This window comes from Zootoca vivipara, chromosome 5 (assembly GCF_963506605.1).
Source record: "Zootoca vivipara chromosome 5, rZooViv1.1, whole genome shotgun sequence".
In the NCBI taxonomy this organism is placed as follows: domain Eukaryota; kingdom Metazoa; phylum Chordata; class Lepidosauria; order Squamata; family Lacertidae; genus Zootoca; species Zootoca vivipara.
The window spans coordinates 65,920,852-65,981,799 of record NC_083280.1 but is presented as its reverse complement, the minus strand read 5'-3'; the positions used below and the strand labels follow the sequence as shown (position 1 = coordinate 65,981,799).

Sequence of the window (60,948 nt, the reverse complement as noted above, 5' to 3'; positions counted from 1 at the left end):
CATAAATGTGTACAGAATTATTTATACATTACTTTCTTCTTTGCATTTGTAGCCTGCCCTTCCTCCATAAGGAAAATACAATTTTTAAAAATGTTTAAAACATCAAAAACTGTTAAAAACATCTAAAAAGCAAAAAAAATTAAATCAAATTTTAAAACAGGTATAACCAACAAAAAATGTCTCATGTTTTGGAATACTTGCTTATTATTTCCCACCAGCGTAATGGTTTCATTGTGGGGCAGAATTGAGCCTGCTTAGCCTTATTTCCAAGATAGGCATGGCTTTTCCTTTTTTCAGTATTTCCCCACAAGCCATCCATCTCAGTGACTAATATTTTCAGAAGAGAGATACATTATTTCTTCCCTGCACAGCACCACTGGAACTGTAATAGTGCTCCCTGCCCTCAACATGTCTAGAACCATTCTAAAAAAGGTAAGAACAGGTAAGCTCCCATCTTTGCTAAGAAGTTTGAAACAACAGATATTGTTTTACACAGGTCAGCGATGTGGCTGTTTTTGGCAGTGGTGTGCTTAATCCAACAGACAATCAAGTCAGAAGAATTCCTCAGGAAACGGCACTTGAATCCCCAAGAATTCATGACTATTGTGAGTTGCTTGTTCAGATGCATTTGAAAACAACAGGCTATTGCTAGGACAAAATAATTTGTACATATTTCTTTTAAGTGATATTCCAAAGCATTTGCTTTTCACAGAAGAATTTCCAGGCCGCCCTGAGTTACCCCAAAGAGGGCTTGATGGATTTAGCTGATCCCATGGCCAAATGACATGTTCTGTTTAATGCTTAATACATGGTGTGTAAATAGCTCCTCCTGTTTGCTTTTGTTACAGCCAGAAGGGGATCCAGGACTTTTTTTTCTCCTCTCCTCAGCACCATTGTAACTAAAATCCTATGTAGCAACTCTAGATTTAGAATAAAGGTCTCAATTTGCTAAGCAATTCTTCGTTCCTGCAGAATGAAATAATCCAATATTGGGGATACCCCAGTGAAGAGCATGAAATCCTGACAGAGGATGGCTACTACTTGCAAGCAAACAGAATTCCTTATGGAATGCACAGTTCTGGGAAGACAGGTAATTTGGAATGTAACTGGGTTTTAAAGGGTTTGGGTTTTTTAAAAGGAAAAGTACTGGCAGGATTCCACATAGCCCAGAGAAAACAAATGTGTGCATATAAATGCTCAGTATTAACATAGTTTCTGGGTTCAGAATGGTTGAAGACCCTAAGTCACATCCCACTGTGTATGTTTTGATGTGATCTTAGTCTTCTTAACAATATTATAAATGTCAGCACAGCAGCTTGTAATATTCTGAAAGCTAAGAAAAATTGTGAAGGATAATTTGAATTGAACTAGTTCATTTTGCAATTGGACAAATGTGAGCTGGAACAAGATGCTTTCTGGTCATGTTGTACTTGAACTAGAATTAGTTTATTTTCTAAAAAGACTTTCCAAGCTCTATTGTCTATGTCTCTGTGTGATGCTGTGTAAGAATGAAGTGCTTGGGTTAAGCTTTCGTGTGTGTGGATAAATGGTGATTTAATTGCAGAAAAGAGGTACAATCTAAAAGGTAGATTGACTACAATAGTTTCTAATCCCCCTTTTTTGTTTTTCGTCAGGTCCTAGGCCAGTTGTTTTACTGGTACATGGTGTTTTCGCTGAAGGTAGGCACTGGATTGCAAATATTCCCAACAATAGCCTAGGATTTGCTCTAGCAGATGCTGGCTATGATGTTTGGATAATAAATAATAGAGGTACCAGCTGGTCTAGAAGACACAAGACTCTGTCAATTGACGAAGAAGAATTTTGGAATTTCAGGTATAAAGAGACAACTTGTAGCTTGGATAGTTGAGATAATTATAATGACTGCTGTCTCTGAAGTACAGCTGCTACCAACATATCTTTTTTCCTTGCATTGTGTTAGGGTCCTTCAGTCCTGGAAAAACTTCCCAAAAATGGCAAATGGTGGATTGTGGTTCCTTTTCTTAGCCAACATCAACATGACAAAATTCATGACTTTCTCTATATTCATGCAGACTGAATTTCTGGTGCTCTGAGATGTAGATAAAGTGGTTTCCTAGACTGCTCTTGATGTGGTTATACCATTATGAAGGAGTGGGTATATAGCTTGGGGTACTTTTGACCCCTTGCTTAAGAGTCAGATGGCCATGGTGCTACAGAGTGCCTTTCACCAGGTGTCCCAGCTGTGCCCCCATCTGGACAGGCATAGCCTAGCTTCTCTTGTCTATGCTCTGGGAACCTATAGGTTGGATTACTCAGCTCATAATACGTAGGGCTGTCTCTGAAAATGGTTTGAAAGCTTCAGCTGCTGCAGAATTTGGCAGCCAGGTTGCTCACTGGGACAAGATGGTTTGAACATAATTCTGGATCCACATGTCCTTCCACAGTGTGGACATAGGTTTCTGGGTGGGAGTTGATCATAGTGGCCTCCTCTTATAGTTCATTTCTCCTTTTTGCCATGAGTTCGTGCTTCTTCAAAGTCCATGACACCTTTGGCAAAGGCTTGTCTGCAATTGGAGCACTCACAGGCCAGTGTTTCCCGGCTATCAGTGATACCGGTACTACATTTTTTTAGATTTGCCTTGAGATAATTTTTAAACCTCTTTTGTTGGAAGAGAGTAGTTGCTTTGGAATATGATAATCAGGCATCTGAACAAGATGACAAATCCAATGAAGTTGATGTTGAAGAATCATTGCTTCCACACTGGTAATCTTTGCTTCTTCCAGTATACGGACATTAGTTCACCTGTCTTCCTAAGTGATGTGTACAATTTTTCAGAGACACCATTGATGGAACCTTTCAAAAAGTTGGAGATGGTGTTTATAAATAGTCCATATTTCACAAATGTACAGTAAAGTTGGTAATACAATACTGTAGTTTATAAACAAGCATTTTGGTTTCCCTGGGAATTTACCTAGGAGAAGAAAGAAAGGCTCCCAGGTAAGACCTGGGGGGTCCACTACTTTCTGCGTGATACAAGGGTCAAGAGCTACTTTTGAGAGAGGACTCTGATTTTTCTTCACTCTTTCTTTGTCTGGTTTTGTTTTTATCTAGATTTAGAAGACCTCTGAAAGAAGCTCTGTATTGGGAAGTTTTTAATGATTGATGTTTTATTATGTTTTTATATTTTGCTGGAAGCCACTCAGAACAGACCATCGGGGAAAATTTTGATCATGGCAGCACACTCCACAGAATATCACAGAGTACTGACCCCAAAACAGGCATTTCCTGCTCTTGTAAAGCATCATCAGTGTGATTCCGTGCATCGTTCCTGATGTAGATCTTCATTCTCCATTTGGTCATAATGAAGAGATTTATTGCCACCTTGACCCCGGTGTAGATCTTCACTCACTGTTTCCTCCCTGGGGGGTAGTGGTCAAATTTTGTGGTTCACCTCCAGTGTCGGAATATCTTAAGCCGGTCCTAATACTACTACAGTACCGTAATATATAAGGCCCTGAACAATTTGGTATTTAGATTACCTAATAGATGGCCCACCTTTGTACAGACTTGTCGGTTCCTCCAGACATATTGTGAAGACACACCCCAGACATACCAGGATGTCCACCTCAGTCTTAGATTGTGGAAAAGGACTTCTGAATTACCATTTAAATTTAACACAGTTGAGCAATTTCATATAATTTAATACAATTCTTTAAAATTATCCTTTAACATGTGGACAATGTACATATTTGAGAACCTATTGGGCTAGTTTAAGGGTGATATAAATATTTAAATAAATCATAAATGTACCTACTTTCTGTTTTTTTACTCTTTCCATGGGACAATAAACTTACAACATCATCCTCCAGATGTCAGGTTTACATACCTGATACCTGATGTATTGTATCTTTTGAATTTATACATTAATGTCCACAATTGTATGCAATTGCAGACAGGCAAAGTTTCACCTATATTCTGTGTTTGTCTTTCAGTTTTTATGAAATGGCAATTTATGATATTCCAGCAACCGTAAACTTTATTCTGCAGAAAACTAAGCAAAAAAGCTTGTATTATATTGGCCATTCCCAGGGAGGTACATTGGGTAAGTTAAGAAGAAAGAGAATGAAATGCCTTTTATTTTCTCGCCTTCTTGCATTATCAGGGACCTACTGGGAATGTGGTTCAGTCTCAGGACTATTGTGAAGACTAGTTCAGAAAAGAAAAGGAAAAAAGAAAAGAAAAGGTTAAAGCACAGCTTTTTTAAAAAAAAAAGAGGGGTGGGGAAGTGTAGAGTTCACATATGTTCCATGAGAAAGTCTTTTCAGGATCAGGACTTTAGTAGTCAAGCTGGGGCAGCATATACAGCTCTTATCAGTTCCACAGTCATGAAGAATGTCCATTTGTGGTGCAAAGACCAGCAGGCATGAAATAAGTGGGTTCTGCTTAGACCTTATATCTGACACATTCTCTTGAAAACTCCAGTGCCTAATTTAAGGCAGATGGACACCCAGCACCCCAAAAGAAATCTGCCCTGAATTTGTTGAATGACAGGCATTTCAAAAGAAGAGATTTGGGAAACTTTTGACCTTCTAGATATTTTGGACTCCAGCTCCCATCAGCCACAGCAAGCATGGCTGATGGGCACCAGGTCCAGCAACACCTGGAGAGCCACAGGTCCCCCCTTATTTGTTTGTTTGTTTGTTTGCAAGTGCTATGTTATTTCTTTTTTCCAGGTTTAATTGCCTTTTCAAGCATGCCACAGCTTGTTCAAAAGGTTAAACTCTTCATGGGCTTGGCTCCTGCCTATACATTGGCAGGCGTGAAGGGACCCTTTTCTTTACTTCTAAACCTTCCTCAAGAATTGACAAAAGTAAGTATTACTCAAGTTGTTGCCATTGTGCAGACCCAGAATATACCCTGTTTCTCCAAAAATAAGATGTAGCCATAAAATAAGCCATAGCAGGATTTTTAAGCATTCAAGGAATATAAGCCATACCCCGAAAATAAGCCATAGTGATAGGCAGTTTAACCTTGTAGGTGGGTGGGTTAAACTGTATTTTCGGAGAAACACAGTATATATATATATACACCGTGTTTCTCCGTGTTTCTGACTGCATCTTTCCACAGTGGGGAAATAGGTTTTCGGGTGGGAGCTGCTGATGGCTAGAGCTTGCCAGTGGTTAAGAGCGGTAGACTCGTAATCTGGTGAACCGGGTTCGTGTCTCCGCTCCTCCACATGCAGCTGCTGGGTGACCTTGGGCTAGTCACACTTCTCTGAAGTCTCTCACCCTTACTCACCTCACAGAGTGTTTGTTGTGGGGGAGGAAGGGAAAGGAGATTGTCATCCGCTTTGGGACTCCTTAGGGTAGTGATAAAGCGGGATATCAAATCCAAACTACTCCTCCTCCTCCTCCTCCTCCTCCTCCTCCTCCTCCTCCTCCTCCTCCTCCTCCTCTTCTTCTTCTTCTTCTCTGCTCCCAGACAGGATGAAGACTCTGTCACAGTCAGGGATGCTAGAAAGGAATGATTGACATTCCAACCTGCATGCGTCACAACCAGCACCATTTGCATTCTGCTGCTGTTCAGCTTCTGCCAAATACTCTGTTATTCATCTTACTGTCCACTATTGAGAATGCCCTTTTCCAGGACCTCACTCCCAAACTTTTTATGAATTATCAAGAAGGCCCCATCTGCCAATCTTAACACCTGAGAGGTTGTGTGGGAAGGAGGTGGTTGGAGTGCACCCCCTTAGAAATCTCTCCTCAGCTATCCAGAGCCAGGCCTACATCAGGACCTGGAGGCAATATTGCCTAGAAAGCCCATGCATATCAACTTGAGCGTGCTTGAAGAAAAGTGGTATATAACTGTAACAGGAACCTTAATGTTTAATTCCAAGAAAGGACGATTATTTAGTAATGCTTCAAAAATTTTATTGTATTTTATACAGCTTATATGGGGCAATAAAGAATACTGTCTTTTCAATAACAAACTAAAAGCCACCAATGCCAAGATCTGCAGCTATCCAGGGATTGACAGACTTTGTCTTGAAGGCATTTTCTTACTTAATGGACGTAATGAGAAAAACCTAAATGTGGTAGGTACTTTCATTCTCTATCATTTATGCATTTATTTCTTTTTGAAAGAACTTGCTGTGTACATATACAAAACAACAAAAAAGCAATCAAACAAAATATAGTATTTGCCATAATTTTGAGTTCCTTTACACAGCTCTTCCATGGAGAAATTTTTTAGGTCTATTCCAATAAATGTTAATCTATCAATCAATCAATCAAGCTTTATTACGGTCGTATACCAGCTATTAAAATAAAAATGCTTTACAGGGCTATGGGGGTTGTCATTCGGGGTGGATATAAGAGTCTATAAGTTTGGAGCGGCTATGTTTCCAGAAGGCGGGTCCAGCTGGCCTTTCCCCTGGTGCTGCTCAAAGTTCTCAGTTTCATGCCCGAGCGGAGGAACTACTTCCCACAGTCCAATCCCGCGTTTACTATTCCAATGGCTGTCTTTTTCTGGGGGGGGAGACTGGTCCTGCAGATCTGGGTGCAGAATCTGGCTACCATCCGAGTTAACTTTTGCTCCTTTCCTAATAGTAGGGCCTTTAGTTTGGCCTTATCTGGGAGGTCGGCCAGGCTCTCCAGAATGGGGGCGATGGTATCTCTACGTACCTTATCGAACAGAGGGCATCTAAAAAAAAGATGTTCAGGGCTGCCTACTTCCCCCAACGGGCAGGAGCAGAGTCTCTGCTCGTATGGGATCTTTCCGAATGAGCCTAGCAGCACTGGCGAGGGCAATGCCGAGCTTCGGGCGAGCGTGAAGGCTCTTCTTGAGTTTCTGGATTCAAGATAAAAGAGATACGCTGCCGGGGCAGCAACGTATTTCTTGTTTTCAACTATATTGAAATCCGGGGACCTCATGCTGTCCAGCTGTCTCTCCGTGTCCACAATTCTTTGTCTGACCTCAGATTTCGCTTGGTCTATGCCCAAGGCCAATAGGGCTTGGGGTGAGAAGCCCAGTTTCCGGAGAGTGGCCTGGACCTCAAACTGCCAGCTGGACTGAAATTGGTCTCGAAGGATCAGAGGGGCCAGACCTCGAGGGTGTGATTGTAGGGTCAGCCATTTATAAATTGAGGTCAGTCTGATATGAGCCTCAACCCTCATTTGCCCTGTTTCTAGTCTTACCCAGGCATTTGAGACACACCTGGGAACCTGCAGTAGGGCTCTGAGAAATTTTGATTGAACTCTCTCAAGTAAGATGAAGGAAGGGGAAGGTGGGCCCAAGAAGGTTCCATAGGTGAGTTGGGACAATGTTTTGGCCCTGTATAGTTTTAAGGCCGCAGGGACGTAAAAGCCTCCTTTTGATCTGTAGAAGTTGAGGATTGAATTTGCAGATCTTTCTCCGGCGCTCCCTGAAGATGTTATATGGATTTTGTTTGATCCTGAGGATTGGACCACCATCCCCAAATACTTGTAACTTGAGACTTGTTGTATCTTATGACCTTGGAGCTCCCAATTTCTGGTCCTTGGTTTCTTCCCGAAGGCTAAGATCTTTGTCTTCTGGTAGTTTATTATGAGGCGTTCTATATCGCAGTAGGCTGCTAGTTTCCTTAAGGCTCTTCTTAGCCCTATGGGGGTTCTAGAGAGAATTATGGCATCATCGGCATATAGAAGAACCGAAATGTGCCGGTTTGCAATCTTCGGGGGGTGAAAGTCAGGGCTGTTGAGTGTGTCCACCAGACTATTTAGATAGAAATTAAATAATAAGGGGGCCAAAAGGCACCCCTGCCTGACACCCCTGAAGGTTCTGATGGAATCTGTTAGATGCCCTAGACGACTGCATCTGACTCTTAGGGCCGTATTTGAGTGTGTTGCCATTATTAGGAATAGAAGCCTTCTGTCAATAGTAGTGGCACGAAGTCTGTCCCATAGTCTTGTTCTAGGGACAGTATCGAAGGCTGCTTTAAAATCCACAAAGGCGGCGTAGAGTGAGGCCTGCCCCCCTGAGTTGTACTTTTCTATTAGGTGTTGTAATGTTAAGCAATGATCAGTTGTGGATCTGCCGGATCTGAAGCCTGCCTGTTCTATAGCTAAGATGTTTTCATTTTCTATCCACTCTTGGAATTTTAGGAGTAAATGCTTCGCATACAGCTTGCTGACCACGCTAAGTAGGCTGATCAGCCTATAGTTTGATGGCTCCTCTCTATTACCCCTCTTGTAAGTTCCTTTACACAGCTCTTCCATGGAGAAATTTTTTAGGTCTATTCCAATAAATGTTAATCTATCTTTTAAATTTTATTTTCAAAATTAACTTCACGTCTAGTAGGTAGTTGGTCACTTGCAGTATGCATCGCCATAGAGGAGGAAATTCAGCACACTCCAAACATCAAAGCAGTCTCAAAGTGACTTATTTTAATTGCTTATGCTAAACTCAAGATACAAAGACAAAACGAATTCCTATAGTCAGGGCAGTCTCGAGCAGGTCAGCCGCCCTGGCGCTGAGGGGCGGAGATTGCTCCGGCGCCCCCGCCCTTGCAGGGCAATGCATGGTTTCCGCGTGGCTTCGCCCCGCGCCACCGGGGTCTACCTAGAGCCGGCCCTGCCTATAGTGGGGCGGACTGTGACAGGTGATCTCTCTGCCTGTTCCATGTGCTGTCCAGGTGCTCACTGCTGAGAGGCAACTTCAAGGCCCCTGTTCTTCCTTCTTATGGCTCTTTATCAGCTGGACTCACAGCTTGGGAGGGGGATTCCCATCTAGGTACCCAGACACCTCTTCAACAGAAAGCTGCTTCCTTGTGCAGCATGAAAGTTTTTGTATGCTGTACTTCCATGACCTTGCGAACGTAGGTGTTCCTTGAAACCTCTTCAAGAATGTGAATATAAAAAAGCATTTTCCTTCCTATCATTCTTCCAGAGTCGAGAGGATATGTTTGCGCATCAAGGCCACAATCCACCCCCACCCCCCTTGGGAAATAAAGACACAATGACACAGGGGCGTAGCCAGGATCAAAACTAGGGGGGGGGCAAGCCATGGTTGTTCAGGGGCGGGGCCAAGGCATGGAAGGGGAGGGGCCACGAAGTGGGCGGGGCTAAAGGGCCAGCAGGCCTGATGACATCGTGGCGGTGGCAGCAGCGGCCACCTTGTGCTTCTGGGGCTGGTAGCGTTGGCGGCTACCCTGCTTGGCTGGAGAGGACGGGAGGGTCGGGCAGGCGAGAGGGGGTGGCAGGGCGGGCGAGGGCGAGGCAAGACACGGCCGCAGCCACGACGGCTCCGAGGCGTTGCTGCATATCAGCATAATATTTCAACCATGGTTCAAGCCCCACCTTAGGAAAAAAATCCTGCATTGCAGGGGGTTGGACTAGATGACCCTTGTGGTCCCTTCCGACTACAATTCTATGATTCTATTGATATATTACCATAGCATATGCATCATTCTGCTTTCTTGAATTGTCCTACTCCTAGGCATAGCAGCCAACTCCTAGAGGCCTAGGTCCCCCCCCCCAATTACTGGTAAATACCGTATTTGAAAGAGTCATCCCCCCATGTTGATGGGCTTTCTATGTGGGGCTTATCTGCCTCCCCCCGTATTTTATTGAGGATGGAAGAGGGAGGGAAGGAAGGAAGAAATAGAGAGAGAGATAACTCATATTTGTGGGTGTCTCTGGATGACGCTGTGATGCTGGAACTCTGCAGCAAGAGGACGGGAGTGTCAGGCAGGCGAGAGGGGGTGGCAGGGCGGGCGAGGGCGAGGCAAGGCACGGCCGCAGCCACGACGGCTCCGAGGCGTTGCTGCATATCAGCATATTTCAACCATGGTTCACGCCCCACCTTAGGAAAAAAATCCTGCATTGCAGCGGGTTGGACTAGATGACCCTTGTGGTCCCTTCCGACTACAATTCTATGATTCTATTGATATATTACCATAGCATATGCATCATTCTGCTTTCTTGAATTGTCCTACTCCTAGGCATAGCAGCCAACTCCTAGAGGCCTAGGTGCCCCCCCCCCAATTACTGGTAAATACCGTATTTGAAAGAGTCATCCCCCCATGTTGATGGGCTTTCTATGTGGGGCTTATCTGCCTCCCCCCGTATTTTATTAAGGATGGAAGAGGGAGGGAAGGAAGGAAGAAATAGAGAGAGAGATAACTCATATTTGTGGGTGTCTCTGGATGACGCTGTGATGCTGGAACTCTGCAGCAAGAGGACGGGAGGGTCGGGCAGGCGAGAGGGGGTGGCAGGGCGGGCGAGGGCGAGGCAAGGCATGGCCGCAGCCACGACGGCTCCGAGGCATTGCTGCATATCAGCATAATATTTCAACCATGGTTCACGCCCCACCTTAGGAAAAAATCCTGCATTGCAGCGGGTTGGACTAGATGACCCTTGTGGTCCCTTCCGACTACAATTCTATGATTCTATTGATATATTACCATAGCATATGCATCATTCTGCTTTCTTGAATTGTCATACTCCTAGGCATAGCAGCCAACTCCTAGAGGCCTAGGTGCCTCCCCCCCCCCAATTACTGGTAAATACCGTATTTGAAAGAGTCATCCCCCCATGTTGATGGACTTTCTATGTGGGGCTTATCTGCCCCCCCCGTATTTTATTAAGGATGGAAGAGGGAAGGAAGGAAGAAATAGAGAGAGGGATAACTCATATTTGTGGGTGCCTCTGGGTGACGCTGTGATGCTGGAACTCTGCATGTACAGGAGCCTTGTAAGCAGCTTTCTCTCTGCTTGATTTACAGCAGGCACGTCCAACAGGTAGATTGTGATCTACCAGTAGATCACTGGATGACTGTGGTAGATCACTGGTAGGTCACTGGCACCCCTAAAAAAAGCTCACCCAAAATTTTCCTCCTCCCTCAAAAAAGTTGAACTATGACCTGAAGCCCTAAACAAAAATGGGCCTCCCTCCCTCCTAAAAGAAGCTCAACAAGTTTGACCTAAACCCCAAAAAACAGGGCTTCCGTTCCTTTAAAAAAAAACTCAACAGCTTTGACCTGAACCCCCCAAAAGGGGGTAGATCACCCCAGTTTTAAACTCTGAGTAGATCAGAGTCTCTTGGGAGGTGGCCACCCCTGATTTACAGTATACAGATGCAGGAGGAGGGGCAGACTGGAACACCAATGCTTTTTATAAACATCACTGTGTCTGTCAAAGCTACAGCCTCCCCCCTTTCTTATTCACTTCTTTTTAGCCTTGCAGAGCCACCTTAGTCAAATTGAATCCTCTGAGTCTGCACCCTCATTAAATCGCCAATAGAACTCTTAATGCTCCTGAATGCTCATTAACAACTCCTACTTAAGAACAATAGGGTGAAATGGTCAGCTATCGAATCTTGCCTGGGGATATATGCTCCATTGTCTTAACTGCTTAACTACTGGTAGCCACTTTGCTTTATTTATTTGATGTGTTTTTGTTACTGCTGTGTCCCCCCCCCCCCCAGCAAGCGGAGACTTAGCTGCTCTTGCTAAAGCAAAGCCCTTTCCACTTCAGTTTTTGGAGGGGAAAAGTGCTGGTTATGGTCTGTAAAATACATTAATTTTTTTGCTTCTAGGGGGGGCAGCTGCCCCCTTCTGCCCCCCCTGCCTACGCCCATGCAATGACACAAGTTTAAATGTTAATGGGCAAAATTTTGGCCACAACTTTATTGAATACAGAATGTGAGGAGTATTGGCTTAGGCATTGGCACCCAAAATATAACTGACTCTTGCCCGTCTTGCAGGGAGTCTGGTAAGGGTAGCCACCTGAAGAGGCTCTACCCTGGGGCTCCCGGTGGGTCGTGGCATGGCCCTCACCCCTCCAAAAAGCATTTTCTTTCCTATCATTCTTCCAGAGTCGGGCAGATGTGTATGTTGGAATTTACCCTGATTTTACTTCTGTAAAAACTATCATACACTGGAGTCAGGTACGTTCTAACAAATACCTCCTCAACATTTCAAAACATGGGAGTCAAAAGTCTGATGTTTTGACTTGCCTGTTTAGTTTCTCATGTTTGTGTTTTGGTACTAAGGTTTCCATTTCATTTTTATAAAAGTGTAGTTTTCAAGATTACCAGACCACTCAAAAGTTATATTTTAGATACTTCAGTATTCAAACATGAGCTGTAACAACTCTTTGGATCTCATGGGAAGAACACAGGAAACTGTCCTTTACTGAAACTGCCCATTGCTCCTTTTAGTTCAGTATTATCTGCTGGTGGGGGTGAAGACAGGAAAACAGTTAGTGGAACTGCAGACAATGAAAGGCAGAGCCTATTCTCCTTGCTGCTGAGTTCTACAAGGGCAACACTGAGACTAAGTAGGAAGCTGACAGGCAGGCAGGCAGGTAGGCAGGGGGTGGGTGAAGGAGGGAAGATGGAGGTTGGTGGGGTACTGCCCCATTCACCTGAGTGCATTAACATCCACTGGTGTCGGGAATCCTCACATTAGAAAGAAGGTGAAACATATTCCTGTGGTCTTGGCGGCTGAAGATTAGTGAAGGCTGGGCAAATTAGTGAAGGCTGGGCAAGATTAGTGAAGGCTGGGTCAATATTGTAGGCATAGGCACCAATTCTATGGGGTGAGGATAGCTCCTCCCTCCCTCAGTCTTGAGGGGCTGGGTTCAGTTCTCTAATATTTCCTCACAAATGAGGATGATAGATATGTTAATAACCTTCTACCTGACTTATTAGAGACACCACTGTTTTAAAACAGAGTTTTTGGTCCTATCATTGCCCAGGGTGGATGGGTGGGAATTCTGATAACCAAGATCCCTAGAGTTTGATTTTTTAAAAATTGTGTTTTCCATCTTCCAAGAGGATTTTGTATTTTGAACATGCACCAAATTTCAAATTGTGTACAAGTGTTTTCCATCTTTTTAGGTTGTTAAAACAAACCAATTTAAGTATTTTGATTATGGATCAAAGAACGAAGCTGTCTACAACATGGTAAGTGTTTTGGATTTTAATGAGTGGTTTTGGCGGCAGGTTAAACAATAAATGAGAACCCTGTTGGGATTTCTGAGTTCTTATATAATTCCTTTGGGAAAGATGCAGAACTGGTGTAGATTATGGGTTTCTCTATGAAAGTGCATACATTTAATGAGTAGGAACATAGAAAACTGCCTTATTCCAAGTCTGACTATTGATCCACCTATCTGTCTATACTGATTGGCAGCAGCTCTGATTCTAAGCCCTGCTAGAGAACCTGAGGGACCTATGACCTTCTACACACAAACCAGATGCTTCCTCAGTCCTGAAGAGCACGTCCTCCTCATGAGCCATGAGGACTCTCATTCCTTTTGCTATTCTTACTGGTCCAGAGTAAGGAGTTGGATACTGAATAGATAGTTAAAGAATGATTTTCAAGGGACAGATGTTAGATATTCAATGCATTTGAAGATCCAAAAGATGTCTTTAAAAAGAGAAAAAATGTAAAAGTGAACCTAATTTTCATATTTCTGTTCTTTTTATCAACAGAGTACACCCCCATTTTATAAGATAGAAGATATTACTGTGCCAACTGCTGTGTGGAGTGGTGGGCATGACATTCTTGTAACCAAAAAGGCTATTGAACAGCTGCTCCCTCGAATCCCTCATTTAGTTTTCTACAAGAATATTCCTGATTGGCAACATTTTGATTTTACCTGGGGTCTTGATGCACCGGACCAGTTGTTTAAGGATGTACTTTGTCTGATGCAAAAGTTCAAATAAAGTCTTAATATGAGGGGCAGAATATACCGGTATATATGCTATTAATGCAGACACTTTTTTAAAAAAAAGTCTTACATTGATTGTTTTCTATACTTACGTTTTTCCTTTCTGTCACAAATAATATTAAAGGTGGTTAGAAATAACAAAAGGATCTAAGGAAGAAAAACACATAACAAAATTAATGGTAAAAAAGTAACAACAAGCAGGGGTACAGCCTCTAGCACTACTACTACTACTTATTATTATTATAGTCTATTCTATTACCATGCATTATAGAATAAACTTGCTTCTGTGCTGCAATGAATCATGAAATTCCTTATCCGAGATTCCCCCACCCGCTTTAAAATGTAATAGAACAATTAACTGCAAAGTAAAATGTACTCTGCATTTATACTGTTCAGTGTTGTCATATTGAACAGAATCCTAATTACCTAAATTGATTGGGCAGCAGACCTCTATATCCTCCAGGCATGCTTAGAGTTGTTCAGCAATCACTCGCTCAATCACCTTGCCCAAGAATGGAAGATTTGAGACTGGGCGATAGTTGGCCATATTAGCTTGGTCTAAAGATTTTTTTAAAAAAAGAAGTGGTTTAATGACCACCTCTTTCGGTGGGCCTGGGAAGGCTCCCTCACAGAGGGAAGCATTCACCACCCCCCAGAGTCCATTGCCCAGCCCGGCTTGCTTTTATCAGCCAGGACAGACAAGGGTCAAGAAGACAGGTGGTTGGTTTTACTTGTCCACGCAGCCTGTCCACATCCTCGGAAGTAACAGATTGAAATTGATCCCATATAACACGACTAGACAGGACTCTGGCACTCTCCCGCCCCGGCCCTGCTCCCACGGTGGAGTCTACCTCCTTCCGAATCTGAGTGACTTTATCTGGGGAAAAAAAAAACCTTTGCAAATGCATTGCAGGAGATCTTGGGGTCCCTACCAGGCCCCGATGACAAAGGTGGTTCTGCTAAATTGTGAACCGCCTGAAAGAGTCTCCTGCTGCTGTTTTCTGCAGATGCAATAGAGGCAGCAAAGAAGATCCTCTTTGCCATCGCCGTCGCCACTTGGTAGGCTCGACATTGAGCTCTAACCCATGTCCGGTCCGATTCAGAGTGAGTTTTCCGCCACTAGCGCTCTAACTGTCTTAGCTATTGTTTCATCACCCTCAGCTCCAGGGAAAACCACGGGGCTGTCTGGGCTCCATGCAATCGGAGAGGATGCTTCGAAGCCAGACAGTCAATAGTCCTGGTTAACTCCATATTCCAATGGGTCACCAGGAAATCAGCTGAAAGGCCATCAACATGGGATAAAACTTCCCCTACCACTCTTTGGAAACCATTTGGATCCATTAAGTGATGGGGGCGGACTATCCGAATCGGTTCCACCTCCCTGCAGAGGGGAAGGGTCGTGGAGAAGTCCAGTTGTATCAGGAAGTGATCTGACCATGGCACTTCTTTTGTTTCACTTTAACTTAATGTCGGATCACCAACATCCATAGAGGTGAACACCAGGTCTAAGGCATATCCGCGGCTATGAGTTGGGCCAAACTTATTCAGGGACAGTCCCATGGAGGCCATGCTTTCCACGGAGTCCTGAGCGGCCCCTTGTAAGGTTGTGTCGGCATGGATGTTAAAATCCTCTAGGACAACCAAACTAGGTGTCTCCAGGAGCACATCCGTCACACCCTGAAGCAGCTCGGGCAGGGGATCCTTGGCGCAGTGGGGAGGTTGGTACACCAAAGGGAATCCTGTACTGCCCCTATTGCCCAACTTCCAGTACACTAGCAAAGCAACATCAAACCTTGGGTTACATGAAAATATACTCCACAACCACACGAGATGTAACCGGCTGCACTCTTGCAAAATAAAGTATACTATTCACTGTATCATATGATATATTTCAACAGAAATGAGTCATAAAATTCAATGGAACAAGCAGAAGACCCAATGGATCAGTTCATATTCTAATCAGTTCGTGGATCAAGTTTAGACATTAGTACGTGTCTGTTCCACCTGCATCAGTTCATAAAGTCCCAGCAATAACAAGTAGTTCCAGTTCCACAGAATCCTATTCCAAAAGACAAGGATTTCCGGAATATAAACCTTGTTTCGCCATCCTGGGCTTCATCAGTAGTACAGGTTCAAAAGTGATATAACAAGATAGTAGAAATACTATGACACAGATATAATTGGTAGGTTGCTAGCTGTCAGTAACAGGTAGTAGGAAGTAATGGTTCTGCAGTTTTAACCGTCTGCTTTACCTATGTGTGTATCTGCTTTCATTTTATGTTACTGTACTCTGACTGGAATGATTTTAAAATTCAGTTACTGCACGCAGCCCAGAGATCACTAAAAGAATTTGGAACAAATAAAAACAATTGTTGTTGTTTAGTCGTTCAGTCGTGTCTGACTCTTCATGACCCCATGGACCAGAGCACGCCAGGCACTCCAGTCTTCCACTGCCTCCCACAGTTTGGTCAAACTCATGGTTGTAGCTTCAAGAACACTGTCCAACCATCTCGTCCTCTGTCGTCCCCTTCTCCTTGTGCCCTCCATCTTTCCCAACATCAGGGTCTTTTCCAGGGAGTCTTCTCTTCTCATGAAGTATTGGAGCCTCAGCTTCAGGATCTGTCCTTCCAGTGAGCACCCGGGGCTGATTTCCTTCAGGATGGATAGGTTTGATCTTCTTGCAGTCCATGGGACTCTCAAGAGTCTTCTCCGGCACCAAAATTCAAAAGCATCAATTCTTCGGCGATCAGCCTTCTTTATGGTCCAGCTCTCACTTCTATACATCACTACTGGGAAAACCATAGCTTTAACTATACGGACCTTTGTTGTCAAGGTGATGTCTCTGCTTTTTAAGATGTTGTCTAGGTTTGTCATTGCTTTTCTCCCAAGAAGCAGGCGTCTTTTAATTTCGTGACTGCTTCCATGATCTGCAGTGATCATGGAACTCAAGAAAGTAAAATCTCTCACTGCCTCCATTTCTTCCCCTTCTATTTGCCAGATCATTTGCCAGTGGCCATGATCTTAGTTTTTTTGATGTGAAGCTTCAGACCATATTTTGCGCTCTCCTCTTTCACCCTCATTAAAAGGTTCTTTAATTCCTCCTCACTTTCTGCCGTCAAGGTTGTGTCATCAGCATATCTGAGGTGATGTTTCTTCCGGCAATCTTAATTCTGGCTTGAGATTCATCCAGTCCAGCCTTTCTCATGATGAATTCTGCATATAAGTTAAATAAGCAGGGAGACAATATACAGCCTTGTCGTACTCCATTCCCAATTTTGAACCAATCAGTTATTCCATATCCAGTTCTAACTGTCGCATCTTCTCCCACATAGAGATTTCTCAGGAGACAGATGAGATGATCAGGCACTCCCATTTCTTTAAGAACTTGCCATAGTTTGCTGTGGTCAACACGGTCAAATGCTTTTGCATAGTCATGGAAGCAGAAGTAGATGTTTTTCTGGAACTCTCTAGTTTTCTCCTTAATCCAGAGCATGTTTGCAATTTGGTCTCTGGTTCCTCTGCCCCTTCGAAATCCAACTTGCACTTCTGGGAGTTTTGGTCCACATACTGCTTACGCCTGCCTTGTAGAATTTTAAGCATAACCTTGCTAGTGTGTGAAATGAGCGCAATTGTGCTGTAGTTGGAGCATTATTTGGCACTGCCCTTCTTTGGGATTGGGATGTAGACTGATCTTCTCCAATCCTCTGGCCACTGCTGAGTTTTCCAAACTTGCGAGCATATTGAGTGTAGCACCTTAACAGCATCATCTTTTAAAATTTTAAATAGTTCAGCTGCAATATCATCACTTCCACTGGCCTTGTTATTAGCAGTGCTTTCTAAGGCCCATTTGACTTCACTCTCCAGGATGTCTGGCTCAAGGTCAGCAACCATACTACCTGGGATATACGAGACCTCCATATCTTTCTGGTATAATTCCTCTGTGTATTCTTGCCACCTCTTCTTGATGTCTTCTGCTTCCGTTAGGTCTTTTCCACTTTTGTCCTTTATTATGGTCATCTTTGTACGGAATGTGGTTACAGGTAGGTAGCCGTGTTGGTCTGGATCGAAGTAAAATAAAAAAAATTCCTTCAGTAGCACCTTAAAGACCAACTAATACTGAAGAAGATACTGAAGAAGTGTGCATGCACACGAAAGCTCATACCAAAATAAAAACTTAGTTGGTCTTTAAGGTGCTACTGAAGGAATTTTTTTTATTTTGTACGGAATGTTCCTTTCATATCTCCAATTTTCTTGAACAGATCTCTGGTTTTTCACATTCAGTTGTTTTCCTCTATTTCTTTGTATTGCTCGTTTAAGAAGGCCCTCTTATCTCTCCTTGCTATTTTTTGGAAATCTGCATTCAATTTCCTGTATCTTTCACTATCTCCCTAGCATTTTGCCTGCCTGCTCTTCCCCGCAATTTGTAAGGCCCCATTGGACAGCCCCTTGGCTTTCTTGCATTTCCTTTTCCTTGGGATGGTTTTCGTTGCTGCCTCCTGTATAATGTTACGAGCCTCCATCCATACCCTGTTTCCCCTTTTTTTAATACGTAGTCATAAAGTAAGCCATGGCAGGGTTTTTAAGCATTTGAGAAATATAAGACATACCCCGAAAATAAGCCATACTTCCGCACCACAGGCACCTCCACTCACAGAGTCACTCCATGTTGGCTGGCACTGCAGGAGCGTGATCAGCTGTGAAGCGGCGCTCCAAGAGCTCCACTTAACAGCTGATCGCACTCCTGCCTTGCTGGCTGCATCCCCGCGCTCTGCCTTCTCGTCCACCGCTGTCCCTGCCGCTTCCGTGCTTCCTGCCACCGCTGGGCTCACTGCTTCATCCTTGCCTGGCCCGGCCAAGGAGCTTGGAGTGCCCTGCAGCAGCGGGCGGAGCGCCTGAGCCAGCGGCCTCCGCCTGGCCCGGCCAAGGACGCCAACCGCCCCGCCCCCCAGAACCGGTGGCTGCTGCAGCGCCGAGCACTCAAGAGAGCCCAGCGGTGCCCTGAGCCGTAAAAACCGTACCGGTAATAATAAAAAAAGACATCCCACCGAAAGTAAGCCACCCTGTGGTTTTTTGAGGAAAAAGGTTATAAGACAGTGTCTTAAAAAGGGGGAAACAAGGTAGTTCTTCTGGCACTCTGTCCACCAAATCTAAATCCTTAAACCTGTTCCTCACTTCCGCTGTGTATTCATAAGGGATTTGATTTAGATTGTGTCTTACTGGCCCAGTGGTTTTTCCTACTTCCTTCAGTTTGAGCTGGAATTTTGCTATAAGAAGCTGATGATCTGAGCCACAGTCAGCTCCAGGTCTTGTTTTTGCTGACTGTATAGAGCTTCTCCATCTTTGGCTGCAGAGAATATAATCAATCTGACTTCAATGCTGCCCATCTGGTGATGTCCATGTGTAGAGTCATCTCTTGTGTTGTTGGAAAAGAGTGTTTGTGATGACCAGCTTGTTCTCTTGACAGAACTCTATTAGCCTTTGCCCTGCTTCATTTTGAACTCCAAGGCCAAACTTGCCAGTTATTCCTTTTATCTCTTGATTCCCTACTTTAGCATTCCAATTCCCTATAATGAGAAGAACATCCTTCTTTGGTGTCATTTCTAGAAGGTAAGTCTTCATAGAATTGGTCAATTTCACTTTCTTCAGCACCGGTAGTTGGTGCATAAACTTGGATTACTGGGATGTTAAAAGGTCTTCCTTGGATTCGTATTGAGATCATTTTATCATTTTTGAGATTGCATCCCAGTAAGGCTTTCACCACTCTTTTGTTGACTAAGAGGGCCACTCCATTTCTTGCCCACAGTAGTAGATAAGATGGTCATCTGAACTGAATTTGCCCATTCCTGTCCATTTTAGTTCACTGATGCCCAGGATGTCAATATTTATTCTTGCCATCTCATTTTTGACCACATCCAGCTTACCAAGGTTCATGGTTCTTACATTCCAGGTTCCTATGCGATATTTTTCTTTACAGCGTTGGACTTTCCTTTCGCTTCCAGGCATATCCACAACTGAGCATCCTTTCGGCTTTGGCCCAGCCGCTTCATCAGCTCTGAATCTACTTGTACTTGTCCTCTGCTCTTCCTCAGTAGCATGTTGGACGCCTTCCGACCTGAGGGGCTCATCTTCCAGCATCATAACTTTTATATGCCTGTTGTCTTTGTCCATGGAGTTTTCTTGGCAGGGATACTGGAGTGGCTTGTCAGTTCCTGCTCCAGGTGGATCACATTTAGTCAAAACTCTCCACTATGACCTGTCCATCTTGGGTGGCCCTGCACGGCATAGCTCATAGCTTCTCTGAGTTATTCAAGCCCCTTCACCACGACAAGGCATGATCCATGAAGGAGATAAAAACAATAACTTCCTACAAATGGAATCAAACAGAACTACTGAAATGGTGACATTATTTGCTGTGCATTACTCATAGGAAAAATAGGTTTTTATATATTTTGCAATCTTATGCTGTAATTACAAAGGAACACTCTTGCTCTGAATGACATGAACTAACTTAATCTGATTAGCTATGCAGCATTGTGACATTGTTCCACTCACTGTGGCAGGGGTTCCAACTTGAATAAAACATTGTGGGGGCCCAGGGAAGCCCCGCCTCACACAACTGATCACATGATGCAGTGCACACACACCATTTAAATGGGAATGCTCATCAACTTTGTGAGGCCCCAGCACCATCAAACATTTTATTGTGGGGATCAAAGCCCTCGTGGGCCCTAGGAGTTGGCTCCAAGCACTGTGGGAATCTCTGATGAGAGGAATTATAAGTGTGTTTCATGCAGTGCTTTTCTTCTGGAGAAAAAGGTGCCGGTACTCACCATGAAGTTGTTACAGTAAATGCCACACGTTTAACCAGTGCTTCTCTTCTAGTAAAAAGGGTGCCAGTGCTGCGTACCCCCATGAGTACCCCCAGAAAATCAGTGGTTTCATCTGATGGCTCATTCACACTTACTTTTGTCCTGAGTGTTCTAGCCACAGGCCTGCACTTCCAGGTCTGTGTCCTGCTTCCCTCTTGAAAAACCACTCTTTAGTGCTGAACTGGAACAAATGACAAGTCAGGTTTTCTGCAGATTGTCGTTTGCTCCAATTCAGAGGAAAAGAACAAAAGCAAAGCTGGTGGTGACTCCTTGCCCTCCTGCAGCCACCAAGAGGTTCGTAATGTACAAAGAAAAATACATTTGCAAACTCACCGTCCACAAAACAGGGAAGTTCTCTAATAAAATGTCTAAAATGCATCTAAGCTAAGAACAGTAACACACAACTGTCAGATAACTGGTTGACTGATTGCAGGTAGGATTACTAATATGTTTCGTTGGTCTTTCACAAAGACTGCAATTGTGTAATGCCTTGAAGCTCTTTCAAATGAGATGAACATAGGATAAGTTTATTAAATATTTTAAGAGATGTGTGTTCTAGCAGCTATAACTTTGTTAGATGTTCATAATTTACATGGCTGTCACTACCAGTTGCTTTGCTTGAGTGTCTCTCTGACACCCAGCCAGGAATGGTGGACTCTGTTGTGGCTCATTTCATTGTGTGTACAATAATAACTACTAACATGAAGTCTGGCCTGGGAAAGAAAAAAATGTGAGGAGGAATCTTCTGATCTTTCCAGCTGCACAAGCATTTCTGATTGCCAGACAGAGCAATTTTTCCTCCCTCCCTCCCTGTGTGCTTTTCTTGAGGTTCTCGACAGATGGTTTTCGGGAGGCACAGAGGGTTTGTGTGTGGGAAACTCCATTATGCTAATTGGATGCCTTGAGCTGGCTCACACAAGCATGCTGGGTTAGTTGAATCCAGCCCAAATGCTCTATCTGCAGTTGTGAGCAGGAAGAGAACCTGATGGCTAGAATGTGTAGCATGCCTCCTTCCGTGAACACTCAATATTTATTTTGCAGTTTGGTGACTGGAATTTGACATTTGATGTTATTTTGTAGTTCAAAGCATGCTCACCCTTGCCTACCTTATTATGCATTGAATAGACTTGATGAATGATTCCTCATGTGTGCCAAATGGTTTTTAATAGTTATCCAGACCATAGAATTCTGTACTAGAAACCATTTAGTCCATTTGTGGAAAAGATGGGAAGATTTCCTGTTCCTCACTTCTGAAAGATATTGATCGATATGAAAATGTAGTGTAAATATAAAAGATCTCCTACTGATGGTTTACTTATATTTAGCATTTATATGTGTGGACCCAGGTGGCGCTGTGGGTTAAACCACAGAGTCTAGGGCTTGCTGATCAGAAGGTTGGCGGTTCGAAGCCCTGCAATGGGGTGAGCTCCTATTGTTCGGTCCCAGCTCCTGCCCACCTAGCAGTTCGAAAGCACATCAAAGTGCAAGTAGATAAATAGGGACCGCTCCGGTGGGAAGGTAAACAGCGTTTCCTTTTGCTGCTTTGGTTTGCCAGAAGCAGCTTTGTCATGCTGGCCACATGACCCAGAAGCTGTCTGCGGACAAACGCTGGCTCCCTCGGCCTATAGAGCGAGATGCGCACCGCAACCCCAGAGTCGGACACGACTGGACCTGATGGTCAGGGGCCCCTTTACCTTTACCTTTATGTGTGCAAAGCACTCTACATATTATTTATTTATTTTTTTACACAATCGCAAACAGATATTATAAAAATGCATCATGCATTTTAATTTTTACAACACCCTTGTAAGGATTATTTTTGACATATTGCAAATACAGGCACTGAGGCTTTGAGAGAGTAGTTTGCCTAAGGCCCCGGCGGCAGAAGCAATATTTTAACCATCTCTTTGTCATTGTGCTATATCATCTCTCTCTCACGAGACACTTCAGTTAACCCCCACTAAAAATTTCACTTAAAATAAAAAGCTGCCAAGCAAGCTAGATTAATCCCTGCATTTGAGACTGATTTGACTGCCCTGCCCTGCTGTCAATCCATGCTGCCTTGGATTTCCTTGAAGAAAGGTGGGATATATAGAATTGTACCGTTGGAAGGGACCCTGAGGATCATCTAGTCCAACTTCCTACAGTGCTGGAATATGCAGCCGTCTCATCAAACCTGCAAACTTGGTGTTATCATTCAGAGCCCAGGACACTTCCAAGTGGGCCACAGGCTGTTTTCCAGGGGTGAGCAGCCTGTGGCTGAACTCTGTGACTGTTGGACATCAGCCCCAGTCAGCATGGCCAATGGTCAGGGATCACAGAAAATGTAGTCCAGCAGCAATTAGCACAGGTTGCAGACCTTCTCCAACCGAGATTCAGAAACCAAGGAATAGGAATGTCTATATTATAACATAAAAAGTATTACGTATCTAATATAATAATAGTAATAGTAATAGTAATAAAATTTTATTTATACCCTGCCCTTCCCAGTTTAAAAATGGGCTCAGGGCAGCTAACAACAGATATAAAAACATTGATTAAAAACAACATAAAACACAACATCAGTATAGCATCGCCAGGGGAAGGGAAAAAGGAATGGAAGCTTAGGTTAAATTGAAGGCCAGGCAAATTAACTGTCTTACAGGCCCTGCGGAAGGAGATCAAGTCTCGCAGGGCCCTAGTCTCATGGGACAGAGCATTCCACCAGGTCGGTGCCATCACTGAAAAGGCTCTGGCCCTTGTGGAGGAAAGTCTGGCTTCTTTAAGGCCTGGAACCCTTAAACTGTTACTATTTGTGGACCTGAGTGTCCTTTGCGGGGCATACTGGGAGAGGCGGTCCCGTAAGTGGTCCTTAGCATGTTTCAGAAGCAGCAGCAGCTGCAGAACTCTTATTACCTGCATACTGAATTTACCTTTAAAAAAATCCCAAACCTCTTGAACAATTGGGAATGATTGTCATCACCCAGTCTTGTTCTTTAAAATTGCCCACAATGCTTTGCATATACCATAATCAAAATGATGCCAGGAATTAACAAACTAAATAAGAAGGTGACTTCATGTAACTAGTTGGTTCATTGCTGGGCAATATTATTTAATTGTTGAAATAGTTATAAAAGTATTCATAAAAGTACGTCAAGGTGGCATACAATATACAAAATATAATTAAATCAGTATAATCATGCCTAAAGGAGAATTAGGAACATCAATAAAACACCAGTAAATACTGTTTGGTTAAAAGGAGAAAATCATATTGTGAACGACTGTGTAAACAAGGTCGTTATTAATCCGGTGTTAAGAATTGACTTCTACACCATTTGTTTGTTACCCAGGTTTGTTACATTTTTAAATAAAAACATGGAACAAAAGAATAACAGCAAACCCAACAGATCCAGCAGGAACCCAGTTTATTAAAGCTATTGCAATAGGACACCTTTGCTAGCCCTGTTCATTTCCATGGGTTTAGTTTGTGTACAACTTGCATGGATGCAAAATGATGATGATGATGATGATGCACACAGGACAAAAAAATAAAAATAAAATGTAGATATACAATTTATAGACCAGGTGGATTTAAATCTCCAGGTAGATTACATTAAAAAAAATAATGCAAGGAAGTGTAATCTACATTTAAATGTTTTTTTACAGACTTGCCTTGCCACTAGGCATATGATGGGTATGTGATGGTCCTTTTGTCATAACCATTTTGTTTGCTCTGCATCTGTTCCATAATTAACAATGCATCCAGAAAGACACGTGTCGGATACTCATATAGAAGCCGATGAAAGTGATCTAATTCTCCGCAGTTTATTCCAACCTAGGCCTTCTTCAGTGTGTATTGGAGATGTGGTTGCTATTGATGAACAGGAACCGGTAAGCAAAAATCTTTTCTTCCCCATATATTTTTCATTTATTTTCTGGTGACATACCTTGGTCTTATATTTTATTAGCTTGCATTTAACAATATTAGACATTACTATCATAAAGTACAACCCAGTAGAAATTAAGGCTACTTGCACAAAGTCTGCTGACACAGAACTGATGCAGCCGTGGGGGGAATCACAAACTGCATAAATGCGTACAGAATTATGTATACATTACTTTCTTCTTTGCATTTGTAGCCTGCCCTTTCTCCATAAGGAAAATACAATTTTAAAAAATGTTTAAAACATTTAAAACATCTAAAAAAATTAAGCTCATTTAAAAACAGGCATAACCAACAAAAATGTCTTATGCCTTGGAATACTAGCTTATTGTTTCTCACTAGAGGATTGATTTCATTGTGGGGCAGCGGGTGTGGGAAGGAGCTTAGTGTTGACAGGTATGTGTATATGTTTCAATGTTGGACATTTTCCTCATGACGGGGGTTCTGAGTGAGCTCAGGTTTGTGGGGGGTTCACTGTGCGGTGGGTTGCATGAGTGCTGTTCCTCGTATTCGTGAAGAAAGCTGGAAACAGTTGCAAATTCATAACAAATGTTTATTTTTGCCTTTAAAAACACCAACATGATCCAGCTACTACTGTTTCTCATTCTGCTCTGGCCACACCTTTTCAGTCCTTGTTCCTTCCAGCCCAGCTCTTAATAAAAACAAAACAAAACAATATGATAAATTATTATTATTATTATTTTAGAAGTTCATTCACAGAAATAATATTCTTGCAAATATTAAAATTTTACACAGGATTCTTTCAAATTTTGTTTACACTTCATGGAGTCTTTCTGGAAGTGTAGTTGTTCCTTCAGCCTCCATTAAGTTGGGCAACCTTGTTCAAGTAATCCTTGCACCAAACAAAAGCTCAGCAAGAGATTCTCCATGTTCAATGGGAGATGCCCTATAATTTACCACAGCCAGTACCTTTATTCTGCACTTTCTTTGTGCTCTATCTTCAATGAAGCCACTTGATTGAGGCAATTTGGGCCTTGAAGTGATGTGAAGAAACTCACATACTGTGGGAAAGTTCTTACTCATGAGGTGCAAATTATCTGTCCAAATCACCTCAAGAATGCCATGTCTAACAAAAATGGATATATTGTTTTCCCAGTGACCAGGAAGCTGCTTCCCTCAGAATCCAGCATGCTTACCCTTATTTCAGAAATAGCCATGACTTTTCCTCATGAGGCAGTTCTTTTTTCAGTGTTTCCCCACAAACCATCCATCTCAGTGACTAATATTTTCAGAAGAGAGATACTTTATTTCTTCCCTGCACACCACCACTGGAACTGTAATCGTGCTCCCTGCCCTCAGCACGTCTAGAACCATTTTAAAAAGGACTTCCTATCTTTGCTAAGCAGTTTGAAACAACAGATATTGTTTAATTTCTAAGCAAAGGGTCTGCTGGTTACTCTTTAAGGTTTCCAGACTCAAAAGAGAGCAGGGCAATTAAAGGCACAGAAGTCCCGTCCTCTATTGAGTCTGGCAACCCTATTATTACCAGGTAAATGTGTGTAGGATTACACCCACAATTAATCACTTACAAAATCCACATAGGCCTCATAGATCAGGTGCGTAACCAACATATTTCAGAGGTTGAATGTGTAATGGTGTCAAGGTTACAGGTACTGCACATCACCATAATTATTCACAAAACATATGGAGCTAAATTCCCTTCAACACTTCTGCAGCGTCCAGTTGAAATTGAGACTGTTGGCGAGGAGCAGGAACAACCATCAGTCTGCTTTTGATGGTGTATTTTTTCCCCTGTTGCAGCAACTTTTTAAAATATATATATATATCTTTATTGTTTAAAATTATAGAACAAACATAATAACACGCAAAATACATATTAAACAAATTTTCACACAAACTAGCAAAGAATATACAATATACAATACAAAAATAATAATAACACCCACTAATGGTAATTTTTCAAGACGTATAATCAAAGGAATATTAAAAATATTAAAAATGACTTCCAATTAATCTCACTATTTTTTTGTCTCTTGATTAAACCTGTATTTAAGCATAGCTTGTATTTTGAGCAGAGCTCTCTATTAATGCACCATACAAGTGAATAATAGTTATACTTGCACTATTCCCTAAATTGAACAATAAGAATATGAGATCAAGTTTATATCCTTCTAACCGCTCCTTTCTTCAGCAAGCCAAATTTATTGCAATTCCTCTAAAATCAGCATACAATCCATTTAAATCATCAAGCTCCTTTCGGCATGATTGTAATCCACAAGAGAAATTGGGGGTAGAGATCGTCGTATCAAATGTTCTTAGAGAAAATCTTCCTGCGTCATTCACCACGCCCTTTCACCAAGGCTATATGTTACTTTACAAAGTTATTTAGACCCCGTACGCAGATTTGTATTGCTGCTTGCTGTTCGCTAATTTAAATGGGTAGAAGAGGAAAGACAGCCACTCCACAAGCAACCTAACACAGCTACTCCTGAGGAATCAGCAATGGAGTCCCTGCACAGCCCCTTCTACCTGTCTCGGATGGTGCCCTGCAGTACTCCTTGTGATGGGCAGAGGCTCTTTTTGTGCACTCTAGGCACCCTGGTAACTTCCAGAACAAGGACACGGTGCCGTCAATGCCCCTTTAAAATTCCTCATGAAGTTACCCCTTCATCTGGAGAGATGAGGAGTCAGCTTGCTCACCAGGTGTCTGCCCCAGAAGTCCCCCACTATAAACCTTTCATGGGCTTTGCCAGATTTGGGCACTTTAAATCAGTCCTGAAACTGGATTAGGATATAATCAGAAAGATGCTTTGGAAAGCATGTTGGCTGAGCTGCCCTTCAGCAGTCAGACTTGGGGAGATTAGGCTGATAAAAATGGTTAATAATAATTTTATTGTTTATATGCTGCCTTAGGGTGATGGCTTTTTCATTGTTTCCGTCAAAAATTATTTCCTGTAGCACAAATGGATGAACGTTTGCCTATTAATGACTAAAATGAGGTATATTCCAGTGAAATATTTAAAAAGGTTACGCACAAACCGTTTTTAATTTTTTTGTATGCCGTTTTACCATTTCATAAAATTGTATTAACAATTCTTTATATATTTCGTATCAAATTTGGACACAACACCACATTCCACAATGGGGAGTGTTCTTAGCAACATAGGGTATACAAATGTCACACCTGCGCAAGGTAAAAGCCCCTTTTTGGGACCTCAAAACTCAGCCAGCAGACCCTGCCGGACATGCTGGGAAAAGAACCTACAGGAGAGGTAGCAAAACATTGTCCTCTAGCGGCATCTATACTGTTACTGCAGCTAAAAAAAAAGCTTCCTTGTGTGTTTGATGGCCCTATATAATGTTGTATACATGTGACTCTAAAGCTTGGGTTCAGTTTTATATCTGCTTATAGTGGCTTCAAAAATGGTCAAAAAACTGATAAATAAATTTTTTAAATCATTTTGTGCGTGAGGTTTTTTTTTATCAAATCTCTTTGAAAGTAAGATTTTATCTAATCTTTAATGAAAGCTCATCAAATTATGATACAGGGAAATGAGGTTATAAAAAAGTCATCACCCTAATGCTGCCTATATAATTGGGTTGCCCCACACACTCTGGGTGGCTCCCAACAAAAGAATAAAAACACAATAAAATGTTTCTGCCCCCACAGGCTAAACTACTCAGAATATGCCATACAAAATTAAGACCTAGCTCTGTGTATTGGTTTTCATTCCGTCCCCCCTCCCCCACTCTGTTTCCTAAAGTGGAGGTCATTCGGAAAAAATGAAACTTGAAGTGTCTAGGTTTAATCTAGATGGAGCCCAGGAAGGAAATTGCAAAGAAGCAATGGTGGTATTAATAAATAAATAGCTATTTGTTTACATAAATTTAATCACTAAAAACCACATTCTCAGTTAAAACCACATTTAAAAACTGTATATATACAATATAAAATCTAAAAATAAATATCTAAGTGGGTTACATTTTTTTAATAAAACAAGGAATTGCAATATGCATTTCAGTGCTTTGTACAGACCTGCCTTATCACTAGGCACATGCTCAGTGTGTGATGATATTTTTTTGAAACCTTTTTTATTGCTCTGCATCTGCTCCAACAGTGTATGATGAAACAGATACTGTTCTCTGTAGCTGATTACAACCTAGGTCTTCTGCAGTGTCTATTTGAGATCAGGTCGCTACTGATGAACAGGAACAGGTAAGAAAAAAAATACTTTATCCCATGTATCTTTTCAATTTATATTTTGCTGACATAACTTTTGTCTTGCATTTTATTGGCTTGCATTCTTAAGTTGTACATTTAACAGAGTTCTGCATTCCTGTATTGAAGTTGTTGTTGTTGTTTAGTCGTTTAGTCGTGTCCGACTCTTCGTGACCCCATTTTATTGAAGTAAAATCAAGGAAAAAATTAACAGACTTGCATCCCATTGTATATAATAGTAGGATTTACACACTACCAATGCAAGTTTAAAGTGTGTTGTACCATTTTAAAATAAATTGCAAACATGTTAGCCAGGCCCACACAGTTTAATTGATTGAGTCATGGAGTGTTGCAGACCCCATTTCCCAGTATCCCAGCCAGCAGCAGACTCTTCTGTTCCAGTGGTCCTGGGAACAGGAATTCCCAGCATCTTCAGACTCCAATGAGAACTCTATTTCCCAGCATGCTATTTGGTGTTATTAATTCCTCATCTGATTTGTTGTCTGCCCCCATGCCTGCTTATTCAAAGAAAGTCCCAACAAGTTCTGTGGGGCATATTTCCAACAAATCCCCTATTATCTTTGGTTCAGGTGTCCAGCTGATACCACACAGCCCAAATTTTCATTATCTTCATAGCCATCTCATTTTCTACCTGAGCTGGTGTGCTGTGACATTGCTTCATTTGCACAATTGGTGCTCTCCTTCAGTTTGGGACTCAACCTTTCGGGTGAGGGGCTAGCCATTTCACTTTAATGGGTTTAAGTTCTGTGAGCCTTTGCCATAGTGCTTCCTCCCCCCCCCCCCAAAAAAAATGTCAAACTCACCATGAAGTGCTACTGAAGGAATTTTTTATTTTGCTTCGACTCTCACCATGAAGTTGTGACAGTAAGTTCTTACCTGAGAGGTGCTAGAACCACATTCCAGTGTGTTCCGACTAGAAAAAAGCACTGGCCATAGTAAGCATTTTGTTTGCATTTCATGGAGGTTTTCTGGAAGTGTAGTTCAGACTGTGTTGCTCCTTCAGCCTCCAGTAAGTTGGGCAATGTAGTTCAACAAACAAACGCTCAATAAACAAACAAAAGCTCAGCAAGAGATTATCCATGTTCAATGGGAGATGCCCTATAATTTACAGCCATGTATGAGCCAGTCCCTTAATCATGCACCAAGGCAATTTGGGGCTTGAAGTGATATGAGGAAACTCACATACTATGGGAAAGTTCTTACTCATGTGGTGCAAACTGGGGCCATTACCTGTCCGAACGACATCAAGAATGCCATGTCCAGCAAAAATGGTTATTATTTTCCCAGTGACGAGGAAGCTGCTTCCCTCAGAATCCCGCACACTTATCCTTATTTCAGAGATAACCATGACTTTTCCTCACGGGGCAGATCTTTTTTCAGTGTTTCACCACAAACCACCCATCTCAGTGACTAATATTTTCAGAAGAGAGATACATTATTTCTTCCCTGCACAGCACCACTGGAACTGTAATCGTGCTCCCTGCCCTCAACATGTCTAGAACCATTCTAAAAAAGGTAAGAACAGGTAAGCTCCCATCTTTGCTAAGGAGCTTGAAACAACAGATATTGTTTTACACAGGTCAGCGATGTGGCTGTTTTTGGCAGTGGTGTGCTTAATCCAACAGACAATCGAGTCAGAAGAATTCCTCAGGAAGCGGCACTTGAATCCCCAAGAATTCATGACTATTGTGAGTTGCTTGTTCAGATGCATTTGGAAACAATAGGCTATTGATAGGATAAAATAATTTGTACATATTTCTTTTAAGTGATATTCCCAAAGCATTTGCATTTCACGGGAGGATTTCCAGGCCGCCCTGAGTTACCCCAAAGAGGGCTTGATAGATTTAGCTGATCCCATGGCCAAATGACATGTTCTGTTTAATGCTTATTACATGGTGTGTAAATAGCTCCTCCTGTTTGCTTTTGTTACAGCCAGAAGAGGATCTAGGACTTTTTTTCTCCTCTCCTCAGCACCATTGTAACTAAAATCCCATGTAGCAACTCTAGATTTAGAATAAAGGTCTAAGCAATTCTTCGTTCTTGCAGAATGAAATAATCCAATATTGGGGATACCCCAGTGAAGAGCATGAAATCCTGACAGAGGATGGCTATTACTTACAAATAAACAGAATTCCTTATGGAATGCACAGTTCTGGGAAGACAGGTAATTTGGAATGTAACTGGGTTTTATAGTGGGTTTTTTTAAAGGGAAAGTATTTGCAGGAATCCACATAGTGCAGAGAAAACAAATGTGTGCTTATAAATGCTCAGAATTAATTAGTTCAGTAAAATGAAATTTGCTGAATCAGTTCAAAAAAAATTGAACTACACCTGACAGTAGTTTCCATAATTTCTGGGTGAACTAAATGTAAATTAACTTCATTTGGGGGTAAAATTTTGAATAATTTCTAATTCATATTCAAGTCCATTCTTTTGCTTTTGTTTTTTATGCTTTTGACGCTTTTGATTTTAAAGTTCGGAATGGTTGAAGACATTAAGTCACATCCTACTTTGTGTACTGTATTTTGATGTGATCTAGTCTCCTTACCTATATTTTTTATATCAGCACAGCAACTTGTAACCTTCTGAAAGCTAAGAAAAATTGTCAAGTATAATGTAATTTGAACTCTTAAGCAAACATGTACTGAACTAGTGTGTGTGCATACATTGTGATTTAATCGCACTATGTTGATGAAGTGAACAGAAATTATCTCAAAGGTTGGTTGACTACAAGCTTATCTAATGCCCCCACCTTTTTTGTTCCCCAGGTCCTAGGCCAGTTGTTTTACTGGTACATGGTCTTTTGAATGAAGGTAGGGCCTGGATTGTAAATCCTCCCAACAGTAGCCTGGGATTTGCTCTAGCAGATGCTGGCTATGATGTTTGGATAATAAATACTAGAGGGACCAGCTGGTCTAGAAGACACAAGACCCTGTCAATTGACCAAGAAGAATTTTGGAATTTCAGGTATAAAGGGACAACTTGTATCTTGGATAGTTGAGAGAATTGTAATGAACTGTCTCTGAAGCACAACTGCTACCAATATATCTTTTTTTTCCTTCCGTTGTGTCAGAAGTGCTTTACTCCTGGAAATACTTCCCAAAGATGGGAAATGGTGGATTGTGGTTCCTTTTATTGTTATTTTTGGAGCCAACATCAACATGACAAAATACATGACTTTCCTCTATATTCATGCAGACTGAATTTGTGGGGCTCTGAGATCATAACTAGGACTGTGCATTCGCTCTGGACATATCTTAGATCCTGAATTGAATCAAGCCAATCTGGAATTTGCTGGGAATGTGTAGATGAAGCCCTAGATTGCCTGGGGCTGGGCCCACCTGGAGCAGTACAAAGATGTCAAAGGGGTGCTAGGTGGGTGGACAACAATATGTTTAATTAAAACCAAGGAGGCACTGGTAGTTTCCTAAACTGCTCTTGATGGGGTTATACCCATTCTGAAGGAGTGGGTACGTAGCTTGGGGTACTTTTGAATCCTTGCTTAAGAGTCAGGTGGCTATGATGCTACAGAGTGCCTTTCACCAGGTGTCCCAGCTGTGTCCCCATCTGGACAGGCATAGCCTAGAGCTTTTTTTACAATTTACATATAATTTGATTACAATAATCACTAAGTGGTGGAGGTCGGGGATTCTGTTAACATGTTTTCAAAGTCAGAATCCCATTTAGGAATGGGAGATCACAGCTCAAATCACCCCAATTCACCTCATTATATAATAGTGTGATCTATTAATGCAACATGAGGGTAAGTGGAAAAAATATCACCTGCATTTTGTTCGTGTAATGTCTTACAGCTTCCATGAAATTGCGATATATGATATTCCAGCAACAATAACTTTTATCCTGCAGAAAACAAAGCAAGAAGGGTTGTATTTTATCGGTCAGTCTCAGGGTGGGACGCTTGGTAAGTAATGTGAAATGAATGGAATTTATTTACTGCCCATGTCCCTTTTTTAAAGCCTTCTTACAATCAAGAATTCAAAATACAGTGGTGCCTCACTTAACGAATGCCCTGCTTAATGAAAAATCCGCTTAGCAAAAGGTTTTTTCGCACGGAGGTTGCCTGTCTTAACGAAAGGTTTTTTCGTGGCCACGACTCGCTTAACGAATTTTGTCCCTTATTTTCCCCCAGCTGGTTCCCCTTTGTGTTCTGCTGGTCTCTGCCTGTTGCCCGAGCAGTGAGGGGCAACTGGCAGAGACCAGCGGAACACTAGTGCGGGAAGAATGCGGGGAGAAGAGCTTCTCCCCCTGCCGCCTCGCCTCGCACAGCCGGCATGGGGCGCAGCTTCGGAGGTCTCCGAGGCCGCGTCCCATGCCAAGGAAGCCGTCCTCCACCAAGGCAAGCGGGCAGGCGGCTGTCCGCTGGCTTGCCTTAGCCGAGGAAGCCGTCCGATCTGCGCTGTGTCGGGCAGGGTGAAGGGAAAGCGGAATCCGCACCCCCCCGACCAACACAGCGCACATCGGATGAGAAGCTTCGTCCAATCTGCACTGTGGCGGTCAGGGTGGGGTGGGGGAAGCGGACTCCGCTTTCCCCCCACACCGACCGACACAGCGTCCCCCGGAGCCAAAGTCCGACGCTGTGGGGGCTTTTCGCCGTTTGCCTTCCCCGAGCCAAGGGGGAGGCAGACGGCGAAAAGCCCCTGGCCGCAGCGCCGCACTTCGGCTCGGGCACTGGCTTGGGGGCGGTGGGGGAAAGGCGCAGGATCATTCCTTCGCCTTTCCCCCATCCCAACCGACAGAGCCGGATCCGACGAAGCTTCTGAAGATTCGTCCGATCCTGCTCTGTCGTTGGCAGCAGCAGCGCTTGCTTTCTTGGCTCAGGAAAGGCAGGCAGTGCCTTCCCCGAGCCAAGAGAGCAAGTGCCGCCACTGCCGCCAGTCCCCCGGAGCCCATAGGAACGCATTAATTGACTTTTAATGCATTCCTATGGGAAACGGTGCCTCGCTAGATGAAATTTTCGTTGGACGTATTGAGTCGTGGAACGAATTAGTTTCGTCTAGCGAGGCACCACTGTATAGGAATACAGAGATCTGTAGTACAAGTCAAACCATTGGTTCATGTAGTTCAGCATTGTCAACACTGACTGGCGGCAGCTTTCCTGAGTATCCTACAGTAGTCTTTCTCAGCCCTATCTTCAAACACCTGTACTGATGCCCTGATCATATGAATGTACTCTTTTACTATGGTAAGACAATTCCCCAGTATGAGAGACCCAAAGACTCAGTGTGCATATTGGCTGTGGTATATCTGGAATAGCTGCTGAATTCTGGAATTCTTTCTCTTTGGCAGGTTTAATTGCTTTTTCACTCAGACCACAGCTTGCTCAGAAAGTCAAGCTCTTCATGGCTTTGGCTCCTACCTACACATTTGTGGAGACCAGTGGACCTGCAGTGCTACTTTTCAATTTTCCTGATGGATTTATCAGAGTAGGTATTTCTCATTGGTTTTTAAAGTGTGTATAATCAGCTCAATGATATGGGCACTTCATTCCTCAAGCTTTGGGAGGGGGGCGTCATGCAAGATGTTATATATGTTCCTTGGTGTCTCCTGCTCTGAGCTTGAGTCCTCATCACCATGCATTTCATACTTTTGAGGTATGCATTGTCATTCGCTGCCTGGCACAAAGCAGCCAATCATGCACTGGGGTGGAGGGGCTTCCCTGTTTTCCCCAGTCTGTTGCTGAAGCCTTAATAAAACCTTTAAGTTGAATAACTGCTTTGGGTCTTGCTTGGATACCTGGTATTGCTTTAGGAAATTAATCCTAAAGAGACTCACCAAGAGCTCTCTGTGTTTTATTTTACAGCTGATATGGGGAAAGAAAGAATTTGTCATTCTTAATAACAAACAGAGAAGACTGAATGCCGAGCTGTGTAGTTATCCAGTAATTGATGAGATTTGTATCCAAATTGTTTTCCTGATCAGTGGGTGCAATCCAAATAATTTAAATGTGGTATGTTGAGCTTTATTTTGCTAAATATATTGATAAAACGCCATACTCCAGTCCCCCCAATAGCAATATATTTTATTCTAATAGATAAAGATAAATTAACAATGAAATCCTAAGCATGACAATTGAGTAACAAATATGATGTATTAATATGTGTATCTGAAGAAGTGTGCATGCACACGAAAGCTCATACCAAAATAAAAATAAAATAAAATACCAAAATAAAAACTTAGTTGGTCTTTAAGGTCCTACTTTTTAAAGTTGGTCTTCAAGGTCCTAATTTTTTAATATGATGTAGTTCAATAGTACACGCTTCACATTATGCATGTATAGGATTGGAGCCCTAAATGTGTAATTGAGTGACCAAGTCTGTACATGTTGCAGCTACAATTGATAGGAATTGAGAAGAATCTTTATGGAAGAGACCGTGGAACATTACAGAATGGATAAACTATATGGTTTTTGTTGTTTTCTTTGGTTTTTGTTGTTTTGAGAGCAATGATGATGGTATAAAATCAAGCCAAATTTTTATTGACAGCAGCAGACAGGGTTGGAATGGCCTTGGGTCCCAGTATCAGTTCATCATCCCACGAGCCCCATATTGATGGAATGGGTCTGCTGGGTTTGGACCACCCCAAACCTGTTCCATGTGTTTAACTTTGCTGGGGTGAAAGCCAAACAAACAAGGCCTCACTGGGCAACCGCGGTGCAGATTCCTACCAGGCTGATACCTAACACTGAGCTTGTAGGTGGTTGTGGTTAATTCTTCCCTCAGGCCACTTATGGGGCACTCCCTATACTATGTTGACCTCGCCCAATGCCACCTCTGCTCTCATACAACCATCTTTGCCTAACAAAGGAAGGCATACTTTCACTGCCAGAAAGGTCGAGATAACCTCAACGAAGTGCCAAGCAGGTTGAGAAAGAAAGAAAATCGAAAGGCATTGAATTTCGATGGGAATTTCTGCAAGGGATTTCATTCACATACAAAGGGAAAAAACAATGTTGCACTGAACTGATGAAGGCCAAATCCTTTATGAGGAAATATAAAAAAGACTTTGGGGAACCAGAAGAAGTAGAACAGAACAGTGGAGAGGAGAACAGAGGAAGAAGAAAAGGAAGAACAAACAAACAAAACATTTTACCAAAGATGGAGCTTCAAAGAATGTGAATGGGTTAAATCAGGGGTCGGCAAACTAATGTATGTGTGTTGTATTGCTCTGATGCTTGTGATGTTTTTGCTAGTGCAATTCACCCATTTCCTTCCTCAGAATAGTTTAAAAGATAGTTACATTCTTATTATTTCCCTCCAATCCAGAGCCGCGTTGATGTGTATACTGGAATTCTTCCTGATTTTGCTTCTGTAAAAAACATCATCCACTTGGCCCAGGTGGGGTTCAATGCATATTTTTCCTTATTTCAAAATTCAGAGCTCAGTTGATGTACAAATGAATGCTTAATGTGTGTGGATATTTAAGGGTTTTCTTCTTTTAATTTTCAGAAGGTGACAGGAAAGTTACAGTAAATGAAAAACAATACTGTATAGCAATAAATGGTATATGACAAACTGCCACGCACAGGAGCTTTGTTGCTCTGAATTATTACTGGTGTAGTTGCCCATTTAATTGTGATATATGATATATATACTTATTTATTTGCAAAGTATGCAAAATATTGGAAAAAACAGATTGTATTAAAAAACAGATAAATATGAAAAGGTTTCAAGATAAAATAATAATATATTCTTATGAAACCACACACAGATTTATGAAAACAGTCTAGTAATCCATCATAGACTGCCTTGATTGGTTGTGCTCTTTATGTGTACAAAGAAAATCACAACAAAATAGTTAACCTATATTTCAATTGCTTGAAATTTATAGCAAGATCTTTGTTGACTATATAATCATATTATACCATATTTGCCAGTGCAAGTAGATAAATAGGTACCTCTGCGGTGGGAAGGTAAACGGCGTTTCCATGCACTCTGGCACTCATCACGGTCCTCCGTGCACCAGTAGCGGTTTAGTCCTTCTGGCCACATGACCCGGAAAACTGTATGTGGACAAACTCCGTCTCCCGCGGCCTGGAAGTGAGATGAGCGCCGCAACCCCATAGTCACCTTTGACTGGACCTAACTGTCCAGGGGTCCTTTACACTTTTTTTTTACCTTTACCATACCATATTATACCACATTATTACTATTATTACTATCATTATCATTATCATCAATTGTGTAGGGATTGGGGACAGGGTTCTGACAATTCATATTACCAATTTTTAATCTATGTGTACTTTATAAATATGTCAGCATAAAACATTTGAAAATTCTGTACTTTCCCCTTTATTTTATAGGTTTTTAAATCAAGAGAACTGAAATATTTTGACTATGGCAGCAAGAACAAAGCTATATACAATACGGTAATTATAAGGGTTGTGGCGATTGAAATGTGTCATAGATTTCAATGTGTTAAAGCTGCATATTTATTTGGGATTAACTCTCATTGGACGAGTGGCATAGCAAGGGGGGGCGATGGGGGTGGGTCACCCCGGGTGCCACCCTGGAGGGGAGGTGACAGTCGGTGCCCCCCACTGGGGAACATTTTATTTATTTTCTGTTGCATGAGATTTTTTAACTGTTCTTATATGTTCTTTCAATGCTGATTTCATATCTGAAGTTGGTTTTGTTCTGTAAGCTCTAGTGGTGTTTTTTTTTGCAATTCATGTTTTTCACTTTTCACCAGAGCCAGAGCCATGTGGGGGGGGGGGGTGACAAAAAAATTCTGCACTGGGTACCACCTGGGCTTGTTACGCCTCTGCATTGGACTTAGTGGGTCACCCCAAAAAGAAAAGAAAAGGCTAAGGAGTAAACTCTGCACAAATCCAGTTACGGTTGGGTGGGGCCTTGTATGCCTCCTTCCAACAACTTCTTCAGCCAAACTGGTGCCAAATGCATGGCTCTGCTTCCTTGGGACCACATCAGTGAGGACGAGAAAAATGTCTTGTTGTCTGGCCAGCCCAGGACCCCCATACCCACCACCCAAGCCTGTGCCCCAGGGAGGTCACTTTGGCACTGCTAATGCACTGGTTGGACTTCATCCCTGGAAATGCACTCCATTCTCTTCCAAGACAGATGGATACCAACATTGTAAACCTAGATCCCATCCCTCTCCTGGTAAACCCTTGATGCTTCCCACTATTCCTTGTGCAGCCATGCCTGGACCACATGGCTGAGGTCCTGGATTCCACAGCCCAAATGATCACCTAAAGAGCACCTGATATTGCAGGCAGTGGCAAACCAGCCTGACTCCAGTACCTCGGCCAGCATGGGAAGTAAATATTTTTAGCCCTAGAGCAGCAGAAGCAATTTCAGTTCTTTCTTTTAGTCTTGATGGTTCTATTTTTCAAGTGCTTTTTTAAATGTAAAGCTGCTCATGCTCAGAATATGTGTGTTTGTGTGTGTCCATATATGTGGAGGACGAGGGTGGCGCTGTGGTCTAAACCACTGAGCCTCTTGACCTTGCCGTTCAGAAGGTTGGCGGTTCGAATCTGTGCGATGGGCTGAGCTCCTGTTGCTCTGCCCCAGCCCCTGTCAATCTAACAGTTCGAAAGCACTCCAGTACAAGTAGATAAATAGGTACCACTGCGGCGGGAAGGTAAATGGGCGTTTCTGTGCACTCTGGTTCCTGTTGCGATGTTCCATTGCGCCAGAAGCAGTTTAGACATGCTGGCCACATGACCCAGAAAGCTGTCTGTGGCAAAGAAATATTCTGATAGCTTTTAAGCTGAAGTCATATGTGCAGCTTTCAAAACCCTGCTCCCCCCTTGCATGCAAGACAATCCAGGTACTAAGCTGAACCATTGCCCACTTTAGCAGACATGCACATTCATCCTGATGCAGATCCTCAATGTTACATTTCACAATGTTGGTATAGCCTATACTCTAGCCAGTCAACCTTCACACATAAGTCAAACTAATGCTCAAGGAACCATTTCCCCATAATTTTGATGCTACTGCATGTGAACCATCGGGAGGTCAAGAAAATGTAAAAATCTAAGATTGGTAGGTGGAATCCATTTTAATCATTCTGATATTTCCATCCACAGACCACTCCTCCATTCTATCAAATCGAAGACATGGTTGTGCCAACTGCTGTGTGGTATGCTGGACATGATATTATGTCAAACAGAAAGGACATTAAGCTTTTGCTTCCTCGAATCTCTAATTTGGTTTTCCATAAGTATATTCCTGAATGGCAGCATGCCGATTTTTTATGGGGTCTGGATGCTCCAAAGAAACTATACCCTGATATATTTCATCTGATGCTGAAGTACAAATAAAATGTTACAAAAGTCATATATACTGCATATATTCCATTAGGGTTGCCCTATGTCGGGAATTTGCTGGACGTATCCAGAACACTGCAATTGGAAGCAGTGTCCAAGCAGAAATTGCTAAAATGTCCAGGAAAATCCGGGTGTATGGCAACCCATGTCGGACTTGTGGTTTTGGGATATCTCCCTTAAAAAATCTTTGGTGAATTTGCAAAAAAACACACAAAAAAACTCAACAACCTTTCTGTCTGGATTTTCACTGTTGGGAATATGCCAACCTTAATTCCATGTGACTGTAGATACTGCAATAGGTCTGTATAATGTGTATATGTGATCAATTTGTTAACTACGTATTGCTCACCATAAAATTAAATCTACCTGTTTGCACTGATACAATTGATGGTAGAATTCATTGATCATGCATTACAAAAGCATAATTCTTTCTGCAACCACATTATCTTTTAGGCACAACTTAGATATTACCTGTTGTTCTCATTTGGCAGAGATCTTTGTAGATTAGAGGTTCTTAACCTCAGAGCGAAGGGGGTCAATAGCCCCTTTTGAAACCTGATGGAAGAATGAATCCCCCTTGCAGGAGTATGGAAAGGAGTATGGAACCAAGACTATGGTGATCTGAAACTGAACACACCCCAGAAGAAGAAAGGAGCTGGGAAATAATGGGTGATGAAGAACAGGCATGAGATAGCAGGTTCTCCAGCCCTGAACAGGGACAGGGGTCAGATGTATTAGAAACCGTACAGCAGCCAAGTGGCATACTTTGGAGAGTATGCTAGAGCCCCCTCCTTTCCCCAGGCTTGCCCTTCAGGTCTCAGAGCAGAAAACTAAACAGGCACAAGGTGATTTCCTTAGAAGCCACCGTAGACGGCAGGAGGGGTCTGAGGACTAGGAGGTAACAGGCAGGGAGGAGACAGGAGCATCATTCTGAGCAACGTTGGTTTCATTGATTGAAGTAAAGCACTGCAAGAAGCTCTCCGGGACTCTGATTTCGCAAGGCAGCTAGCAAGTGAGCTGTTGAAGGTAAGCTCCTGTCAGCCACTGACCTAATCTAGCAGGCTTTTATTATGTTCTTATTAAATACAGGCATCTCTGTCCCATTTAGAGGTTACACTAGGAGGCAGGATTTTGGCTATGTGCCATTGCTCAATGGGGAATTGTGAGCATAAACAAGTTCTGTGGGTTCCCTCCTCAAAACTGGAGTGAGTGCAGCTGACTCTTGGATTTCTACTAAGGCTTTCAACATGGCCATAGTCCTTTTCAATCAGGGTTTAGGACCGGTTTTGGCATAGAAACTCCTTTGGTCACCCCGTATGATGACCTCTGTCAAGAAAGAGACAATGCAAACATGTCCCTGTTAATTCTTTTCGCCCTCTCAGCAGCTTTTGATACCATTGACTATGATATCCTTCTGGAGCGACTCTCCGAACTAGGGGTGGGTGGCACTGCTTTGTGGTGGTTCCAGTCCTACTTGGATAGTCGTTCCCAGAGGGTGTTGCTTGGGGAATGCTTTTCAGCCCCGTGGAACCTTCAACGTAGGGTCACTCGGGGCTCAATCCTATCCCCCACATTGTGTAACATCTACATGAAACTGCTGGGTGGGGTTATCTGGAGATCTGAAGTACGTTCTCAGCAGAATGCTGATGACACTCAGCTCTATTTCCCCTTTACATCTGCAGGTGAGGGAGTGGAAGTGCTGGACCAGTGTCCTGCTTTGGTAATGGACTGAATGAGAGCCAACAAACTGAAACTCAATCCAGATAAGACAGAGACACTCTTAGTGGGTGGTTCCCTAGGCAAGATGGGTGGGAGATGGGCTGCCTCTGTAGATGGTTTGCAAACTTCACCTAGTGCAAATAGTGCCTTGTTGCTCACCAGAGCAAGACGGTTTGAGCATATTACACTGATCCTGGTGTAACTGTACCGGCTACCAATTAGTTTCTGGGCCCAATTCTAAGTACTGGTTTTGACCTATAAAACCCTAAACAGTTCAGGACCGCAATACCTCAAGGATCACCTCTTTCCATATGAACCTACCAGGACCCTGACGTCATCTTCTGAGGCCCTTCTTCGTGTGCCTCCTCCTCGAGAGGTCAGGAGGGTGGCAACACAGGAAGTGGAATGCTCTCCCCAGGGAAGTTCACCTGGCACCTTCATTATATACCTTTAGGCGCCAGACAAAAAAGTTCCTTTTTAACCTATGCCCTTTTAAAACGTGGGGTTGTTTTTTTGGGGGGTGGGGGTTATTGGCTTGTTTTTATTTTGATTATATATGTTGTGGTTTTATATTTTGATTTTGTTCTGTGAACTACCCTGAGATCTCCAGGTATAGGGCAATATATAAATTCCAACAACAACAACAACAACAACAACAACAACAACAACAACAACAACAACAACAACTGTATTGCCTTCAACTCTTCCCTGTAAATCAGTCTATTTTGGACCAAGATAGTGGCATAGCTAGGGCTTTTGCTGCCCAGGGGCAGTCACCGAGTTTGCCGCTCCTCTCACTGTTCCTCATCTGGGAGCCCTGACGGCTTGCCACTGTCCTCCTCTCTGCTCCAACCATCCTCCTCCCCCACCACCCCGTGCTTCCCAAGGGGCAGGAAATAAGGTTCAAATCTCCACTGGGCCATGATGCTCACTGGGTGACCATGACGATGTCCTCTCTCAGCCTAACCTTCCTCACAGGGTTGTTGTGGGGATTAAATGGGGAAAGGGAGAACCATGTATGCCATCTGGAGTTCCCTGGAAGAAAGCATGGAAAAATAAATGCAGTAAATAAAATAATAATTAACTGCAACTGCACACACACACACACACACAGTGTAGGTGCGAGCTGGAATGAAATGTAATTCATTTGGCTCTGGCATGTCACTCAATTGCTCTTGGAGCACAAAAATTAGCAACAACAACAACAAGCTATTATTTATAGATTGAATCAATGTTAGTTCTACTCAGAGTAGGCCGACTAAGGGGTATGAATAACTTAACCCTGTTCATTTCAATGGGTTTAGTTTGAATACATCTTGCGGGTGTACATGGAATACAAAATAATGATGACAACGCACACATGACAAAAATAAATAAATGTAGATATACAAATTATATGTCACTAATTTAAAAATAAATCTTCAGGTGGGTTACATTTTTTAAAATAATCAAGGAAGTGCAATGTACATTTTAATGCTTTGTGCAGACTTGCCATCATGGGTGTGTGATAATCCTTTTGTCTTAACAATTTTGCTTGTTTTGCATCTGTTACCAGAAAGACGTGTTGCATAATTATATAGTAGCTGATGAAAGTGAACATATTATTTGCAGTTTATTACAACCTAGGTCTTCTTCAGTGTGTATTGGAGATGTGGTTGCTATTGATGAACAGGAGCAGGTAAGCAAAAAATCTTTTCTTCCATTTATCTTTTTCATTTCTTTTCTGGTGACATACCTTAGTCTTACATTTTAATAGCTTGCATTTAACAGAGTTAGACATCCAGTAGAAATTAAGGCTACTTGCACAAAGTCTGCTGGCAGGGAACTGATGCAGCCATGGGGGAACCACAAACTGAATAAATGTGTGCAGAATTATTTATATATTATTTTCTTCATTGCATTTGTAGCCTGCCCTTCCTCCATAAGGAGAATATGGTTTCATTGTGGGGCAGCGGGTGTGGGAAAGGAGCTCAGGGTTGACAGTTATGTGTGTATGTTTCAATGTTGGAAAGTTTCCTCATGACGGGGGCTCTGAGTGAGCTCAGGTTTGTTCGCTGTGTGGTGGGTTGCATATGTGCTGTTCCTCGTATTCGTGAAGAAAGCTTGAAACAGTTGCAAACTTATAACAAATGTTTAATTTTGTTTTCAAAAATACCTTCAACATGATCAACCTCCCAGCTTCTGTGGTTTCTAACTCTGCTCTGGCCACACCTTTTCAGTCCTTGTTCCTTCCAGCCCAGCTCTTAATAAAAATAAAATAAAATAGCAATGAATTTATTAATTAATTGCCACCCATATAATTGGGTTACCCAAGCACTATGGGCACCTCCCAAGAAAATATTAAAAACACATCACAACATCAACCATTAAAAACTTCCCTAAACAGCAAAGCCTTCCGATGTCATCTAAAAGTCAAATAGTTGTTTATCTGTTTTTCATATGATAAACAGGGTGGGCGCCATTACCAAGAAAGCCCTATACCTGGTTCCTTGTAACTACACTTCTCCCAGTAATGGCCGAATCTGTTTAGGGCTTTAAAGATCAGCACCAACACTTTGAATTGTGCTCAGAAATGTACTGGGAGTCAGGGTAGCTTATGTAGGACTGGTTTTATATGGCCGCAGTGGCTTTTCTTAGTTACCAGTCTGGCTGCTGGATTCTGGATTAGTTATCGTTTCTGAGTCATCTTCAAAGGTATCCCCACGTAGAGCCATAGCAGTAGTCCAAGTGGGAGATAAGCAGAGCATTTACCACTCTGGAGAGACAGTGCGCAGCGAGGTTGTGTTGCAGCTGGCTTGGCAAACGGAGCTGGTAGACAGCAGCCCTGGACGCAGAATTAACGTGCACTTCCATGTACAGCTGTGAGTTTAAGTTCTGTGTGCCTTTGCCATAGTGCTTTTTTCGCAAAGAAAATAGGGGCCAGAACTCCCCACTGAACTGTGACAGTAAGTTTTTACTGTTATCTGAGAGGTGCCAAAACCACACTCCAGTGTGTTCCGACTGGAAGAGCATCACTGATTTTTTAAAGGACCATTTTAAGAAGTTGGATCCTCCTAACAGAGGGTCCATGTTGTGCACGGCCCTGGAACTCTTCCCCAACCGGCTTGTGGGTGGGGCTTTGCCCTGTTCCAGCCGGTGGTGCCACAATTATGCTGCTGGCCTTTAGCCAATTGACAACGTGGCAAGGTTGAGGGTTGGGGGTATTTATTTGGTGGCGCGACATGGGGACCCTCTCTTGCTTCGTGCTGGTGAACACCCGCCCATCCACCCATTAGTTAGGTCATGTCTGGCCTTGCTTTGGACTTCAGTTGGTCAGCTGTTTTAGAACGGGGCCGGGTAGGAATTTTTCCAATGTGGCAGATTGGCTGTGGCCACTTGATTTTTGCTTACCTCTTAGCAATCGTCACAACTTTGTAAGGTTTTGCGGTTAGGCATTGGTTTAGGGGAATGTGGGGAGTGGAGGTGTGGCCATCACCTGCCCCCTCCAATTAATAGGGTATCCGTTAAAGAAATCCGGGGTTATGGATCTCGTCTGAAGCCCGGGGAGGGGCTAGGGACATGCCAGGACACCTGGGAATCCCAGGGGTGAGCACCAGTCAATATACATTGATGGAGCTCCACCTGCTGGTTGTTTACCCTTCCAGGTTCCTGCAGGGTGGGCAGGAGCCAGTTATAGTTTGATACCAATGCCTAAGCCAATACCAGTCACACTTGTGTATTCAATAAAGTTGTGGCCAAAATTTGCACATTAACCTTTAAACTGAATTCTGTCTCCACTGTGCTTTTATTTCCATGGGGGTTGGGTTTTTGGGCTCGGTGCACAAAGACTTCCCATTTTTGCTAAGGAGTTTGAAGCAACAGATATTGTTTTACACAGGTCAGCAATGTGGCTGTTTTTGGCAGTGGTGTCCTTAAACCAACAGACAACCGAGTCAGAAGAATTCCTAAGGAAACGGCACTTGAATCCCCAAGAATTTATGACTCTTGTGAGTTGCTTGTTCAGATGCATTTGAAAACAACAGGCTATTGATAGGACAAAATAATTTGTACATAATTCTTTTAACTGATAGCATTTGCTTTTCACAGAAGGATTTCTAGGCCTGCCTATGTTACCCCAAAGAGGGCTTGATGGATTATAATGGATTAATTTAGCTGACCCCAAGGTTAAATGACATGTTCTGTTTAATGCTTAATACATGGTGTATGGGTATCTCCTCCTGGTTGCTTTTGTTCATTACACCCAACAGGGGAGGAAGGCAGGATCCAGAATTTTTTTCTCTTTCCCTCAGCACCATTGTAACTAGAATCCCCTGTAGCACATCTAGATTTAGAATAAATGTCTCAATTTGATGAGAATTTCTTTGTTCTTGCAGAATGAAATAATCCAATATTGGGGATACCCCAGTGAAGAGCATGAAATCCTGACAGAGGATGGCTACTACTTGCAAGCAAACAGAATTCCTTATGGAATGCACAGTTCTATGAAGACAAGTAATTTTTATAGGATTCCACATAGCCCAGAGAAAACAAATGTGTGCTTTTAAATGCTTAGAATTAACTACTGTAGCTTAGTTAAGTAAAGTTCACTGAATTAGTTCAAAAATCTTTTAACTACACCTGACAGTAGTTGCCATAATTGCTGGGTGGACTGAAAGTGAATTAACTTCATTTGGGGGTACAATTTTTCAAAAAATTCTAATTCATATTCAAGTCCTTTCTTTTCTTTCTTGTCTTTTAATGCTTTAGACTCTTTGGACTTTAAGATTCGGAATGAATGAAGACAATAAGTCACATTCCACTGTGTGTGTTTTGATGTGATCTTAGTCTTCTTACATATATTTTATATGGCAGCACAGCAGCTTAAAGCATTGAAACTGAGGAAAAATGCCAAGGATAATTTGAATTGAACTCTGAACCAAACATGAACTGAACTAGTTCATTTTGCAATTTGACAAATGTAGGGTGGAACAAGTTTCTTTCTGGTCATGTTGTACTTGAACTAGGATTAGTTTATTTTCTAGAAAGACTTTCCAAGCTCTGGTGTCTATGTCTCTGTGTGACATTGAGTAAGAATGAAGTGCTTGGGTTAAGCTTTTGTGTGTGTGCATAAATGGTGATTTAATTGCAGGAAAGGGGTACCATCTTCTGCCCAGTTTCTCCTATCTGAGCTCAGCCTAACACCTTTTTGTCTTTCCCTACCTTATTTCTGAGCCAATCACTACGAGGTGGCATGAATAAATGATTTATTTATGCCATGGAGTCAGACCCTGCTCAAGACATTTTGCTGCTTGATGGGCCAACAGCCCTCTCCAATCCATTCCATGTACAGAAGCCATTAAGACAAGTCAAGGGACAGCATCTTAGGTTAACAGGGTTGGGAGCAGCAGGGCAAGTCACATGATAATTATGCTTCAGCTCTCTCTTCCAACTTCCAGCTCCAGATCCTCTGCTACCTGTAGAACTGCCTCACTCTGCATATCAGTAGGGCCAACCAAACTATTGTTAAATAGTGCCAAAAGGTGGGACAGCCATGGCACATCACCTAGTTAGAAGTAATTATCTCTGTCATATACATAATTGTATCTATTCTGGACTAGAAGAGATCATCACAACACACAATGTTGATGAAGTGAACAGAAACTATCTAAAATGTAGATTGTCTACAATATTATCTAATGCCCCTTTTCTTGTCCCCCCCCCCAGGTCCTAGGCCAGTTGTTTTACTGGTACATGGTGTTTTGGGTGAAGGTAGACTCTGGATTGCAAATATTGCCAACAATAGCCTGGGATTTGCTCTAGCAGATGCTGGCTATGATGTTTGGATAATAAATATTAGAGGGACCAGCTGGTCTAGAAGACACAAGACCCTGTCAATTGACCAGGAAGAATTTTGGAATTTCAGGTATAAAGGGACAACTTGGATAGTTGAGACAATTGTAATAATTAATGCCTCTGAAGTACAACTGATACCAATATATCTTTTTTCCTTCTGTTGTGTCAGAAGTGCTTCACTCCTGGAAAGACTTCCCAAAGACGGGAAATGGTGGACTGTGGTTCCTTTTCTTGTTATTTTTAGAGTGTATATTAACATGGCAAAATTCATGACTTTCTCTATATTCATGCAGGCTGAATTTGTAGAGCTCTGAGATGTAGATTAGGATCATAACTAGGACTGTGCATTTGCTGTGGATGAATCCTAGATCCTGAACTGAATCAGGCCAATATGGGATTGCTGGGAATGTGTAGATGAAGCCCTAGATTGCCTGGGGCTGGGTCCACCTGGAGCAATACAAAGATGTCAATGGGGCAGTGGTGGATGGACAACCACACGTTTAACTCACTTAACATTCTTTTTAAAGGCACAATTGCATTTAGGAATGGGAGATCACAGCCCAAATCACCCCAATTCACCTCATTATTTGGGGCAGAGTCCATACATACCTCTAATAGTGTGCCCTACTAATGCAACATCACATGAAGGTAAGGGGAGAAAACTTCACTTGCATTTTGTTCGTGTAATGTCTTACAGCTTCCATGAAATTGCGATATATGATATTCCCGCAACAATAAATTTCATCCTGCAGAAAACTAAGCAAGAAGGATTGTATTTTCTCAGTGTGTCTCAGGGTGGGACACTTGGTAAGTAATATGAAATGAATGGAATCTATTTACTCCTTGAGCCCTTAATTTTAAAACCTTCTTACAATCCAAATTTCGCATCACAGATATACTTCAAATCTAATAATTCAGATTGAAGCAACAACAAGCAGGAATTTAAGAGAGCTTTTTTGGTGTTGGTTTTGAGGCCTCTGGTTTTGAGGCCTCTCCAAACTGGTTGCAGACAAGTATATAGGAACATAGAGAGCTGCAGTACCAAGTCAGACGCTTGGTCACTCTAGCTCAGCATTGTCAACACTGACCGGCAGCAGCTTTCCTGGGTATCCGATGGGAGTCTTTCTCAGCCCTACCTTGAGACACCTGGATTGAGCACACATGAATGTGCTCTTCGCCTAGGATAAGACCATTCCCCAGTATAACAGAACCAAAGACTGAGTGTGCATATTGACTCTGGTTTATAGCTGCTGAATTCTGGAATTCTTTCTCTTTGGCAGGTTTAATTGCCTTTTCACTCTTGCCACAGCTTGCTCAGAAAGTCAAGCTCTTCATGGCTTTGGCTCCTATCTATACTTTCGTGGACACCAGTGGACCTCTTGTGCTATTTTTCAATCTTCCTGATGGATTTATAAGAGTAGGTATTTCTCATAGGTTTTTAAAGTGTATATAGTCAGCTCAGTGATATGGGCATTTCATTACTCAAGCTTGGGGGGGGGGGGGAGCATCATGCAAGATGCTATATATGTTCCTTGGTATCTCCTGCTCTGAGCTTGAGTCCGCATCACCATGCATGCCAGACTTTTGAGGCCTGCATTGTCATTCACTGCCTGGCACAAAACAGCCGATCATGCACTAGGTGGCTATTGCCAGGGGGTGGGGGCAGTTGAAGTGTATATAAATCTGACCCATTTCCATGTTTTCCGGAGTCTGTTGCTGAAGCCTCAAAAAATCACTGCCTTGGGTCTTGCTTCAACTCCCATATACTTAACAATACCTGCTTTGCTTGGAAATTAATCCTAAAGAGACTCACCAAGATCTCTCTGTGTGTTTATTTTACAGCTGATATGGGGGAAGAAAGAATTTGTCGTTTTTAATAACAAACTGAAAAAACTGAATGCCAAGCTGTGCAGTTATCCCGTAATAGATCAATTTTGTATCCAAAGTGTTTTCCTGATCGCTGGATGCAATCAAAATAACTTAAACGTGGTATGTTGACTCTTTAAAGGTAAAGGGACCCCTGACCATTAGGTCCAGTCGTGACTGACTCTGGGGTTGTGGTGCTCACCTCGCGTTATTGGCCGAGGGAGCCGGCATACAGCTTCCAGGTCATGTGGCCAGCATGACAAAGCCACTTCTGGAGAACCAGAACAGCACATGGAAACACAGTTTACCTTCCCGCCGGAGCGGTCCCTATTTATCTACTTGCACTTTGACGTGCTTTCAAACTGCTAGGTTGGCAGGAGCTGGGACCAAGCAACGGGAGCTCACCCCGTCGCAGGGATTCGAACCACTGACCTTCTGATCGGCAAGCCCTAGGCTCAGTGGTTTAACCCACAGTGCCACCCGCGTCCCTATGTTGACTCTTTATTTTGCTAAATATATTAAACACTATACTCCAGTCCCCCCAACAGCAATATATTTTATTCTAATACAGTGTATAAGGATAAATTAACAATGAAATCCAAAGTATGACTATTGAGTAACTAATATGATGGAGTTCAATAGTACATGCTTCACATTATGCATGTATAGGATCGGAGTGTATTAATGTGTAATTGAGTGACCAAGTCTGTACATGTTGCAGCTACAATTGAGGGGAATTGAGAAGAATCTTTGTGGAAGAGACCCTGGAACATTACAGAATGGATAAACTATATGTTCCCCCCCTCTGATTTTTGTTGTTCTGAGTGCAATGATGATAGTATAAAATCAAGCCAAATTTTTATTGACAGCAGCAGACAGGGTACAGGTTGGAATGGCCTTGGGTCCCAGTATCAGTTGATCATTCCACGAGCCCCATATTGATGGAATGGGTCTGCTGGGTTTGGACCACCCCAAACCTGTTCCATTGAAGTCAGCCAGTGTTTAACTTTTCCTCACTGGGCAACCACGGTGCAGATTCCTACCAGGCTGATACCTAACACTGAGCTTGCAGGTGGCTGTGGTTAATTCTTCCCTCATGCCACTTATGGGGCACTCCCTATATTGTGCTGACACTGCCAAATGCCAATTCTACCCTCATACAAACAGAAGTAGAACAGAACTGTGAAGAGTAGGAGGAAAAGGAGCAGGAAACTCACAACCACATCTTTCCTGAGATGGATGCTTTTCTATGTAATATCCCTTTCCCTTTCTCAAGGTATATGTATGTTCCATTGCTATGATGCTGGTGATGTTTTTATAGTGCAATTCATCTATCTCCTTCCTCAGTATAATCAGAGACGATTCCAAAAGATAGTTATATTCTTCTTATTTTTCCCCAATCCAGAGTCGAGCAGATGTGTATTTTGGAATTCTTCCCGATTTTGCTTCTGTAAAAAACATCATCCACTTGGCCCAGGTGGGATTTAATTTATATTTTCCCTTATTTCTAAATTCAGAGCTCATTTGATGTACAAATGAATGCTTAATGTGTGTGGATATTTAAGAGTTTTCTTTTTTTTGATTTTCAGAAGGTGACAGGAAAGTTACAGTAAATGAAAAACAATATAGCAATAAATGGTATATGACAAACTGCCATGCACAGGAGCTTTGTTGCTCTGAATTATTGCTGGTGTAGTTGCCCGGTTACATGTGATATATGATATATATGTGCCTAAAGATTTAGAAATTGGCAATAATAACATGCAAATGAAAGCAAAAGTAAATATCCTTAAATTGGGTCATGAAAAAGAAGAAATAAAGAGAAACTTTTCTATTTCATTGTCTAAAGAATATGTTCTTAAACTTCAAACCTAAAGTGATTTTTTATTTATTATATTTGAAGTGATCATGAAGTTTGAATTTGCACACTGCAATTTCTCATTACCTTACATAGTTTGGCTATTACTAGGATTGGGAACATTAAGGATTGATTTTTGAAATGATTTTATACAAGTTTCAGTATCATTTACTTATTCATTTCCAAAGTATGCAAAATATTGGTAAAAACAGATTGCATCAGATACCATACATATGAAAAGTTTTCAAGATAAAATAATAATATATTCTCATGAAACTGCACACAAAATTATGAAAACAGTCTAGCAATCCATCACAGACTGCACTCTTTAAGTGTACAAAGAAATTCAAGACAAAATAGTTTATTTAATTGTTCGAAAATTTAAAGCAAGATCTTTCTTGACTATATCTTCTTCTTCTTCTTTTTCTTTTTCTTCTTCTTCTTCTTCTTCTTCTTCTTCTTCTTCTTCTTCTTCTTCTTCTTCTTCTCCTCCTCCTCCTCCTCCTCCTCCTCCTCCTCCTCTTTCCTCCTGTAGCAGCGTAGGATGGCTACCTATAGCCATGAAATACAACCAATATAATCACAAGAATAAAGTTTCACATCTATCTATTTAAAGAAAAGTTTCCACAGATTTATAGGGATTGGGGACAGGGTTCTGGCTATTCATATTGACAATTTTTAAATCTATGTGTATGATAAAAATATGTCAGCATTAAAAATTTGAAAATTCAGTACTTTCCCCCTTCTTTTATAGGTTTTTAAATCAAAAGAACTGAAATATTTTGACTATGGCAGTAAGAACAAAGCTATATACAATACGGTAATTATAAGGGTTGTGGTGATGGGGATTTGTCATTGATTTCAATGTGTTAAAGCTGCATATTTATTTAGGATTAACTCTCATTGAACTTAGTGCATCACAAAAGAAGAAGAAGAAAAGGTTTAGGAATAAACCCTGCACAAATTTATGACAGATTCATTAATACATTGGGAAAGAAAAGTTGAAACTAATGCTCAAGGAACCATTTCCCCATAATTTTGATGACACTGCATACAAACCATCGGATTGGTTGATGAAACCCATTTTAATCATTCTGATATTTTCATCCACAGACCACTCCTCCATTCTATAAAATCGAAGACATGGTTGTGCCAACTGCTGTGTGGTATGCTGGACATGATATTATAGAAAACAGAAAGGACATTCAGTTGTTGCTTCCTCGAATCTCTAATTTGGTTTTCCATAAGTATATTCCTGAATGGCAGCATGCCGATTTTTTATGGGGGCTGGATGCTCCTAAGAAAATATACCCTGATATATTTCATCTGATGCTGAAGTACAAATAAAATGTTACAAAAGTCATATATACTGCATATATTCCATTAGGGTTACCATATATTTGGAATTTCCCTGGACATATTTCAGTCAGGGTTTTGGCACAGAAACTGCTTTGGTCACCCTCTGTCGAGAGAGAGAGAAGGGAAACTTCTTCTTCTACTATTTCTTTGGCAATCATTCATAGTCTAGTGAGATCATCTTGCATAAACACAGTTTTAATAATGAGTTCGTAAGTGACTGTTGAGGCCAATTTTAGATCCACATTTCCTTCTACAGTGGGGACATTGGTTTCCTGGCAGGAGTTGATTATGGTGGGGATTTGCTAAGTGTGCCTTCCTCTTAGCATTTTGCTCCCTTGCGCCCTGAGTTTGAGTGTTCTCAAAGCCCATGACACCTTTGGTAAAGGCTGTTCTCCACTTGGAGCGCTTGCAGGCAAGTGTTTCCCAATTGTTGGTGTTTATACTACATTTTTAAAAAAATTGCATTGAGACAGTCTTTAAATCTCTTTTGTTGACTACCAGCATTACACTTTTTTTTTTTTAGTTCGGAATAAAGTAATAGCTTTGGAAGACTATAATCAGGCATCCACACAACATGACCAGTCCAATGAAGTTGATGTTGAAGAATCATTGCTTCAACACTGGTGATCTTGGCTTCTTCCAGTACACTGACATTAGTTTGTCTGTCTTCCAAAGTGATCTTTTGAGGAGTTTGAGATGGCGTTTATAAGTGGTCCATGTTTCACAAGCATACAGTAAGGTTGGTAGTACAATAGCTTTGTAAACGAGCATTTTGGTTTCCCTGAGAATGCCCTGGTCCTCAAACACTCTGCACTTCAATCAGGAGAAAGCCACACCCACAAAGCTCAGACGATGCTGGATTTTGGCATCAATGTCGACCCTTGAGGAAAGATAAGTGCCCAGGTAGAAGTGATTGATATTTTCCAATGTTACACCATTGAGTTGGATTTGTGGCACTGCAGAGGGGTTATTTTGTACTTGCTGGTGCAGCACTTTGTTTTTTTGGCTGTTGAGCAATAGGCCAAGCTTTTTGTAAGCTTCTGCAAAGATATTTAGGATGGTTTGGATGTCATTCTCTTCGTGTGCACACACCACGTTGTCATCAGCATACTGAAGCTGTTTGATGGAAGTTACAGTAACCTTAGTCTTTGCTTTCAGCCTGCTCAATTCTTTTCACAAAGACAATTTTCTAAGGCACAAGAAGGAAATAATTTTTGGCGCCCTGAAGTTCACACATGGTAGCCTAGGGGGTCTATGGACCCCAGATCAAGAACCCTGCTGTGGATCATTGTCCTGACAAAGAGATCATGATACCAGAGGTAGGAGAATGTACACCATTTCTTCCAGCAACTCCTGAGCTTTGCACCCATGGAGGCGCCAGAAGTAGGGTGCTTTTTCCCAACTTTGTGCTCACAATAATCTCACCAATCCACCAGGCCATTGTTGGGCAGCTCAAAGGTAGCCAGGGAAGTGTTCTCCTCCAAGTTGTAGTCACAGCTGGAAAGTGGTTCACGTTTGGGTTCTGATTTCAGACACAGCCCAGGACATGTCCAGGGATGAGCAACCTGGTTCTTACCACTTGTTGGACATCAGCCCCAGCCAGCATGGCCAACCGTCAAGGATCACAGGAAATGTAGCCTAGCAGCAATTAGCACAGGTTGCAGACCTTCTCTGATTAAGATTCAGAAACCAAGGCATAGGACTGTCTATGTTATAACATAGAAAGTATTAAGTATCTGTTCCTTAGGATGTTTTGGAAGAAGAATCAGCTACAGCACTTTTATTACCTGTATACGGCATTTACTTAAAAAACCTGAAAGCTGTTGAACAATTGGAACAATTGGAAATAATTGCTATCACCAACAGCAAGCTCAACAGATCCAGCAGGAACCCAGTTTATTAAAGTTATTAATCCTTATAAAGTCCCTTTCTCATATAATTGTGTGGTTCCTTTGTGTCTCACTGTTCTTCCTCCAACTCGTCTTGTTGTTATACTTCTGTTACCTCCACTTTTTCTCTCTCCCAGAAATCTTGTGCTCTTTGCAGATCTGTACATCTATCACTTTCAGCTTTGTAAGTGGAAAAGTCCCTCTGGGTATTCCCATCTAAATGGTATCTTCTGTTTCTTTAATGCCTCAACCAAAAACCTGTATTCCTTTCTTTTATTTGGGATTTCCTGAAGAATTATAATCCTTTGATCTTCTATGCTTAGATTGTTTTGAAAATGAGTTTGCAGATTTTTATCTCTCATTGCTCTTGAAGCAAATTGCACCCAAAAGTCCCCTGGGAGTTTCTTAGCTTTCACGTAAAATGATTGAATTATATAAGCTCTGTCTCTTGAATTCTCCATTATCTCGGGTTGTAGGTGTAAAAAAGATGCCAATTCCTTTGCCAATCTTTGTTTTAAATATTCCTTCCAAAGCTCCAGTATATCTCTAAACCTCAAAATAAATAAATACATCTCTGAGACTGCAATGTTGTCCTCTAAGGTTTATTTCTCAGCTTGCAGAGCTGACACCTGACCTTGAACTTCTCCTATATGCTTTTTTAAAATTATTATCTTGGCTCCCTTCAGAAAGTTTTTAAACTGACCCTTCCAATGGTGTTGTCCTTTTACCCAAATCTTTAATGTCACTGGTACAATCCTTAATGTTTTTAAATAACTCAGTCAATGCTAAATATTTTTGTTCTATAGATAAATGAATTCACATCAAAATCTCACTGAAATCACCTTCAACTGGCAGTGACACTTTTCTGCCATGGGCCTTCACCATCTGTCATATTCCCTTTTCACCAACAGTACCTTCAAAAATATCTTTATTGCTTTCCACACCTATCTTCTCTTGTCATGACAATATTTTGCCACAAGATGGTAGAATAACTTATTTTCTTAAAGTGTATACCTGTTTACATTCCACAATGCTCTTTTAGGGAGCCCTGTTTAGGGAAGCTTTTAATGTTTGATGGATTTCTGTATTTTAGTGTTTTGTTGGAAGCCGCCCAGAGTGGCTGGGGGAACCCGGCCAGATGGGAGGGGTATAAATAAATTATTATTATTATTATTATTATTATTATTATTATTATTATTATTATTATTTTCCGTTGCACCAAAATTAAGTATTCATATTGTATCCAACAGAGTCCATTGGCTACAACTATAAATGGAAAATAATTGTGGTAGAAACAGTCCTTTCTTGAATTATTAATTTATGTCCTTCTATTTCACATTTCTCTATCCACTCCTTTCTTCAGCAAACCAAAGTCCCCCCCCCTCAAAAAACCTCCTCTTAAATCAGCATACAATTCATTTTAATAGTCAAATACCTTTCGGTATGATTTTAATCCACAAAGGAAATTGAGGTTGAGATTGTTTTACCAGTTATTCTTGGAGTAGACCTTCCTGCGTCATTTGCCACCCCCTTTTTACACAACGCGGCAACATGTTACTTTGAGAAGTAAATTAAAGCCAGCACACAGATTTCTTTTGCTGCTTGTTGTTTACCATACTAAATGGGTTGTCCTCCTCACTGTGTTTCTGTAGTTTTATAATCCAAATTTAGTGGGATAGAAGAGGAAAGGCAGCCATTTTTCAAGCAGCCTGGGACAGCTACTCCTGAGGAATCACCAATGGAGTCCCTGCATGGCTCCTTCTACCCATCTTGAATGTCACCCTACGCCAGTACCACTCACAATAGGGAGAGGCTCTCTTTCTGGCCTGGAGTCTCTACACAGCTCTGGTATCCCCCGGGGAGATCGGGGACACGGTGCCGTCACAGCCCCCTATAAATTCCTCATGGAGGAGCCAGCTTTGCCCAGCGGTTCCATCGACCAACGCATAGCTTGGATCCTGCAATTGTCCACAGCGGTTTGAAGCTGGCAGGCACTGCCTGGCTTTTAAAATAAATAATAAATAAATTAAAATTCCTCATGGAGTTGCCCTTTAAAAAATGTGCTTAAAAAAAGGATCGCAAATTCTAAATCACATAGTCTACAGGAAAACACAAACAGTATCTATAACTGCATTTTGTTTTCCCTAAATGTAAACTCGAGTCAAGTTGGATTAAAAGCGTGCTTCATGTGGGCCAGGAGATTGGGTCACTGAGGAAGAATTCATGAAAGCTGGGAGAATTTCCTCTCACACTTTGAATTATTGGGGGAAATGCTCTCCTTGGTCTAGCCGAGTGCATACTCATGTTGTGTAGAATCTACAATTCTTCAAAACTTTCTAACTTACAAGGCCTTTGTACCTCTTTATTGTTGTTTAGTCGTTTAGTCGTGTCCGACTCTTCGTGACCCCATGGACCAGAGCACGCCAGGCACTCCTGTCTTCCACTGCCTCCCGCAGTTTGGTCAAACTCATGTTTGTAGCTTCAAGAACAGGGTCCAGCCATCTCGTCCTCTGTCGTCCCCTTCTCCTTGTGCCCTCCATCTTTCCCAACATCAGGGTCTTTTCCAGGGAGTCTTCTCTTCTCATGAGGTGACCAAAGTATTGGAGCCTCAGCTTCACGATCTGTCCTTCCAGTGAGCACTCGGGGCTGATTTCCTTAAGAATGGATAGGTTTGATCTTCTTGCAGTCCATGGGACTCTCAAGAGTCTTCTCCAGCACCAAAATTCAAAAGCATCAATTCTTCGGCGATCAGCCTTCTTTATGGTCCAGCTCTCACTTCCATACATCACTACTGGGAAAACCATAGCTTTAACTATACGGACCTTTGTTGGCAAGGTGATGTCTCTGCTTTTTAAGATGTTGTCTAGGTTTGTCATTGCTTTTCTCCCAAGAAGCAGGCGTCTTTTAATTTCGTGACTGCTGTCACCATCTGCAGTGATCAAGGAGCCCAGGAAAGTAAAATCTCTCATTGCCTCCATTTCTTCCCCTTCTATTTACTAGGAGGTGATGGGACCAGTGCCCATGATCTTATTGAATCTAGAAAGGAACAAGAGTGAATTAAAGCACCCACACACATAGCAATCATATGAATGCCAACCCCAGATTAAGGTGGCTTATTACCAGGTAAATGTGTGTAGGATTACACCCACAATTAATCACTTACCAAATCCACATAGACCTCATAGATCAGTCGCGTAACCAACATATTTCAGAGGTTGAATATGTAATGGTGCACGTCACCATAATTATTCACAAAACATTTGATGCTAAATTCCCTCCAACACTTCTGCAGCGTGCAGTTGAAATTGAGACTGTTGGCAAGGAGCAGGTAAGCAACAACCTTCGGTCTGCTTTTGATGGTGTATTCCCCCCCCCCCCCCGGTTGCAGCAACTTTTTCAAAAAAAAAAAAATCTTTATTGTTTAAAATTATAGAACAAACATAATAACACGCAAAATACATAATAAACAAATTTTCACACAAACTAGCAAAGAATATACAATATACAATACAAACAAATAATAACACCCACTAATGGTAATTTTTCAAGACATATAATCAAAGAAATATTAAAAATATTAAAAATGACTTCCAATTAATCTCACTGTTTTTGTCTATTGATTAAACCTGTATTTAAGCATGCAATAAACAGCCCAAATCACCCCAGTTCACCTCATTATTTGGGGCAGAGTCCATACACACCTCTAATAGTGTGCTCTACTAATGCAACATGAGGCTAAGGGGAGAAAACTTCACCTGCATTTTGTTTGTGTAATGTTCTTGAAATTGTGATATATGATATCCCAGCAACAATAAATTTTATCCTGCGGAAAACTAAGCAAGAAGGGTTGTATTTTATTATTATGTACTGAGCTGAATCATAGAACAATAGAATCCAGAATCAGCAGTTTGATTGGTCCGCAGGAGCCACCCAATCGAACTCCAGGTGAAAGTGAATCCGCAACCTGATTGGCCTGCAGGAGCAGCCAATCAGGCGGCTGGCAGAAGTCAATCCGCAACCTGATTGGCCTGCAGGAGTAGCCAATCAGGCTGCTGGCAGAAGTCAATCCACAAACTGATTGGCCCACAGGTGTAGCCCTGAAGTAGCCAATCACGCAAAGCCCATTGTGTAAATAATGTATATAAGCAGATGGTTTTGGATATATTTTTTATTATTTTATATATAGAAAAAGCAAGAAAATCCAACAATCCAACAATCAGATCATCATACACAAATAAGATAAAGAAAAAAAAGAATAAATATATACAAATCAGATTCTTAATCATTTCTAACTTAATTTCCCTCATAGCCTTCCCCGTGTCCCCTATTTGGCGGTTCATTGCATATCTCTTACATGCAGGTTCTATTCATGTTTTATATCTATAATTACTACTTCTCGACTTTCACTAAACTTTCCCTTAGATCTCAACCTGCAACATACATAATTGCTTATATTTCTCTTCATAAGTCAATTTTACAATATTTTTTGTAATATATTCTAAATTTATTCCATTCTTCTTTCGTCTTCTCTTCTCCCTGGTCGCGTAGTCTTCCGGTCAGGTCAGCGAGTTCCATATAGTCCAACATTTTCATTTGCCACTCCTCTAATGTAGGAATCTTTGGTGTCTTCCAATATTTTGCTAGTAATATCCTGGCTGCCGTTGTGGCGTATAAAAACAAGTTAGTGTCTTTAGTCGGTAATTCTCTTCCCACCATACCCAGTAGAAAGGATTCTGGTTTCTTAATAAACGTGTTTTTCAACATCCTTTTCAATTCATTATAAATCATTTCCCAGAACTCCTTTACCAATGGGCAGGTCCACCACATGTGAAAAAATGTTCTTTCCGCTTTTTTACATTTCCAGCACTTATTATCATGATTATGGTATATCTTAGCAAGTTTTACTGGTGTCAAATACCATCTATAAAACATTTTCATCATATTCTCTCTTAAAACCGTACATGCAGTAAATTTCATATTCTTCTTCCATAATCTTTCCCAATCATCCATCATAATATTGTGCCCCACATCTTTCGCCCAGTCTATCATAACTTTCTTTGTTGACTCATCTTTCAATTGCCACTGAAGCAGCAAATTATACATTCTTGAAAGATTCTTTGTCTTTGGTTCTAATAACTCTGTCTGCAACTTGGACTTTTCTAGAGAAAAACCATTTTTCATATCTACTTTATACAATTCATTTATCTGGTGGTATTGGAGCCAATCATCTAAATTACTTTTTAATTGTTCATACGTCTTTAATTTTAATTGGTCTCCTTCCTCCACCAGAATATCTCTATATTTTGGCCATCTGGTCTCCATGTTTACCCTCTTCCGGGCCTTAGCTTCTAATGGCGAAATCCAAAGGGGGGTTTTCTTTTCTAATAAATCTTTATATTTATTCCATACATTTATCAATGATTTCCTAATTACATGATTTTTGAAACCCTTATGATTCTTTGTCTTGTCATACCATAAATAAGCATGCCATCCATATACATTATTAAAGCCTTCCAAATCTAATACCTCTGTTTTCTCTAACAAACACCATTCTTTCAGCCAGCAGAAGGTAGCTGCTTCATAATAAATCCTTAAATCTGGAAGGGAAAAGCCTCCTCTTTCTTTACTATCTGTCAGAAGTTTATATTTTATCCTAGGCTTTTTCCCTTGCCAAATGAACTTTGAGAGTATCTTCTGCCATTCTTTAAAGCATTGCATCTTGTCGATAATAGGCAATGTTTGAAACAAAAATAACATTTTTGGCAATACATTCATTTTCACAACAGAAACACGGCCTGACATAGACAATTTCAGATTCGACCATTTATCTAGATCTCTTTTGATTTCATTCCAAACTTTATCATAATTATCTTTATACAAATTCAATTTTTTTGAAGTCAGATTAACCCCCAGGTATTTCACCTTCTTTACAAACGATAAGCCAGTGGCCTCTTCCAACCTCTTTTTCTCTTCTAATGACAAATTCTTATCCAACACCTTGGTTTTTGTCTTATTTAATTTAAAACCGGCAACACTGCCGTAGTCCTGAATCAAGTTCAGTGCATTAACTGCACTGATTTCTGGGTCTTGCAAAGTTAAAACAAGATCGTCTGCAAAGGCTTTTAACTTATATTGCTTTTGACCCACTGTCACACCTTCAATTTTGTCATCCTTCCTTATAATTGATAATAGTACTTCCAGAACCGATATAAACAATAAAGGTGAGAGAGGGCACCCCTGTCTCGTTCCCTTTTCAATTCTTATTTCTTCTGATACCACATTATTTACAATAATCTTAGCCTTCTGATCAGCATAAATTGCATTAATCCCATTCAGAAAACCTTGACCCACCCCCGTCTTCTCCAAATTTTTCTTCATGAAATTCCAAGAAATATTGTCAAAAGCTTTTTCCGCATCGATAAAAATTAACATGGTTTTGGGAAAAGGGGATTCTTCTTCTCTTCTTCTCCTTGATGACTATGAGCTGAATAAAGAGCATGAAATTCACTCTCGACTCCGAGTATATTTCATATTTTATCGGCTACTCTCAGGGTGCGACACTTGAAATGAATGGAATCCTTTCCTGCCTGAGCCAGGCTTTCTCAAACTCGGCCCTCCAGATGTTTTGAGACTACAATTCCCATTATCCCTGACCACTGGTCCTGCTAGCTAGGGATCATGGGAGTTGTAAGCAAAAAACATCTGCAGGGCCGAGTTTCAGGAAGCCTGGCCTGAGCCCTTAATTTTAAAACCTTCTTACAATCCAAAATTCGCATCACAGGTATAGTTCCAATCTAATAATTCAGATTGAAAGAACAGCATGCAGGGACTGAAGTGCTGTTTTTGGTATTGGTTTTGAGGCCTCTGCAAACTGGTTGCAGATAAGCATATAGGAACATAGCGAGTTGTAGTATCAAGTCAGACCGTTGGTTCCTCTAGCTCAGCATTTTCAACACTGACTGGAAGCAGCTTTCCTGGGTATCCGACGGGAGTCTTTCCCAGCTCTACCTGAGACACCTGGATTGAACACATATGAATGTACTCTTCCACTAGGATAAGACCATTCCCCAGTCTGAGAGACCCAGAGACTCAGGGTGCATATGGGCTCTGGTATATCTGGAATAGCTGCTGAATTCTGGAATTCTTTCTTTTTGGCAGGTTTAATTGCCTTTTCACTCAGGCCACAGCTTGCTCAGAAAGTCAAGCTATTCATGGCTTTGGCTCCTGTCTACACATTTGTGGTCACCAGTGGACCTGCTATGCTATTTCTCAGTCTTCCTGATGGATTTATGAGAGTAGGTATTTCTCATAGGGTTTTGTAGTGTGTTCATAGGCGCCAAACCCATGGGACCTTGGGGCCCCTCACTGCCGCCCACTTGCTCTGAGACCACCTCTGCCCACTGTGG

At 41.8% G+C, this 60,948-nt stretch overlaps 3 protein-coding genes across 3 annotated transcripts; all 3 read left to right on the top strand.

Annotated features, from left to right (window-relative positions):
* Positions 1–503: 503 nt before the first annotated feature.
* On the top strand, positions 504–13,689 carry LOC118096237 (lysosomal acid lipase/cholesteryl ester hydrolase-like). Its single transcript, XM_035137782.1, has 9 exons — positions 504–605; positions 973–1,090; positions 1,635–1,833; positions 3,973–4,082; positions 4,714–4,850; positions 5,928–6,074; positions 11,833–11,904; positions 12,859–12,924; positions 13,456–13,689. Exons 1-9 carry the CDS (start codon positions 504–506, stop codon positions 13,687–13,689), a joined length of 1,185 nt encoding a protein of 394 aa, XP_034993673.1.
* A 16,604-nt stretch (positions 13,690–30,293) lies between these two features.
* On the top strand, positions 30,294–39,013 carry LOC118096238 (lipase member M-like). The gene is made up of 9 exons (XM_035137783.1): positions 30,294–30,395; positions 30,754–30,871; positions 31,476–31,674; positions 32,520–32,629; positions 34,015–34,151; positions 34,529–34,675; positions 35,991–36,062; positions 37,028–37,093; positions 38,780–39,013. The coding sequence occupies exons 1-9, from the start codon at positions 30,294–30,296 to the stop codon at positions 39,011–39,013; spliced, it is 1,185 nt and encodes a 394-aa protein (XP_034993674.1).
* A 5,609-nt stretch (positions 39,014–44,622) lies between these two features.
* LOC118096414 (lipase member M-like) lies at positions 44,623–51,641 on the top strand. Its single transcript, XM_035138226.1, has 9 exons — positions 44,623–44,724; positions 45,112–45,229; positions 46,442–46,640; positions 47,268–47,377; positions 47,851–47,987; positions 48,413–48,559; positions 49,842–49,913; positions 51,049–51,114; positions 51,408–51,641. Exons 1-9 carry the CDS (start codon positions 44,623–44,625, stop codon positions 51,639–51,641), a joined length of 1,185 nt encoding a protein of 394 aa, XP_034994117.1.
* Positions 51,642–60,948: the final 9,307 nt, after the last annotated feature.

Bases quoted from the DNA above. Each gene is read 5' to 3' on its own strand.
- LOC118096238 (XM_035137783.1), top strand. From the start codon at position 30,294: ATGTGGCTGTTTTTGGCAGTGGTGTGCTTAATCCAACAGACAATCGAG. The intron at 31,675-32,519 runs GTATAAAGGGAC...AATGTCTTACAG, and splicing joins GAAGAATTTTGGAATTTCAG to CTTCCATGAAATTGCGATAT. The intron at 36,063-37,027 runs GTGGGGTTCAAT...TTTATTTTATAG, and splicing joins ACATCATCCACTTGGCCCAG to GTTTTTAAATCAAGAGAACT.
- LOC118096414 (XM_035138226.1), top strand. From the start codon at position 44,623: ATGTGGCTGTTTTTGGCAGTGGTGTCCTTAAACCAACAGACAACCGAG. The intron at 44,725-45,111 runs GTGAGTTGCTTG...TTGTTCTTGCAG, and splicing joins CCCAAGAATTTATGACTCTT to AATGAAATAATCCAATATTG. The intron at 47,988-48,412 runs GTAGGTATTTCT...TTTATTTTACAG, and splicing joins TTCCTGATGGATTTATAAGA to CTGATATGGGGGAAGAAAGA.
- LOC118096237 (XM_035137782.1), top strand. From the start codon at position 504: ATGTGGCTGTTTTTGGCAGTGGTGTGCTTAATCCAACAGACAATCAAG. The intron at 606-972 runs GTGAGTTGCTTG...TCGTTCCTGCAG, and splicing joins CCCAAGAATTCATGACTATT to AATGAAATAATCCAATATTG. The intron at 4,851-5,927 runs GTAAGTATTACT...TATTTTATACAG, and splicing joins TTCCTCAAGAATTGACAAAA to CTTATATGGGGCAATAAAGA.